Below are 61,868 nucleotides of genomic sequence, written 5' to 3'. Positions count from 1 at the left end.
AAAAACCCAATTAAAACAAATTAATTGGTATTGTCATTGGTTTCAAAATGCACAAGTAAACCAGTGAAATATCATTACAATAGGTGTTCATTTTTTTAAAAGAGGCAATACATTCTAACTTAGAAAAACAATTCTGTGAAAAGTTGTACTCTGAAACAAGGTTGGAAATAAAGTAATGAAGCCCTGGTGACGAAGTTAAGTGTGCTTTTGCTTGTGACTTTCTGCACCTTTCTGTTCTTCCTCTTAACTGTGATGTACCTCAATTAGCAGGATTCACCTGGGAATAACGACTATCCACATTTTTATGTTTTATATTGTCCTGGCCACGTGGTATACCCACCCGGGGCCATCTATCACTAGATCCTAGTATGGACCAAGGTACATCCACCAGAGGGGGCGTCAGTCTTGTGATCCTACTGGAGGGGTTGAAAATTGGCGGGAAAACCCTGTGTGCTTGTGCACATTTACATAGGCTTGTGTACAGATGCACTATATACATTGGGATTGTTTCGATCACCCCTGTGACCGAAATGGAATGTCAAATGGGGTTAAGTCTGTGGTTTTAACGGCTGTTTGGGGCCTGAGAGATACCAGACATGCCAGAGGTTAATCAGGGGTGAATGGGCCGGTTGTGAGGGTCGGGTGGCTAAAATTACATGTTGTCATGGAGTCATTCCATACAGCCACTGGATATTAAACATTAATGGTGCTCGCTCCGTCGAAGGAAGGCACTCTGCTGGCAAATCACACCATTGATCACATAGCTTATTCTATTACGAGCCATACCTGATTCATCAAATTCTTTCCAAAATATCTGTTCAGAAAGTGAACAGAAATTAACAAAAGTGTCGGATGGAACCTTCAATCCACCAAAGTCACTACTGCTGGTGTCCCAAGCTTTGTGGTGGATGAAGAGTTGAGATGGGTCACTAAATACAGTGTCAGAAGACAGCAAGGCTGACCGACATGTGTCGCACGGGCTAACAACCTCATGACCTATGAGAACTTTTCTTGAAAGATAGCCAGCTATGTATGACAGTATTTTGCTCAAGCAAGTTGAGAGCAAATTGTGTTACTGGAACGTGCAGTGAATTAGTCGACCCTTTATTTATACACGCACCACCTTGTAGTCCTCCTTTCTTTGGATGAGAACTTAAGGAGGCATAAGATGCTCAGGATCCATCTTTTAATGCAAAGCACATTTTGTGACCCTACCAGCTCTAAACTCTTAAGGAAAGGAACACACCCATCAAAAAAAAAAAAAAAATGCTCAGAGTTCTTTGAATGGGGCCTTTTCAGTTTCTTCTTTTCTTTAAAATATCTGCAATAGAAGGAGTCAAACAACTTGTCAATGTTTTCTACAAACTCTGCTGTATAAACAGCTTCAGCTGGAAGCCTACCCAGTGATACATAGGTGTAAATTCCAGCTGCTACTGAATGGCTCAAAACTTGTGCGGCTTTCCTGACCCTCATTTTTGTAAACCTGTTGAGGTCAAAATGTCCCTTTGTTAATTTAGGAGCCATGTGCGTATTGGAAGCAAAGTAGTGTCCTCCTAGTATTAGCATTGTCGAGAATATCGCACTATGGACTACAGCTTGCGTCCGGTGTGCCCCGTATAGCAGACACTCTTTGGTACCGGACACTTTTGGCATGACACCGGGCCCTGGTGCTCGTCGTGCAGGCGCTAGGCGATACGATATTCCGCGGCGCCGTGTCTTGTCTATGGAGTCAAAAAGAATGCTTGGTTCGTCACACAAATTCGTAAAGGTTTTTTTTTTTTTTCCCTTTTGATGAAAATACGTGACTCGAGTCACGAGTCACCAAGATCGAGTCCGAGTCATCATGGTCGAGTCCGAGTCCGAGTCCGAGTCATTTTCCAATGTGACTCGAGTCGAGTCCGAGTGGAGTCCGAGTCCTGGACTCGAGTCCTACAACACTGTACTACTCTAGTATTTGGAGTACTCTTGTTCGTACTTGTCCTCGAATGTCAAATTACTCGTACTCGAACTTACGGTCCTCGTACTCGGGCAGCAAAGTACTTGAACTCGACATGTTGAAATTGTACTCGCTATTCAAGGTACTCGTACTCGAACAGCACTACTCGATAAAGCAGAAATGGTATAGCTTGTCTTACCATGGCAACACTACTTATTTTATCGATACTTTCAAATGGTTGATTGCGGAGAAATCGACTTCCTCTGCGCACCGTCCGGACAAACAGCAAGCCGTGAGTTGGCTAATTACGCACAATGACACATTTGCCGTATGTGCGCACAGGCCATTTATGTACGTGAAACGCCGAGGTGTTCCTCGGACTCGTATTCGTACTCGAAAATACAAGTACTCAGACTCGTACCGGTAAGTAGCAGTACTTGTGCTCGGAGACCTGTACTTGTACTCCGTTGGCAAAGTACTCTGACTTGAATGGTACTCGGCACTCTAAGTACTCGGCAGTACTTGGTACTCAGCAAAAAGTATACTCGACTACAACACTGCTACATAATATCAGCAACGGCGACGAAAAACTTACAGTGGTCGTGTACGTGTATAAAACGACGCACGATATGTTGGTTCTGATGGATTTTTAAGTAGAGCGCAAGTACAGACATGACTTCGTGACTTTTGATCAGTATGCATAATGCATGACACTTAGCGAGATCCGTCCAATCGCGCACTTTGCTGTGCGGTACCGAAAAAAAAATCATATAGTTAACCATATTTTGACACACTTTGCTAGAACGAAAAATGGTTGTACTACGCTAACCAATAATTATGTGGAACCGGAGCATGGTTCAAGGTAGCCTTTAGTCAAGTCCCACGCGCTTACCCGGACACGTGACGCACCCCGGATGCTGACACGTAAAAAGACTAGGACGAGCGGCGTAGCCGCGAGGGCCTTTTCCATCTCGTGGAGAATGCTTATGTTTTTCTTTACATTTTGTCTACCGATTTGGTAGACATGCATAATGCATTACCCGTTGTGAATTGACCAATGAAAATGCAGAATTACTAACGTAAATCATGCAGCCGTCGTCTGGCGCCAGACAGCCATGGCGCGCGTGCTGTTGCTGGTAACCGCAAACCACCGTTAGATGATTGGTTTATATTACTTGATTTATATTACGTGAATAAATGAATAAGTGATTAGTTCCACGAGATAGTAAAGGCCCTCGCGGCTTTGCCGCTCGTGCTAGTCTTTTTACGTGCCAGCATTCAGGGTGCGTTACGTGTCCGGATGGTCCGGGTATAGGCGCGTGGGACTTGACTAAAGGCTAGGTTCAAGGTTGCATAGCCGCGCGCATCATTAAGCACAACGGGGATTCAGGATTTTTTATCATCTTTTGACTATCACATTTAACATATATTACGTCCGACATTCCTGCAACAACTTCATACCAGTACACATTGTGTGGACGACACTGCCATTGGTCATGCGGCTAAGTCCTTCGAGCCCATTGAAAGAACTCTGCAAGCAGATCTCCAGTCTCTAAGCACCTTTGACTCCACATCTATCTATCTTTCAGTTACACTTGATCGCAGCCCTGCACCTTCTCTCACATATAAATAAATGGCTCATTATTTAGGGCATCATGGGCCATGGGGATTCTATAATTATCTTGGAATTTTGGTGTTTTTTGGGGGGGAGGGGGGTTGCATGGAAACCTATTTCTCCTGCCGTACTACTTCGAACATCTGCTCTCGCCCTAACTTTCGCAACAGCGAAGTATGCAGTATCAGCATGGAGCAACAACATTCACACATACAAAGTCAATTGATTCAAACTTAAACGATGCCATGCGGCTAATATCTGGTTTCATAAAACCCACGCCAACAGACAACTTTCCCATTCTCTCTGGTATTGCTCCAGCAAATATTCGCCGTGAATTCATGACTGCAAAATAAAACCGGCTCAGAAAAAGCCTTAATCCAGACAGCCTAGGGCGTTCTATCTTTGATACACAATCGGCATCAGTCGCGATCGCCAGTACTTCGCCTCAAAAGCATTTCGCATTATCACCACTCATCCTCTTTTCCTCATCATGGACCTTGAATTTGTGAAAGGAAGCCTGGTAAACATCGTCAACAAGACTCTGTAACTTCATTCAAACTTCATCTTCAGATCCACTGTCTGTGATCTTCCTCGTGAGGCCTGGGTCCTACTCAATCGACCTAGAACTGGTTGGGGACGTCGTGCCTCAGGGTGCACACCTGTAAATAGGCCTAAACCCATCCGCCGAGCTCATGAATAAAAGTTATACCCTCAAAATATCCTATATTAGAGAGTTCTGGAAGCCATTACATTGGGAAATTGAAGAGATATGGCAATAAACCTCTGGCTCGGACTCGGGGCTTCCGATTCTGAGCATTTTGGATACAATTGGGTTCGAAAGTGGCGCTATTTAGCCATGTTGTGGAGGGATCATTTTTCAAGATGGCTACCGTTCCGCTTTGGGGAAAATAGGGGTCGTCTTCTTTGGGCAAGAATTTCTCGAAAAGTCAACCGTCAACCCACCAAAACAATGAAAAAAAATTGAAAGATGACATGTCGATCATCATTTTTCTGTGCAGCTTAAATACCTGTGAGAGTTCTGCGTATTTTTAAAAGAATTTTGAGGTATGGGCATTTAGCACTAGTGGCTATGGAATTGTTTGCACTGTTGCACCCCTCACTCCTCCACAGTATCGGAGCCACCAGCTCAAATCTGTCACGGCAGACCAGTGGGACCACAAACAAGCAACCACATCATTCATGACTGTCCTGACTTAAGACCACCAAAAGACGAGCAGGGGCTCATAGACCTCGACGAGGGCACTATCAAATGGCTTGAAGTGAACACATTACCAGTCTAACTATCAGATGTTTAACTTGGTCCATACGGAAAAAGACTACAGGTGTTCGAACGTTGAAATTAGTGCGCAGGCGTAAGTGACGTCACAAGTCAACCACCACTGGACTAGTGATCCTCGCCCGAACGTGTCCATGGGAATAAGTAATAAGCCTCATACTTTTGCACTGACAATGTCCCCCTAATATTTTGCCCATTACATGTCCCTACACTCGAAGTCCAACTAGGAATGCCAGTGGAGCAACCATATATCAGTCTAGCCCTTCTGTGAGGTGTCAAGGCTTTAATTGCAATAACTTACAAATAGTATTGCACACATATCACACAAAGCACTGAAAATTGCAACGTTTGACATGCAGCTCTTCCGTATATAATTATGACACGATTGTCATCGTCTTTCCCTTGAGCACTGACCCGGCTGCACATATCTACATTCGAACCCAATGAATAAAACAACTGAATAGAACATCGGCCTTGTTCATTGGAAATGTGATGTCTCTATGTGGCACTTTTAAAATGAGGAACCGGACAATGTTCTTGAGTAGATATCGGCAACAAATTTATTCTGTATTGGCGAAGACAGGAAATGACAAGACAATCTTAGCTGGTCTTCGACAATGAGTGAATGACCTTTAAATATTTACAAAGCATTAATAAAACTAAACGAAAGGTAAATAAAGTGCTTATTACATTAACTTGACTACTTAATCATCGTTCTGGACAAAAAAATGATAACGATTTGTCTAAACAATTACTTCATTTTTCCCGCCAAAACTTTCGCGGGCTCCGCCATATTGGATTTTTTCCCGTTAACAAATCCAAGTTTCAAAACATCGTAAAATTAAATGAATGCATCATCTACACTATAACTAGATCTAGTGAATGGAAGTTTGACGTCAGTGCCAATGATTAAAGACTATGGATCCGCTAAGTTTTGGGCTTTAACTTTTAAGCCAATCTACTGGAATTAGAAAATACAACATTTACGACCTTTTAGGAAATAGAAATATTAATCACAAATAATGATGAAATACTAATACAAAAAGGAATACAAGAAATCGCAGTGTAATCTTAAACTATTTTTAAATTAAGATAAAATGGATTAAACGTTGTAACTACCTGTATTGCCGAAGACAGAAAATGACAAGAAAATGTTAGCAGGTCTTCGACAATGAGTGAATGACGCAGCAAGGAGAGCCCGAAACCTGACGTTGAGGGCGCTCAGCTAATTTGAATATAAATAGCCTAAAGAGTCAAACCCAATAGGAATAAACCAAAAAAATAGAGGGGGGGGGGGTATTTTTACACTCGTCACATCTATATAGCAGCAAAACGATCGATATGTATACTGGGGTTTGTCAAGTTTTGTCAAGGTTTGTCAAAGTTTGTCATTGACTGCAGCCTAACGTGGTACGTAGGCATGATTTCGTAACCTGCATCACAGGTAAAGTTCAGAATAATGGTACAATGTGTACGGTGCACTTCCCTAAAAGTCCTGAATCCTCTGATTTCAATACAATTTAGCACAAAAGTACAATTTGTGCAGTTGTTCTCTGTGGCGGTTTTGTCTCTTGAGTCTGCTACCCCGTCGGGCCAGCCCACGTCAGCGAGCGATCTAGCGGTTGAAAGCCGACGACGCCTATCCGTATTGGCGGCAGGTTACCGCCCGGTCTGCAGCACACCACCCGATTCAAGCCAGCCCAAACCCAAACCCGGCCCCAACACACCAAGACGGATGATGATAACGACAATAATAAAAGGGACGAACACAAATAACACAGAGCCAGTATCTTTCCTTTAATTTATTCTTTTAACACCCTGCGCGTCATTCCAAAGGCGCTTCCAGTATGGCTTTATAATTAATGATATACATGCATACTGTGATTCGGGTTTCGATTATTTGAGTTAATCAAGTTCATACTACGTATGAGGCTCTTTAACTGAACTTCAACTTACTTGTTAATCTGGACGTCTGCTCAGGACGATTGCCAAACGGAAAAAGAGGACGAATATTGCTGCGCTTGTTTTTTTTCTTTATAATCCATGTTAAGCTGGTACCCTCCAACTGTGTAGTGCACATAAGACGGCTAGAAACCACCCAATGCGTACCCTAGCAACTTAAGCACTCGGTTGTCGCATTAATCGATTTTACATTGCGCTACAACTCATTTGCACAAGTCAAAAGTTATACAGCTTATGTATAAAAGAATCTCCGACATTTTCAAGTATGGTGTACACTCTTTGATGCAGAATGTCGGTGTTTCTAAAAAAAAATAATAATCTTCCTGATTTTAAGGACATCTCCCGTTTTATCGAAGAAACCTTTTTCTTTTACATGACAGCAAGCCAGACGAAATAATTTCACAGGGGAGTCAGTGCTATAGTACGATCTTTAAAGTAGTAAGCTTTTGGATAATATTTCGGTTGGTTACATTTGCGATAAATACAAAATAATGATCCTATATGCCTCGAAATCAGAGAAGCTAACCCTTCCTTAAAACGTTCAAACTCATCCCTTGTGACTTACGACAACTAAGACGGTGCTTTCATCGAGTATAAACTCCCCAGCCGGACCCCTTTCTGAGCACTCGCTGCCCAAGAACCTCAGCAGCTCGTCCCGCAAATCCGGCGGTGCTTGCCGAACGAAGTCCTCTCTACGCGTCATAAAATCCAGCAGAGCTTGCCCGTCTTGTGAGAGCTGGTCATTGGGTTTGTCTAGACACATCGAGACATCTAGGTACGTCTTGACGACGTGCATCTTTGAGACGGGCATGTTGAGGTTCTTGCATGCGTTTTGAACTTCCGAAGATGAGATGAATAGTGGGCTGCTCTCCAACTTGGTTCGGAGATACCCCACCAGCTTTCCCCAACCAATTCCACCTGAATGGGAATAAAATAAATCACATACAAAACAATAAAGGTAATCGCTTGCATCATTTTGTATTTGTCAAGCACGGGTCATGTTTTTGCGCACAATCCTTCCGCAACGACTATTACATGAACTTTGATGCATAACTACATCAGTCCTTTTCTCTTTAAAAAATTATGACATTGTGGATCAAAGTCTTGCAACATTCAAATGCGGTGTTGTAGTACTCGTACCCGGTACTCGTACTCGAGTACTACTCGAGTATTTTTTGGGAGTACTCGTACTCGAACTCGAACTCGAATGTCAAAGTATTGTGGCGGGACTGTTCCCGAACCAAGTTATTCCTCGGACCAGGGACTACACAAAGCAGTCTAAAGGCTAAGGATGCAGGCTCGTTTTGGGTGGAAATCTACCGCCGCAGGAATTGATCCCTAAACCTTCTGTTAATTAGGCAATAACACAATAACAAGGACAACTGGCAACTGAATGGTCGGTAATCTCAAGTAACACGATGATTTATTTCAGAGACAACAATTAAACGATTCAATGATTTGGGAGTAATTGTCTTGGGTAGCTTTATTACAACCTGTGGTTTTCGAATATGAGCCCTATTTGCAATACACAACTAATATCGCACTGCTCACTCCAATAATCACTGCACAAACTAATGCTGCATTACAGGAATGCTATAGTAATGCACAACAAATGCTGCAATACATGAACACTCAAGCAATGCACAGACCAATGCTAGCTGCAATATAGAACACTATAGCAATGCACAGACCAATGCTGCAATACACGAACGCTATAGCAATGCACAGACCAATGCTGCAATGTAGAAATAATACAGCAACGCAACAACCAATGCTGCACTGCCTAAACAATATCGCATTGCATAGCTCAGTGCCACTGTGGAGATATGGTTTGTGCGCACGTAGCACTACGAAACCATGGGCCCAGCCCCAATCAACCACAATGCACCCACAAGTGTACGGCTAAACTGTCCAACAGTTCGCCCGCGCGTAGCTAGCATATAGCGCAAATCACCATATAGCAATACACGCCACAGCGAGAGCACACTCAACTCACGTTTGTACAGCTCGCTGCCACTTGCCAGAAACCCTCGCGCGTACGTACGTAGCAATCTACTTACGCGCATACATAGCACATGCACTAAACCATTATGATGCACTAAACATATGGGGCTTTGTTAACCAATCGCGAGCGTGCATACACGCACACCCTGACTGCTAAGCCACGCCCAGTCACGGGCGTACTATACTACAGTTCATTCATAAGATTAGAATACAATAACATGAACAAGGGCATACAACTACACTTTCCGTCACATGGGCCCGACCAATGGCAGAGATTGTCCCCAACTCTAAGCCATAAATAAAAATAAAAGGAAAGTGTGACTAAATCTTAACTTCTTCTTTAAATTACAATATACAACATAAGGGGAGGCTGATTTCAAAGCTCATTAAGTATTCACAAGCTCTTTTACACCGGATAAGGGCACTTGCCTTACATGTACTCTACATGTACAGGAACACCAAAGTTTGCTGCTAATTAAATATTCACAATATTTAACAGGGAATTATCGCACAGAATCTGAATCACATTTTTGCTCATTAAATATTCACAAGAAATTTAAGGAAAATTATACTCGTCTGGCTCAAATTTTAGTTCATTAAATATTCACAAGAAATTAAGGGGAAAATTTGAACCGATTTTAAGGGCAGAAATTTAAGGATAATCTTAGACTGATGAAATGTACACTAAATTTGATGGCAAGATTTTCGCTAATCGAAATTTACATGATTTAACTGGGATAAATTTTACAGATTTTAAACAACGGATTTGTCAATTTTTTATATTTACACAATTTGTTTTTACGAGGAATCACCCAGTGCAGAAATAAGGCGTTTTACAAGATCTACGAAATCGTTAATTAGATTTCTGTTTTATATAAAATAAAGATTTCTTTATACATCAAAATTCACATCAGCAGATTTTGTAAGATTTTCTATATGATTTCAAGACTGATTCTATTATTATTATTTTTTTCTCTCTCTTTTTTTTACCGACAATAAACCTTAACTTTATAAAAAATTTTGGAAAACTTTGAACTGTTCAACACTTTAAGAAAGGAAACCTTAAGAAAACTTGGTTAATCAGAATAATGAAACAAAAACCTAAACTGGAACGCGTCATCCTGTTTATTTCCCTGTTGGCTTTCCCTCATCATCTACCTCAATCTGCTTCATGTAGACGCTATTATGCTCATCCGTCTTGACCACTTTCCCATCGAGAAAAACCTGCATGTAGGTGTACTCTCGGACGGTAGCTGTGCGCATTCTCTTCTTCGGAGGATCCTCCCTTTTCTGAGTGGGGAACATCTCCTCTTCCTCCTGGGATGAAGACTGTGATGCTGAGGATGGGGACGTGGCCTCGGCCGCTCTCACCATCTGCATCATCCCCTTCGGCTTGCCTCCCAAGGGGCGAAAAGGGGGGACAACCAACTTTGGCGAGGTTGACACTTTCGGGGATTCTTGGATTGGTGAGGCTGACAGGGACAATGCATCGACGACTGGCGTGACCCCACTTGGCACTGCTGCCGGTGGCAACCCAGCACTGGAGGACGTACCCGGACCTGCTGCACGGCTCTCTGCGACCTGTGTCACCGTACTGACGCTCCAAGACTCTGGTGCCTGGGAAGGACCAGCTGCACCCTTCACCACACCAATTTTGTGTACCGTCTCCATGTGATGCTGGATGATATACACCTGACCTGCAACGTAATCGCACCTGCTACACATCAAGGTGTTCGTCGACGACCCATGGATGTCTCTGATATGGCGCCATAAGCTTGCCCGGTGCAGGTACCAACTGGTACACTCACGGCACTTGTATCGCCTCGGCTCACCCTTCGTCATGCTGAGACTCAATTTTCTTCAACTCCTGAAAAACACAAAGGAAAGAAGAATTCAAAATATATACACCACAACTTAGTTTCGACCTCACCCCGAAAACAATTATGGAATCAAAGCCACACCTACTATCTTAGCGAAACCGCAGAGGTAACCTATGTGACCGCTTAGGATACCGCCTGGGCGGTGACATGTCTTGCCTCCCGGGCAGACTGACTCTACTGTCTGGAACTGGTTCCTCTGTAATGGCCTCATCCACCACAGGGTACTCATCTACCAACTCCGCAACTGAACCTTGGTCATACTGACCCTCCGTCACCATGGGGAGGTTTTCTGTCACCTCGTCCCTTGATGGACAATCCCAAGATTCGATGGCCTCACCGACATATGGTTTGAGTCGGTCCACATGGACAACCTTTGGTTTGCTACCACGCTTAAGCTGGATTCGAACCGTCACATCTGACAACCTCTTAAGAATCATCCATGGTCCTTCCAACCTAAGTTGTAATTTGGGGGACATGTGTTTTTTCTTTGCAGGGTTGTGCAGCCACACAAATTGGCCCTCCTTCAACCCATGCTCAGATGCTCTCCTGTCAAAGTTCTTCTTTTGCCTCCGGGCACTTTTCCCGAGGCACTCCCTGGCCCTTTTATGGGCCTCCTGCATATCACTTCGCAACCTTTCGGCGAAGTCTGCAGTCACCTCCTCCTCAACCTCAGGACACCCTGTCACCAGATCCACTGCGACATTCACCTCTCTCCCCAACATCATCATGTTGGGGGATTCCCCAATCGAGTCTTGCGGCGTGCACCTGTAAGCGAAGGTGGCAAAGGGGAGGAACTCATCCCAGTCTTTCTGCCTTCGCCCAGGGTCAATCAGCACCGCCACGATGTTGACCAAGGTTTTATTAAACCTCTCAACCATGCCGTCCGATTTCGGATTATAGGCGGTCGTCCGAGTCTTCGATATGCCGAGGATTCGGCACATTTTACTGAACACCTCTGACTCAAAGTTTGTGCCCTAATAAGAGTGAAGTTCTTGGGGCACCCCAAATCGACAGACAAACTCAGTCACCAATGTGTGCGCTACTGTAACTGCAGTAGCATCAGGAAGCGGAAATGCTTCCATCCACTTAGTGCAGTAGTCGCCAACCACCATCACCCAACGATTACCATTGTCCATGACGGGCAATGGCCCGAGCAAGTCTATTGCTACTCGCTCCATCGGAAAACCAACTCGAGACTGCTGTAGGGGCGCAACCCTCTTCTTTGCAGCCGACTTTCTCCTGGCACAGATACTGCAGCCCCGGAGAAATGACCGCACGTCCGCAGACATGCCTGGCCAGAAGTACCTGGCTTTGACTTTGGCCAGAGTTTTGCTAACCCCCAAGTGACCACTAAGTTGCCCACCGTGCAACTCGGACATAATTTCCTTCCGGAACTTTGTGGCAACACCAACAGCCATCGGATGGACTTCCCGTCATCGGAGTCCCATCGCCTATGTAGAACTCCTTCCCGGACCTCTAACTGGTCCCACTGTGACCAATAGGTCTTACAGGCTGCCGACAAGTGCGAGACCGTCTTCCACTCAGGACGACTATCGCCGTCCTCCTTCAACTTCATGAGCCAGCTCATGGTGTCATCCTGTGGCTGTGCTTCCTTTAAAGCACTTCGAGACAGGGCTGGTTGGGCAGCTACGCCCCTAACCAAAAACTCACTCCCCTGAGGCTGAACCTCGGGTACTACACCAATTGCCTCGTTGACCACCTCCTCCCGGCCGCACTGTTTGCATTGCCGCCTCGACAATCCATCAGCATTACCATGCTTCTTGCCGCTTCTGTGCTCAACCACTAAGTCGTACTGGGACAGGACTTCCATCCACCTCGCCAGCTGACCCTCGGGGTTCTTGAAATTAAGTACCCACCGCAATGCGGCATGGTCAGTTCTGACCGTCACCCTGCGGCCGTACAAGTATTGTTTGAAATACCTCAAGTACACAACCACAGCCAACAACTCTTTACGAGTGACACAGTAATTTCGCTCAGGTTTGCTGAGCTTCCGGCTCGCATACGCAAGCACTTTTTCGTCACCACCCTGGACCTGCGACAACACCGCCCCGATACCTTCACCGCTGGCATCAGTGTCCAAGATAAAGTCGCCCTCGGGCATTGGGTATGACAGAACTGGGGCGGCCTGAAGCCTGCCCTTCAGCTTGTCAAATGCCTCCTGACAACTCTCAGTCCACACAAACTCTCTTGATTTCTCGGTCAAGGCATGAAGTGGACTTGCCACTTCTGCAAACCCCTTTATGAACTTCCGGTAGTACGATGCGAGGCCCAAAAAGCTTCTAACATCTCGTACACACCTTGGGACCGGCCAATTTGCGACTGCCTCAATCTTCTGCGGATCCGTGGCTACCCCTACTGAGGACACAATGTGCCTGAGGTAAGTCACTGACCTCTGAAACAAATGACACTTGCTGGGCTTGAGTTTGAGCCCAGCGTCTCTAAGCCTCCCCAACACAACTCGGAGACGTTCTAGGGTCTCCGTCACCGATTGACCAAACACGATGATGTCATCCAAATAAATCAGTAGGATTTCCCATTGCAAGCCGGCCATGACCTTTTCCATGAGCCGCTCAAATGTTGCCGGGGCATTGCACAGCCCAAAAGGCATGCATTTCCACCGGTACAACCCGCTTCTCACTACAAATGTCGACTTTTGGCTGGCGTCCTCATCCAGAGCGACTTGCCAGTACCCCGACGCCAAGTCAAGTGTACAAAACCACTTCGCCCCACTCAACGCATCGAATGTTTCATCAATGCGCGGCACAGGATAGGCATCCTTGATGGTCACCGAATTCAACTTTATATAATCAATACAGAAGCGTTTCGTACCATCCTTTTTGTCAACCAAAACAACATTTGCCGCCCATGGACTGTCGGAAGGTTCAATCACCCCCCTCTTTTCCAAATCACCGACTTGTCTCTGGATTTCCTCCTGATGGCAATACGGATGACGCCTCATCCGTTCTCTCACCGGTTTAGCATCACCAGTGCTTATGTGATGTTGGACCACGTCCGTGCGACCAATGTCGTGGTCACCCTTAGACAATACATCCTGAAAGTCAACTAAACATTTCCGGACATCCTCATGGTACATAGCCTCTACCTTGGCTGTACCCCTCTCAAACAAATCTTGCAAGTGCTGGGGTAACTCCTCACCAGCATTTGCCACCACATCCAACTCACCATGAATTGAACCAACCTCTACCTGGGAGATCGTTCCCGCTGTCGTCCCCTCACGTGCAACTCTTTTCTCCCTTCCGGGATTGAAGACCCGCAACGGAATAACCTCTGCTTCAGTCTCAACCAGAGATCTGGCCAAAACCAAACCCTTCTTAGCTAGGTCACCGCCACCTTCCATTGGTTCCACCATGGCTGGCCCGACCAAGTCGGCACCCTTCCGGGCAATTATACCTGGGACCATGGCCTCATGACCGGACGGAATCACCGTAGTTTTTGAAACCACTACACGTCCCACAAAGGGCTCACCGGCACCGTTTGTGCACCTGATTCGCTCACCCTTGAGCCTCCACTCTCTTGACTGGAAGTCTATGTTTCCACCTGTTGGCACGAGAAAATCCATGCCCAGGATGCCACTATACTTCATTTCGGTAAACACCGCCCTTACTTGGTGCGTGGTTCGACCAACTTGCACCTCCACCCAAGCTATGCCAAGCACGGGCAATCGACTACCGTCTACTTGCTTCACCTGGACCTCCTCCGTCTCTAAGACAGGTCTCTTCTCCTTTGGAATTTGATAGCACACCGTACTACTTATCAAGGTGTCGGTGGACCCCGTGTCAATCAAAAACCGACACTTGGTCCCTCTCACCATTCCATCAACAAATAAACCATAACGAGGGCCGCGACTTGGGTTGGGCAGAGTTATTACTCGTTGCCCATCCCCATGCTTTGACCTCTTTTCTCTACTACCACCCTCGCTGTCACTCTGTTGTCTTTTGGACCCTTTTGTCCACTCAGCCTTCCCGTGGGTCCTACGGGGGGCTGACTGCCGTTTCCCTGTTGTGGATGTCTCTGACACTCCCGGGCGAAATGCCCTATCTCACCACACCTGAAGCACTTCAGGGTACTGGGCTTGTTCGTTTTGGGGGGCATGCCCTGAACCTGACCCTGACCCTTGATCTGAGTCGACAACGACTTTACCAATTCAGCCACAGACTTCAATGCCAGGGCCTGTTCACCGAGACTTTTCTCTAAAGTGTCAAACCTCTGCTCTGTTCCGGAGTCAACAGCTCTCGCCAGCTTGGCGGGCTTCAAGTCAAGCAACCTTTGCTGTTCGACCTTATCAAAGTTCTCTGTCTCTAGGGCAGCCTGGACCGCTTCATCCAAAGTTTTTGGACGAGCCCGATGAATGCCCTCCCTGACTGAATGACAATCAACGGCGTCTATGAAGTGGTTCTTAGCCAACCTCTCCCGAGCATCCTCCTGCAACTCAGGGTATGCTCTTGCTGTTAACTCGTGAATCGCTTGCCCTAATTCCTGCAAGCCCTCCTTTGGCTTTTGGCGTCGATGTCTCAATTCGACAAGATAATTTTCACTCTGTCGAGCTGACCCAAACCTGCGCTCCAGCAGCTTAACAAGTGCGCTATAATTGTACTTGTGGCCTGAGTCACCCAACAACCGTAGAGCGTCTCCCTGCAAGCTTGCGGCTAGCCACCTCGCAGCCTGCTCCTCGCTCCACATATTCACCTCACGACATGACTCAAAATGGCGGAAGTACTCCTTCCAGAGTACCTTCCCACTGTACCGATCAGGGGTTATGTTTTGCCTGCGATTTGGTCGCTCCAAACTACCCATCTGACCCACACCACCATGGACCCGTGCCTCTCTTTTCAGTGGCCACGGACCCACTGACGAGATGTCAACTTGAGCTGAACTGTTGTTCTTTGCCTCGACTGGTCGAGTCGCGAAACTCAACAGTTCACTATGTACCTGTTTAGGGGTACACAATTCCTTATCTTCAACGAACGGGTTGGTACTCGCCCAACCCCGTCTCACACCAACCTCAGGCGTGAACGACAACAGATCCCCATTAGGACCCTTCGTCTCCCTAGAAATAGGCGTCGACTGCGCTCGGGGGAACACCCCTGAGCTTTGTCCTTTCCGAGGTGTACTTTCAATAAAGCTCACCCCCTCCCCACTTTAGGGGCCAACTCAGGCACCACACCTGCACCTGACTCTCTCCCCATCGCTCCAGAGACATACCCAGATGTCTCTTCGGGCAACCTAAACTCAACATCGGAATCAACACGACGGCGCACACGCCAACTCTCGGCTTGCGTTCCCCCGTTTCCTCCATTTGGGGAATCACCCGACTGCAAGTCCATGGCAGCTAGCGCCAACTTCTTTTCAGTGAGGTCCTTTTCCCACTGCAGTATTTAGTTTTCCATTCGCAGTCGTTGCACTTCGACCTCAGCACTCGAGGTGCCAATTCGACTTTTCGAGCCTGGATCGCTCATCTCAACCCCAAAATCACCACCGAAATCAACAACACGTGAAGACCAATTGTGCAATTCTATTAGTCAACAGAGAAGTCAGCTTAATCAATTCCAATCCCACTTCTGACACCATTTGTGGCGGGACTGTTCCCGAACCAAGTTATTCCTCGGACCAGGGACTACACAAAGCAGTCTAAAGGCTAAGGATGCAGGCTCGTTTTGGGTGGAAATCTATCGCCGCAGGAATTGATCCCTAAACCTTCTGTTAATTAGGCAATTACACAATAACAAGGACAACTGGCAACTGAATGGTCGGTAATCTCAAGTAACACGATGATTTATTTCAGAGACAACAATTAAATGATTCAATGATTTGGGAGTAATTGTCTTGGGTAGCTTTATTACAACTTGTGGTTTTCGAATATGAGCCCTATTTGCAATACACAACTAATATCGCACTGCTCACTCCAATAATCACTGCACAAACTAATGCTGCATTACAGGAATGCTATAGCAATGCACAACCAATGCTGCAATACATGAACACTATAGCAATGCACAGACCAATGCTAGCTGCAATATAGAACACTATAGCAATGCACAGACCAATGCTGCAATACACGAACGCTATAGCAATGCACAGACCAATGCTGCAATGTAGAAACAATACAGCAACGCAACAACCAATGCTGCACTGCCTAAACAATATCGCATTGCATAGATCAGTGCCACTGTGGAGATATGGTTTGTGCGCACGTAGCACTACGAAACCATGGGCCCAGCCCCAATCAACCACAATGCACCCACAAGTGTACGGCTAAACTGTCCAACAGTTCGCCCGCGCGTAGCTAGCATATAGCGCAAATCACAATATAGCAATACACGCCACAGCGAGAGCACACTCAACTCACGTTTGTACAGCTCGCTGCCACATGCCAGAAACCCTCGCGCGTACGTACGTAGCAATCTACTTACGCGCATACATAGCACATGCACTAAACCATTATGATGCACTAAACATATGGGGCTTTGTTAACCAATCGCGTGCGTGCATACACGCACACCCTGACTGCTAAGCCACGCCCAGTCACGGGCGTACTATACTACAGTTCATTCATAAGATTAGAATACAATAACATGAACAAGGGCATACAACTACACTTTCCGTCACAGTATTAATACTCGAAATGACGAAACTCGTACTTAGGCAGCAAAGTACTCGTAATCGTACTGGAAATTGTACTCAATCCTCAAATTAAAGTACTTGTATTCGAATAGCAGTACTCTGGGCTGTAATTTGACTTACCACGGCCTTATTTTATCGATACTTTCAGTTTGAAATGGTTGATTGGCTTGTGGAGAAATCAAAGTTCCTGATTTGCCTCTGTGCACGTCCGGACAAACACATTTAACAGCTAGCCGTGAGTGGGTCTCTATATCGGTCTGACTGAGCCTTGGCCAATTACGCACAACGAACCATTTGCCGTAAGGCCGTATTCGGAAGTACAAGTACAAATACACGTACTCGTACTCGGAGGTACAAGTATTCGTACTCTTACTCGTACTCGGCAACCTAAGTACTCGGCAGTACTCGGTACTCGGAAAAAGTACTCGACAACAAGTCTTTACTACAACATTGCTCAAGTGCATAACTGTGAAAAATGACAAATAGAATCCAGCATTGCTACAAGGATCACATGCCCACGCTCAGTTGAGTTCCACATCTGGCGCTAGTCTGGATCCCAGACCAAAAGATTCTGACTATTCCTGATGAATCTTAGGTCAGGTAGCCTCAGGTAATTACAATTTACTTCACGTGACTAAAACGGGAGGAATTCCTCCTTTTTCCGAAAATTTCCGAAGTTTGCCGATTTCGTTTCGTTAGGTTTAATTAACTGCTAATTGCCTATTAAATTTTTGTTTAATGGGTTGATAATTGATATTCATTGCTTTCATTTAGAAAAGTTGAAATTCAACGATTTTGTGCATACAAACTTTTTGCTGCGTCATGTACAATTTTGAATCTGACGATCGTTACCGAGATTTTCCAAAACTCGGTTTTCATTCGGCTCCGCCTGCTAACAGTGCTATTTGGGTGCCTAATTTTGAAGATTCCAGATCAACATTAGTCAATGTTATCTTACAGAAATATCAAACTATATTATCATAACTGTATGATATTACGAAGCAAGTGATTTATTTACAAATTTGATCAGAACATTAAAAGCTATAAGTGATAAAGCGAAATCGGAAACGAAGCCGAGCTTTGAAAAAGGGCCGTCAAAATCGTCATGTGTATTTTCAGCCACGGAGGCTGCCTGACCTACAATTCAGACGTGAGCGTCGGGAATAATTGTCAGGCCTGGGAACCAGACTTGTCTCGCGCGTGCAGATACTTCGGGTTAATTACAGCCTCGACTCTAGGGGCGCGTGCTCGTTCCTTACACTAACCCCTGGCTGTGACGATGACGTAAATGACACTGAATGGCTATTCACAGCGTACTGCGCGGGCATTTCGAAGATTGCACGCCGGACGCGCCCATAATGCGCTCGCGCTCGCGTGCTTAGCTTTGCACGTAACGTCACGTACGAAAAAAAAATTATGATTCAAAAGTCGCGAAGCCTGTACGATATGGATTATGTCAGCCGCGTTTTTCGCTAAAAATCCCCCTGTATCTGTGGTTGTCACTAGTTGTAAAGGCACGAAAGGGGTAGTACATACAAATCTTTGCTAATTAACACAACGTCCAAACGTTGTGTTTGAAAGGATTGATTCTTCAAAATCACAACTTTTAACATTTTTAAGATGGCGTCGGCACGTAAAACGGATAAACTGCAGCCCTAATTATAATGTACCGTATTTTGGTATATTTAAATTACACAATTCCAGGGGTTACGATCGCGCAAGGCATGATGGGAAACAACAAGGCGCTGCAAGATCGTACCCACGGGGCACGAGGTTGGGTTAATTAAAATAATGTGCCATTTGGAATGTGCCGTGCGCACGGTTGCGCACCGACGTGGGCGCTCGTGCACACGCGCGCAGTTGTGAATTAATGCGCGCACGTCAGTATTTAGGCCCACCTTGTGACACCCCAAGTAGTAGAATACCACCATCCTCGAGTCTGCCGTACAGATTTGTCAAAGCCTCGTCCAAGTCTCCCAAGAAGTAAAGACTACTGATGCAAGTTATGATGTGAAACTTGTCGCTCATCGCCTCTTCGGATTTCGCGTATTTTTGAAAAGGCTGGCATCTCCAGTCGAAATTGACGCCACATAGAGGCTCTTTAGCAACTACATCCTGAAAGCGTTGAATGCTGCTTGCCTCCGGCTCGACAATGGTAACATTCATCTTGTCATATCCTAAACTGTCTCTGAGACAGGACAAGATCTGCCTTTCCACATGACCTGTGGATGGAATAATTCGTTTATAAGATGGTGAGCAATATAACATTATACCACGTCTAGTGGGATTTCACTGTGGGTCGAAAGGTAAAAGTGTGCGACCTAAATGTGAGCTGAAGGACAAAGCAAACTCGCGCTTCTGTACAGTATTGTGCTAGTGAATGCACCGCATTTGACGGAGCTGACTTAGTACTCACAAAAACATTTCAAAATGGTGGTGAATTATTGTACCGTAGTCATTTGTAGTCAACAACCAATTGCACGGTCGTGCTGATCAAGAGAAACATCCGTCTTATTTCAGGATCGCAAGGCCGACAAAAAAGACAGTAACACTTGCCAAGAACTAAAGGCGAGAAAACAACTCCCGTCATGCCCGTGGCTTAATTGCTAACGAAAAGCGAGAGGGGACTTCGATCGTCATGACAAAAGATCCAGTGGTTGCTACCCTTCATTCAAGGTTCGTCGTGTGAGCTTTTATGATAAGTATAGGCCTTCAGGCGCATCAGGTAGTTTGAGGACTGTTTGGGGTTGAAATCTAAAGATTTTGATAGGGGGATCGAAAATGGTCAAAACAAAACTATCGGTAAACGCGAAATACTATACGATCCTAGGATAGCCCCAGGGTGACCGTAAGGTCATGGCCAAATTCTGCTAAAGGCACTTTAAAAATCTGTTAGATTTATCAAAAATCTGCCAAATTCCCATGAATTACTCGAAATACACTATAAACACTTAAAATCAAATGGACATGTTGTAATATTGCCTTAATTAAGATTCAAATTACATTATAAACAATCTATAGTCATATAAAGGTGTTACGAAATTGCGTAAATTTAAGTCAAAACAAGGTTCGTCAAGACGAAATCTGATTCCCAGTGAACCTCAGAACATAGACAAGGCAACCTGTCCTATTTTGCAAGGGTTCGTTTGAAAAGATTGACGTTTTTTCTAAACAAATCTACCTTTCTTTCAAATTTGTTATGTTTTTCTGTTAAATAACCATTTTTGCAGAATTCTGCCAGAAATCTACCAAAAAAAATCAATTCTGTCAAATTTTCCGTCAAACTCATTTTTTAACAAAAAAATCGTCAAAGTTAGCCGAAAATCGGCTAAAACGGTCACTATGGATAGCCCCATGTGGCCAAGTTACTGGACTACCTCCGTAAATAAAGGCCACACTTCCATCATGTACAAAAACATGTCGAACTTTGTCAAATTTAGATTTTCACATTTAGGCTTAGTTTGTAGTTTGTTTTTGGTGTAGAAGCATACTCACCCTCTTTATAGGCTAATCAGAAAGTGCTACCTTTTTCGGAAGTCTAATTCTCGTGAAATATCATTTTAAAGTGTTGATACGCAAAAGTGTGCAAACCAATCTGGAAATTTCACGAAAAATAGACATCTGAAAAAAAGTCGGCACTTTTTGATTACCCTATACAGAGGGCGAGTATGCTTCTAAAGCAAAATAAACTAAACACTTAGCCTAAATGTGAAACTCAACATTGGACAAAGTTCGACATGTTTTTGTACATGGTGGACGTGTGGCCTTTATTTACGAAGGTAGTCCAATAAATTGGCCACATTGATCAATGGCTAATCCTAGGACTCTACTATATCGCCCGGTCGTGTCCAACCCTTACGAAAATGTCCTGTGGTATTACCACAAAAAAAGTACCACAGGACATTACCACAGGAAAGTTCTTGTTGTTGTTTTTTGACATTACCACAGCACTGTTCCTGTGGTAACATTCCTGTGGTACAATTCCTGTGGTAACAGTCCTGTGGTACAATTCCTGTGGTGATATTCTTGTGGTACCATTCCGTGGTAATTATATTCCTGTGGTAACATATTCCTGTGGTAACATATTCCTGTGGTAACATTCCTGTAGTACTTGTTTGTGGTACATTCCTGTGGTAATGTTCCTGTGGTACATTTGTTATTATTTCTGTGGTAAATGTTCCTGTGGAACGTTGATATTATTCCTGTGGTAAATGTTCCTGTGGTAACTAAATGTTCCTTCGGTAAATTGACCATGGTATAATGTTTTGTGGCAATGTTGCCGGGGGGGGGGGGGGCAATGTTCCTTTGTTAGTTTCTGCAGTGCCTGTTCCTGCAGCTGTGGTATTAATGTATATTTGATAATGTTCCTGCGGTATTAATGTTCCTGTGGTAATTGCTGGATGGGATTCCATTGTTTCCACTTGAACGGGATCCTTGAGGTAGAATGTCCATGGTTTCTTCTTCACATGTACCAACATCTTTTGTGGGAATTAAGTCAGGAAAGCTGGAAAAGAAAAGAAACAAACTTGTTAGTTTGTATGAATCAATATGGTGTTCAACAAAGGAAAAAAATGAGCAGATGTAGTTTCCCTTTTAAGTTGTGTTTTAGTTGCAGTCAAACTCAAAAACATTTTTGTACATTTCTGTAATATACGTTTCATATTAAAAAAAAAATTGAACAGTCAACGTTTGTAATAATACCAAAGAGTGCATGCAACAACTAATCACTTACGTATAAAATATTTGAGGTAACATCCTCTGAATTGATTATTAACTTGTGTGTAATTTATGGATGCAGAAGTTAAACCAGGAGAGTAATTTCCCAAGGTCATGAGCAGATTGTGTTACTGAAATTCAAGTACCATACTTGATATATAAAGTAATGAGTTTGCATTTAACTTTTACTATGTTTAAATCTTAATTTTTGGTATCATTTCATGAACAATAGCTTCTTACACCTTTTAAATTTCCAGTCAAATCAGTTTGTACTTTTGATGAGGCAGATCTGATAATAAAGATGGCGCTGAACAAATACAGCATTGTCATCAAGTCATATGTGACACGGTTTATAAAGAGCATGGGATTTTTCAAAAAAAGCTTCCATGTTGAATGTGCGAGGATGCAAACTGTCCAGACTGGAATTGATTCTATGAAGTTGTAATGGGAATTCCTAACTGATCCACATAAATGTCTTGAAACAAATTCCTACATTGGCACTAGCTAGAGACATCATAATTCAGACTTACCGGTACATTAGACAGACCATGGAGCTATAAAAAAATAGCTCCATGAACAGACGTACTGCAAGACCCATTCAGCATGACTCGATCCACTCGGTCCAGTTTTCATCATCCAGAAAACTTAACATGCCTCCTACTATAGTATGTTCAAGCTCACAGTAACACAGTATATTATACTGGCAATTGATCTTTGCTTACAGGCAGAAGTGAGGCACTTATTTTATACACATATTCAGTTTTGAATTCTGCCATGTCCAGCCCCACGCACATCTGTACTGCTTCTTGTAGTGTTGTGAAGTGTGATTCAAAGTTTCAACCTGTACTGGTTTTCAAACTTCCCACGCGATCAGTGCTAGTGCAGTGGAGGAGCTGTGTGGGTGACTTTTCGTGAAACCTGACCCCTGCATGGTTAATACACTGTGTATATGGAATCACGCGTGGGTCATGCATGGGTCACGCACTGCACAGGGCACACAAGGTCACACATGTGGTTGTGGGGAACAGGATACAGTGTACCCTGCAATGTACATGTACTGTACATGTACATGTACACATGTACAAGTATGCATGGGCTTTATGTACAAATACTGTTCAGTACATATTGGGGCAATATTTGTTCATATATGTTTTTATGACGGTGTGTTCTTATTTGTGTTTTAGTTATAATTTATGTACATTGTATATTGGATGGTAATCTCTTTTTCTTTGGTAATTCATGTGGTAGCATATTTATAACTATCATATTTTTTAAATTTGCAAAAATATGTAACTAAGGCGAAGTAAAAAACAAACAAACATGTTCCTCGTCCCCGCCCGCTTCCTTTTTGGAGGCCGCCTGGATTTTTTTTATTATTTTTTTATTTTTAAAAATGCAGTAAAGAACACAGAACAAGGTTAAAGTATATGCAAACTGTTCGTTGTAGACCAATACAACTCTAAATGACTGAAAATATGTTCAGTTCTCTTGTCCAACTTGTCTTTCATTTTAAAAGTGTCTTTGAACAGTGGACTAACACCAACGATTGCAGGAAATTTTAAAATGGCGGCCATCTTGAAAAAAATAAATAATACAAAATAAAAAGCCCCTCTAAGCTTCCTCCTTTTTTTTCAAAATTCCGGACGAGAAACATTTTTTTATTCGGCCTAAATATATCATTTTGTGTGTGTGGTATTTAGCATGGTACAACAGAAGTACCACAGAATATCGAAGGTACCACACACATTTATGTGGTAGTCTCATCCAATTCCACTGACCTGTGGTAGTTAATTATGTGGTATTTAGTAAGTACAACAGAAGTACCACAGGATATCGAAGGTACCACACACATTTATGTGGTACTCTCATCCAATTCTCAAATCCTACCCCTTACAGAAATGTCCCATGAGCATCCCATGGGATTCCCATGGGGTCCCATGGGATTCCCATGGGACCCCATGGGAAACCCATGGGGTCATCAAGAACACCATGTAAGTTAAAATGATCATCATGGGAAACCCATGGGAACACCATGGAGATTGCATGGACAACATGGGAACACCATGGGGATTTTACGAGCTCCATGGGAACACCATGGGAACACCATGGGGATTTTATGAGCTCCATGGGAACACCATGGGGATTTTATGGACACCATGGGAACACCATGGGGATTTTATGGACATCATGGGAACACCATGTGGAATTAATGAACACAATGGGAACACTATGGGAATTTATGGACACCATGGGAAAACCATGAGAACCCCATGGTGATTTTATGGACACCATGGGAACACCATGGGGATTTTATGGACACCATGGGAACACCATTGGATTGTATGTCACCAAGGGAACACCATGGGGATTTACTGGACACCATGGGAACATCATGGGGATTTTAGACACATGGGTACACCATGAGGATATGGGGATTTTAGACACATGGGTACACCATGAGGATTCGGACGCCATGGGAACACCATAATGTGGGTGATATAAATTATGGATACAATGGGAACACCATGGAGATTTAAAAGGCAGCACGGGGACACTGCCGGGTTATACTGGAGAACATGCATGTGCCATGAAAAACCATCATAGACCCAATTGCACTCCCAAGTTATAGGCAAACCTTTCTTTGATTTAATTACTTATTCGCCTAGCTGTAGATTTGAATTCAATTAAAAATATTTCCCTTGTGGCCATAGAGGTTATCAAGAATTCTATTTGTTAAGCTGACCATGGGAAACTCCTGTGGATGTTCACCAATTGAACACAATGGGATAAACACCATGGGACACCATGGGAACACCATGGGACACCATGGGACCACCATGGGACATTTTTGTGAGAATCGCTTACAATAGCGAGTGTTGTAATTGCACATTTTTGAATTTTTCTGTTGATAAGTGAAGTTAAATGATGCATACAGTATTTTTTTATGTGGACAATGTGTCATTCAAACTTTGGATAATATTGCTTCATTTATTATTATGGTTGGAAACATTTATGAGAAAATAAATTGGGAACACTGTGCTAATATGGTACAACTTGACAAGTGGTATGGGAGCAATAATGTCGGATTTACTCATAGAGAGCACAAGCCACTCCTATTACGTGAAACAACCCCCATCGGAGTTCCGTGATGTGCTTTACCTATTTGGTGAAAGTACTTAATACACAGGGTTAAAATGCAAAGGAATTAGGAAGATGTTATTGAAAATTACCATGGAGCAATAATTTTTTGAGAAATGAAAGGAAACTAAATGGGAAAAAGCCCATACAAAATTTCCAATGGGAAAAAGCCAATGGGAAAACTCCCATGGGAAAAATTCCCATGCTAAATGGTGTCCAATTCAACATGCAATTCCCATGGGGTCCCATGGGAAAATTTCCCATGGGAATTACATGGGAGATTTCTGTAAGGGACTGCTATGTGGTACTTCGTGTGGTACCTACATGTACCGCAAGAATACCACAGGACAGCATCGGCATTACCACATAAATGTGTGTGGTACTCTGGTCATATATACTTTTCCTGTGGTAATTTCTGTAGTAAACATATGTACCACAGAAGTAATACCACAGGACATTTTCGTAAGGGAAATGTTAAAACAGGCGATTCGTAGAGTCTTATTAGCTACTCGGACTATACACAGGATGAAAACGCATGCACAGCTAACGTAAAACCAGTCAAATTGTTACTAGACCCATATATTGTAGTTAGCCGTGACAGCTATACCTTTTATAGCGGAATGCATTTTTTACTGACTTTGTGTTAACATAAGCTGCAGCAAACTGCTTATAAACTATCAAAATGTAAACACGAAGCTATGCAGTTTTTGTTTAGGGCAGAATGTTTCTCAAAGGCAACTATACGAAGCTGCTAAATAACAAATAAACCAATAAATATGTGAGAATGTAGGCCTAATATTAATTATATATATATACGCACCGTCCCCTCCTCCAACACTAAGCAGTTTCAATTCCGTATCCTGTGACATCGACACTGCAATGGCGTCGGCCAACAAATGTGTATTTCCACGGAACCATTCGACTAGACTTTTCTTTCTGTTGCTCAATCTACTGTACACTCTATAGGCTTCATGATATTTGTGTTTCGATAGTGTTTGCAGAGTAGGCGGCGTAGCCATTTTCATTTTCCCGTTGCATATTAAGTATCACACGTAGTATTTTGTGCACGCACTTTTTGACCCTTCCGTGTATGTAGGCCTATGAAACGTTTGTCCTTGCATTTTGCTTGTGTACTGGCCCGACATCATTAGTCTGGTTCCCAGACCTGACAATTATTCCCGACGCTCACGTCTTAAATTGTAGGTCAGGCAGCCTCCGTGGCTAAAAATAAACATGACGACATTAATGACCCTTTTTCAAAGCGCGGCTTCGTTTCCGATTTCGCTTTATCACTTGTAGCTTTTAATGTTCTGATCAAATCTTTAAATAAATCACTTGCTTCGTAATATCATACAGTTATGATAATACAGTTTGATGTTTTTGTAAGATAACATTGAGTAAATGTTGATCTGGAATCTTCAGAATTAGGGAACCAAATAGCACTGTTAGCAGGCGGAGCCGAAAGAAGACCGAGTTTTGGAAAATCTCGGTAACGGTCGTCAAATTAAAAATTGTACATGACGCAGCAAAAAGTTCGCCCGTATGATCCGAGTATATTTGATGCACAAAATCGTCGTTGAATTTCAAGTTTTCTAAATGAAAACAATGAATATTAATAATCACTTCATTTAAAAATAAAATTAATAAGCAATTAGCAGTTAATTAAACCTATATTATATACTCGGAAATACTCGGGCGCTATCCGATTGTCGACGAAACGACTTCGGCAAACTTCGGAAATTTTCGGAAAAAGAAGGAATTCCTCCCGTTTTAGTCACGTGACGTAAATTGTAATACATTGTATTACCGGAGGCTACCGGACCTAAGATTCATCAGGAATAGTCGGAATCTTTTGGTCTGGGAACAAGACTACGACACCATTAGCCCCGGTCGCTGGCACGTAAAAGACTATCCAGCGAGAATAAAAAACCCATCGGCCTTGTTCGAATTTGCTGTCTGGACAGTAGCAAGGTGACCGACGTTGTCTACTGCGGTTTGTCACTTTCAGTCAAGCGATGAAGCTTGACTGCAGCCGAATGTGTGACGAAGCCAAGATCTCGTAAACTCTATGTATCAGGAGAGTTTTGAATAATGGTACAGGGGCTCATAGGGGGCACTTATTTAGTTTTTAAATCGCTTCGGTCGGAGGAATAAAAATTACAATTCAATGTGAAATCACAATTATCTCCATTGACAAAATCTGAATTTATTTCCACCTCAAGTACAAAAATGATAAAAGACAGAAAATGGAATGCGATCATTTTCATGGGAGTCGAGTGGGGCCCTATATAATGGTGTTCATATAATAGGAGCATTTTGAATTTATTATTTGTTTAAAAATTGTTATTTAACCTCTCAGTATCATCCAACCATTAAAGCCAATCTCTATTTACCAAGCAACAACAACTCAAACATAAGCAGGAAAGAGGGTTCGAGAAGTTGCTGTATAGCCGCTTGGGTTGTGGGTTGTACATTATTTCGCATCACCCTCAAAACAAACGCGTAGCAGTACTCGGTTTTGCCATTGCATTTGCACTGCATGTACATTTTACCACTTCTTCTTAAAGAAGAATAAAAAATGGACGAACCTGTGTTCATTAGTGCCCATCTCTCTTTCGTTTGGCGATTGGGCCAGATTCATATGCTGCTGGGGGGGGGGGGGGATCGCCACACCTCCTCCACAGCGAGTTTGTTACCTTCCCAGCATTGAATAATGCCGGTCCCATGAGAGAGGAGTAATTAAGGTAAGAACCTTACTCAAGGGTACAACACGCATGGCCATGATGGGGCTTGAACTCACAACCTCTCGATCATGAATCCTGTGCTCTACCGCTAGACCACGCGTGCCCCACGTATGGTCATATATAATCTTTCCTTTGGCGGCTATCTTGTGAATGACGTCATCCAACTGGCCGTTCTTGAAAACGTCGTCAATGATGAGGTTTTCTCCACGCACATTGAAAATGATGTATCCCCCTGAAGAATAAAGAGGAAAATCGTGAGAGAACCTTATATTCATGATTTTGATGATTTTGTTGTTGTTGTTTTTTTTTTTTGTTCTTTTTACATAATGTGACATGAACATTATGAAGTATATAACAGGTATATTAAGTTCCGCCCACTGCTAGTCTGAGTATCACCCGTTATCCACGGAGCCAAAAGTATCCTGTATAACGTTTGATATGTCTATAAATGCAGATATATTTGCAGCGCCAGTCAATCGGAGTCGACTTTACTAAATTGTGACGACATTTCATTCCCAAATTAGGACAAAATGGTTCGACTGGTCAATTCAAATGCAGTGTTTTGTAATCGCGTAACATGATACAGAGCGCGTGACACATGATTTTTTTTTTATCCATATACCGCTGGCGTTCAGAATCAAGACCACTTCTGCGCCAGGTTGCTTCCAGATGTCTTCTCTGATGCCTCATCCAGTGAATGTTTGGAGTATACGTGGATGATGCTTCCTTTGTGTGACCTTGCGACTAATCAGTGGAGCATGTTGATTAATTGACGGTATGAATTACGGCCTGACTGTAGTTATGAAGAATGGCATTGAGCAGTCTTCAGGGGGAGGGGAATCTAGCTTCGCAGCCAAGTACGAGGCGAAGCACGCGCTCTCCAAAAACACGTCAATTTTCGTTTTCACGAACTGACACTCCCTAACGCTATTACATGCGCGCACTCTCCGAAAACACGTTAATTTTGGTTTTCACGAACTGACACCCTGTGCAGGGTCACTTCGTGGTAACAAAAAATACCAGAATTGACCAATTTCTTGAAAATTCATTAGTAAAATTTGCTTATTTTAGATGATTTCAGCAATTTTAACCTCGTCATGTTAAACTTCATGATACAAACTGCTAATATGTGCAAAAAAGAAAATTTGAACTTTTAACATTGGTGTACACATGTGATGCAGAGGGTGTCAGTTCGTGGTGTCGGTGACGATTAACAAGCTAAAATGAGCACTGTATACATTACAGGCCAATTAGATAATTGTTGGGTTTAGTGCAGGTATTATGGGGCGCATGAAATAAAATCGGCGCCTGTTCAACTGTAAACCTTCGGCGGCAAGAAATAGCGCCCCCAATAGTTGTAAAAGATCATTGCCTTCACTGCAAACATGGATAGACGAACTGAAATTGTACTGAAAAAGACCACTTAAATTGGACAAGGTACGTGAAGTTAGCAGTATTGATTTCTCTGATCTAAAAATAGATATTTTACAAAGTATGCTGAAATTGTTGAACAGTCCGGGGTAAGCTGAATTCTTGTAATATTTAGGAACTTTATGAAGTGTTTTGAGCGTGTTGAGCGTGTGGGGAACTGTGTAAAAATGTTTAAGGATTTATTAAACATTGAATGGGAGCTCCCGTGTCACAACGAGGTGCAGGTAAAATGGGAAATCCAAAATGGTATACAGGGTTTGTTACCCGCCATGGAGATTTGTGTAAGGACTTACTGTGGGGTGTTATTTTTCTATTTGTTAGGCCATTATAATAAGTGATATAATTTAGAATTATTAATCTGTACATTAAATATTTTCTTTTTGCAATCCTTTTTGTTCAGATGCCAGTGCATTACATGTATGTTCGTTAAGCACACCGGGCTTCATGGTCACCTGAAGACATGCAGATGGCCATCAGTGCATGCAAAGCCAAAGAGATGGGCCTAAGGATTGCATCAAATACATACAATGTTCCTAAGTCAACACTGCATAGAAAGTTAAAAGAGGGTAATGCTTCGGAACATCTTGGTAGAAAGCCAACTTTGACAGGAGAAAGTGAAGATGAGTTAGTAGATGTAATTCTTCAGATGGAGGCACGTGGATATGGACTGAGCCGTCGAGATGTTCGTGCACTGGCTTATGAATATGCAGAAGAGAACTCTCTCTCCCATCAGTTCAATACTAAAAAGCAAATGGCTGGGCGCTACTGGCTTGTTGGTTTTCTGAAACGCCATCCAAACATCGTCCCAAGGAATTTAAATATCACTGCAATGTCTTAGAATCACCGTCCCATATTACCTGCACACAGTGTCCCATATTACCTGCATACACCGTCCCATATTACCTTTGGTGATGACGTCATACTTTGCACCTAACTGTCATAATGGATACAACATGGTATAAATTGTTGCATCAAAAGGAAGAGTAGTTGGTGTTGATTCCAATAACCGATGTTTCTTTTGAATGACTTTGTCTACCTTTATGCAAATTATGTAAATGAGCTTAATGGTCCCATATTACCTGCACTTACCCTATAACATATCAAAAGTCTCATCAAATTGTTTGCCAACTTTTTTAACAAGAGAAAATACATTTATGTCCCCCTATTTAGAAGCTGTGAGTGGCAGCATTACAATTGCACTTTGTTTCACCCGAAACCGTTGTACCGTTTTTATTATTTGGAATATTGTTTTAAAAAGCGATTCATTATTTTGTTGTTGCTCCGTCCATTCCGTGAAACCACAAATAACCCAACGGCCCACCCGATTCCTTTTTTGAGGCTGCATCAAATTTGTATTAATTGTTTAACATCAGGAATAACATTTTTTAAAGATGTTTCAGTTGCTCCACGAGATGCCACGCACTTATATTATTTTTAAAAACATGTTTCTCTGAGATAAGAGTTCACAAAATATTATTCTGATCAGACCGCCCGAGCTCGGAGTCAGACGGCCATTACGTGAGAAAAGGTTTCTGACTGTGTCAATAGGGGGCACTGTTTCTTCTGTTTTTTTTTCATGTAATATTTTCGGCGTTTTTATCCCAGATTTTCTCATTCCTAAACCAACTGTGGATTGGGAAACAAAGTTTTTTTCGACATGGTACACCATAATCTACATGTCTGTGACAATTCATAAAATTCGGTGAACCAGACCGCGTGGCGAGTGGAAAAAAGGCCTCGTCCCACGGACTATAATTGTTTTTGTTTTCTTTAAAATAGGTCAAAAATCTGTTATTGGAGTAAATTCGAATTTGTTGAGCCTAAGGGGGCTTGACGGGGAGCAACACCCCCCCCCCCCCCCCCCCCCCCGCCCATCCTCCTCGGCTACGCCCTCCTGTGGAGTGCTGTGGTCTCGTGGTTAATGGTATTGGACTGGAGGTCTGCGAGCGACAGAGCTGAGAAGAAACAGTTGGGCGCGCCCTCTGTAAGCACGAGGGCAAATTTAACATTTTGAGAGAGCGACGGATGCAGTGCGACGCGACGCGCCCCGCACGACGCCCACCTCGACATGGCGACACTGAGACCAATGTTTGAGCACAAAAATCTACAAAAGAAAAAGACGATGCGACGGCACGACGTTAAAGAGCCGTCGTGAGTAAACTTCAAATCCAGTTTTGGCCCAAGACTCGAGCTATATACCTCAGCAAAATAAGAATAGGGTCCATAATTAACAATGTTAAATTTGTGCGTGGCGTGCGTGCATTACAATTGGGGGGGGGGGGGGGGGGCTGTAGGGGTTGATCTTGCGCCACCTTGCAGGTTTTCTGATATGCCGCATAGTGATCCTCATATTTAATATTTGTCCATATTATATTCCTGCGAGGTTTTGCCGGTTTTCCCGAATCAACATAGGCAAATTATTATCAGTCAGTTAGTCGCATAATTAAGCTATGGCATGGATCGTTTTGATCGATTTCATGCAAGACTTCATGCAACACGACCAGAGCTTATTGTGCACTCGCATTTGTTTTTACTGAAAACACTACTCCTTCCAGAAATTGCGCGGCACAATGACGTGACTTTAATATCCATGAACACGAATTCGTTGGCCCGCAGTTTCCGAGATATTTCCAATTGAGCTTGTTTCATGGGTGACCTAGCTACCCTATTCTTCAAGAGCGTTTTTTTTTTATTCACGAGTGCCCTTTTTTTCACTGGTGCAACAGTGAAGAGTCGCCGTAGATCAGTAAGCTGTACAGTGGTCGTTCGTCAGTGGTGTCGACGGGGAAAAACTTGGTGGTCGCATTACGTAACAAATGGTATTTTCCCTCATTTATTGGGTCGCGGACTCGTCGTCTATACTGCTTAGAGCCTGGGAAACTTCATAGGGGGCACTGTTTCTTTTTCTTTTTTCATGTAAAATTTTCGGCGTTTTTATAGCAGATTTTCTCATTCCTAAACCAACTGTGGATCGGAAAACAAAGTTGTTTTTTTCGACATGGTACACCATAATCTACAGGTCTGTGACAATTCATAAAATTCGGTGAACCAGACCGCGTGGCGAGTGGAAAAAAGGCCTCGTCCCACGGACTATAAGTGTTTTTGTTTTCTTTAAAATTGGTCAAAAATCTGTTAGAGGAGTAAATTCGAATTTGTTGAGCCTAAGGGGGCTTGACGGGGAGCAACACCCCCCCCCCCCGCCCATCCTCCTGGGCTACGCCCTCCTGTGGTGTGCTGTGGTCTCGTGGTTAATGGTATTGGACTGGAGGTCTACGAGCGACGGAGCTGAGAAGAAACAGTTGGGCGCGCCCTCTTTAAGCACGAGGGCAAATTTAACATTTTGAGAGAGCGACGGATGCAGTGCGACGCGACGCGCCCCGCGAGACGCCTACCTCGACATTGCGACACTGAGACCAATGTTTGAGCACAAAAATCTACAAAAAGAAAAAAGACGATGCGACGGCACGACGTTAAAGAGCCGTCGTGAGTAAACTTCAAATCCAGATTTGGCCCAAGACTCGAGCTATATACCTCAGCAAAATAAGAATAGGGTCCATAATTAACAATGTTAAATTTGTGTGTGGCGTGCGTGCATTACAATGGGGGGGGGGGGGGGCTGGAGGGGTTGATCTTGCGCCACCTCGCATGTTTTCTGATATGCCGCATAGTGATCCTCATATTTAATATTTGTCAATATTATGTTCCTGCGAGGTTTTGGTTTTCCCGAATCAACATAGGCAAATTATTATCAGTCAGTTAGTCGCATAATTAAGCTATGGCATGGATCGTTTTGATCGATTTCATGCAAGACTTCATGCAACACAACCAGAGCTTATTGTGCACTCGCATTTGTTTTTACTGAAAACACTACTCCTTCCAGAAATTGCGCGGCACAATGACGTGACTTTAATATCCATGAACACAAATTCGTTGGCCCGCAGTTTCCGAGATATTTCCAATTGAGCTTGTTTCATGGGTGACCTAGCTACCCTATTCTTCAAGAGCGTTTTTATTTTCACGAGTGCCCTTTTTTCACTGGTGCAATAGTGAAGAGTCGCCGTAGATCAGTAAGCTGTACAGTGCTCGTTCGTCAGTGGTGTCGACGGGGAAAAGCTTGGTGGTCGCATCATGTAACAAATGGTATTTTCCCTCATTTATTGGGTCGCGGACTCGTCGTCTATACTGCTTAGAGCCTGGGAAACTTCATAGGGGCACTGTTTCTTATGTTTTTTTCATGTAAAATTTTCGGCGTTTTTATAGCAGATTTTCTCATTCCTAAACCAACTGTGGATCGGGAAACAAAGTTGTTTTTTTCGACATGGTACACCATAATCTATATGTCTGTGACAATTCATAAAATTTGGTGAAGCAGACCGCGTGGTGAGTGGAAAAAAGACCTCGTCCCACGGACTATAAGTGTTTTTGTTTTCTTTAAAATTGGTCAAAAATCTGTTATTGGAGTAAATTCGAATTTGTTGAGCCTAAGGGGGCTTGACAGGGAGCAACACCCCCCCCCCCCCCGCCCATCCTCCTGGGCTACGCCCTCCTGTGGTGTGCTGTGGTCTCGTGGTTAATGGTATTGGACTGGAGGTCTACGAGCGACAGAGCTGAGAAGAAACAGTTGGGCGCGCCCTCTGTAAGCACGAGGGCAAATTTAACATTTTGAGAGAGCGACGGATGCAGTGCGACGCGACGCCCCCCGCACGACGCCTACCTCGACATTGCGACACTGAGACCAATGTTTGAGCACAAAAATCTACAAAAAAAAAATGACGATGCGACGGCACGACGTGAAAGAGCCGTCGTGAGTAAACTTCAAATCCAGATTTGGCCCAAGACACGAGCTATATACCTCAGCAAAATAAGAATAGGGTCCATAATTAACAATGTTAAATTTTTTTGTGGCGTGCGTGCATTACAATTGGGGGGGGGGGGCTGGAGGGGTTGATCTTGCGCCACCTCGCATGTTTTCTGATATGCCGCATAGTGATCCTCATATTTAATATTTGTCAATATTATATTCCTGCGAGGTTTTGGTTTTCCCGAATCAACATAGGCTAATTATTATCAGTCAGTCAGTTAGTCGCATAATTAAGCTATGGCATGGATCGTTTTGATCGATTTCATGCAAGACTGCATGCAACACGACCAGAGCTTATTGTGCACTCGCATTTGTTTTTACTGAAAACACTACTCCTTCCAGAAATTGCGCGGCACAATAACGTGACTTTAATATCCATGAACACGAATTCGTTGGCCCGCAGTTTCCAGGATATTTCCAATTGAGCTTGTTTCATGGGTGACCTACCCTATTCTTCAAGAGCGGTTTTTTTATTCACGAGTGCCCTTTTTTTCACTGGTGCCATAGTGAAGAGTCGCCGTAGATCAGTAAGCTGTACAGTGATCGTTCGTTAGTGGTGTCGACGGGGAAAAGCTTGGTGGTCGCATCACGTAACAAATGGTATTTTCCCTCATTTATTGGGTCGCGGGACTCGTCGTCTATACTGCTTAGAGCCTGGGAAACCATCTTGAAATGCCGACGTTTGTTCGTACTGTCCTCCTGGTGACGTGCATTGTGATTCTGCTGATTGTAAGGCTTCGTGGGACTCAAGGTAAACCATTTGTTTTGTTTGGAAACCGAACATGTTTTCTTTTTTTTCACCTCACCAAAAGATGTATAGAAACTTCAAATAGAAACGCCATAATGTAAATATTTATTTGTTCAAATTGTTGGTATATGATGATGATAGATGCAAAAGATTGGATTGTTTCGGTTAAAATTGATAACATTTCGTTACAATGTTTATATTCTTTATTACCAACTGGAGTGAAAAGTACTGTCCTCCGAATCTGATGGGGCTACACTAATGCTAACTTTGTTGTTGCAATTGTTCTGCATTATTTTGTTAGGGAGACAAGTGCATGAGGTAACGTCGCGACGGCTTTTGAAGTCAAGAGGCCTCTATAAATTAGGCTTTCGTGAACTTAACCATCATTACTGCTGGGCACATTTTTCTTAATTTCTCCAGAACGTTTTGGCAAATTTGCAAGACATTTGGCGATTATTGATATCTTTATTATGTATTCAGATCGGTATGAAACCAAACTAATGTTGATAAGCAGTGTTTTATGGGCATGGCAACCGATAAAAAATGCTTTACCTAACGTTCAGTCAGTTATTTCAATAGAGGGAATTTAGCATTTTTGCACTTTTTGTCACCAACAAAGTTCTCCCTTCCGGACAAGGACTTGTGTCACAGTCAAAAAGCAACGTTTACATGACCAATCATACTTCATGCTTGGAACCCAATTTGAATCCCGTTTTAATAGTGGTTCGACAAATCCTCAGGTTTGATGTACGTTTACTGTATCTCAGATATATAGCTCACAATCGAAGTAATGATAATTATTTCATGGCTGCATTTTGCTACCCATAGCACGCCTATTTTTCATTGAATTCAAAGATCTTTCGGTGCATGACAAGTTCCAAAGAGACATGACTGCGTGCGTGTTCTTTTGTAGGTTGGGGTATATCGTTCTGTTTAGTATTACCCATATTAAGTGCATCGCAATAACTGCCTCATCTTGTGGGCACTTGTATTTATGGAAACTATCAATTAATAAGTACGCATACACCCAAACCTTTATCGAATGGTTAATGGACATCTGCTGTTCTTTACGGCGATCTGTTCAATGCGTTCCACTTTAGCTACATTGGGTTTAACAGTTTTTAAAAAGTTCTTTCTGGATATTTCCTCAAAAGAACCTTCAACGTATGATTCTAGGTTCAAGTTGAAGATTCTATAGTTGAATATACACTCTAGAAACATGAATTGTAAATGCTTGTTTTGTAAAACTGTTGGGTACAAAATTGTATATTTTCTGCTCAATATTGAGCAAAATAAAAAGGTCGCTTGTACCTCCTTGTGCCACATGTGTTACACATGAAAAGGGTACATTTGTACCTAACATTGTCTATACAAGTTCCAGGGGCACAGGCAAAAGTTAAAATTATAGTATTATTACCAAAGTGATGGTTTAAAACAAAAAAAAGAATTTACCCCACAACTGTGGAACAATTCTTTCATTGTACACGTCGAAGATTTCAGTTTACCACAAGATTTCAGTTAACCACGAGCTAGTAAAAAAAGTTACCACTGTACAGGGTAAACTGACGGACGGGACTACGTCGGGCACGAGTATCACTCATGTACAAGATGGCCGCTGTTCGTGAGACTTAAAAAAAAAATTAGTTTGAAGACGTAGGCTAATTTCTTGTTCATCAGTGAAATGGGGTATAAGGATTAATGTCGGGGACAGGGACGGCGGAACGCTTTTCAAACGAGGGAGGGACACCAAAAAGAGGCACTTGGTCAGAAAATGGGACTACTTCCTTCAGTCTGAAATAGTGAAAATAAAAAAAAACGAAATAAACCGAACTAAACCAAAACTGTGATCAATATTATTTACAGTCACTGTGACCGCAGCCCATTGTAGTGTGGCCAACGTGCGTACTAGCAAGTTCCCACGGTATTAATTTCTCTTGTCGGATCTGGACTGACAGTGAAATAGAATGATTGTAACAGTTTTCATGAAACTGCGTAGTGATACCAGACGTTTGTTCAATAAGCGGAATTACTCTCGATCAACCCACTGATAACAAAGAGAGAGAGAAACGATAGTTTTGCAAAAAAAATCATGCCACGTGGGTAAGGGCAGGCACAAAAAGTCATCACTTTGTCCAAGCCTTTTTGTGACGTCACTAAAACAACAAAAATGGGTTCTTTTGTTTTTTGGTTGGGGAGGAGGCATGGCCCCGTTGCCCCTCCCCCCCCCCCTCCTTGGATCCGCCCTTGGCCTTCGGCACCGTGCCGCACATGCACGCCATCCGCCCCCGCTAGTAACCTCTCTTGGTCAGCTCATGAATTTGACGGGGACGTCTGTATAGTCTGAAGTACCATTGGTCCGACGTCTCATTGTTCCGACGTCCCATTGGTCCGACGTCCCATTGGTCCGACGTCCCATTGGTCCGACGTCCCATTGGTCCAAAGTTCCATTGGTCCGACGCCCCATAGGATTTGGGTTAGGGTTAGGGTTAGGGTCAGTCAACCTGAACAAGTGGAACTACACAGTAATTATGTTTTGGACCAATGGGACTTCGGGCCAATGGGACTTCGGACCAATGGGACGTCGGACCAATGGGACGTCGGACCAAAGGGTCGTCGGACCAATGGGACTTCGGACTAACGAGACGTAACCGAATTTGACATAGTGTAGGGAGACCATTTTTTTTTTATCGCAACAGGGGCACTTTTGGATGGCCAGCTCAGTAACCATTTTATTTGCGTATGGAGGAGCACTATAATTTTAAAGGCCAGTTTTCCATGAGACGGGCACAATTTTAATGTTGCGAGCGGGGCACTAATACAATTGTGCTCTTGAGGGGCAGTTTTACATCTCGAGAAGTTATCGCGAGAGGAGCACTGCTGTTTTTGATGGCCAATTTTCCATTTCAATTGTATTATATTGCGAGAGAATATTTGTGCTTTCGAGGGGTATTTTCCATCTGGAGAAGGTGCAAAATCTTGTTAATGCGAGAGGGGTATACTTGTGTTATTGAGGGGCAGTTTTCCATTACAAGGGAGGAGACAATTGTATGTGTAGCACGAACATAATCCTTTCATGACTTGTGCGCGTTTGTTTTCATCTTGAGGGGGCACATAACCGCAGGAAGGGCACTTTTCTTGGCTTGGAAAAAATGTGGCAATTATGAGCAAAGAAATAAGTCCCGTAGCAAATATATTTACAATGCTTTCCATACCCAAAACCTCACGGGGGACATAAAATCATTAGTCACATGAGGACCTGGGAGAACAGACTGTTTGGTTATAAGTGGACTGAAAGACAAGTACAATGTGTATAGCTTGACAACCAATCACGTTTATGTACATTCCTGATTTGCAAAATAATGAGAAGACCTGTCACTGTACAATATTATCAACATGAATAGGCATGGAAGCCCAATCTCCACGGATTACAGCAAGCGTCACTGATTTAACTATTGAAAATTATAACACATGCTAAGATGTTATAACATAGCATGGTGGCACTATCTAGAATTTTTAATACCGTCATAGTATAGGTTTTCCCGGCGAATTTCCGAATTTTTCTAATCAGTTTCATTATCAGCCATTCAATTTCGCGTGAGTTTTGCACATGTGGTCAAATTGGGGTTTCTTTTTCATTTTGGGTTCATTCAATTTCATTTTAAGGCAGCCAAGATTTTGCTCTGAATGTTCGTTTATGTTTCCGGGCATCCTATTTTGTTTTTGTGCATTCAAGACTTAATTTGTAGTCTTAAATTAAGTTTTTGCAACCTGTTGACGGTTGACGCATTCAAATTAGCGAACATCTGTGCGCTTATAATGTATGACCATGCTTTTCGTTTCTTATTCGTTTATGGGCAATCGCTTTCATCGTTTGGTCATTCAAATTAGTAAGATGTTTTAATCGATATATTTTCCTATTTTCCTCCGAGGTTCAAAAAAACTTGATGACTGTAAAATTTACAATGTTAAAAATTAAGTGATATGAGGGGAAACAAGATGTAACGAAATAATTAACTGAAAGGGACTAAGAAATTTTGTTTCAATGTAAGTCGATCTTTTCTACTTGTTTAAACGTTTGAGCAAGGGACATCTTTACGTTGACGATTTCTTGACTTGCAAGACATCGGGACAAGTATAAGTTTGGCAATGGTTGTACCATCAGGAACACTTCTCTTGCGTTATTTCTTAAATGTTTTCTTGCATATGTCTGATCGAACACTTACGGATTGAAAGGGCCTATGCGATATATATATCGTTGAAAATATATCTTTTGTCACATTTAACTCTATTTGCAAGTTTTATTTTTTTCACTTTGAAGGGTGTTTTTGGTGACTTCTCCGTTTTTATGCAAATGCAAAGTTTCATATTCTATAGAAAACCTGTGATGGCATTCCGGGCATGATTAATGTTAAATGGCTATTTCAGTACAAACAATTTTTAGAATGTTTGATATTTTGCTGTCATAAATTTCTTTTATTTGGTGATCTTTTGATGTTTCAGTACATGGCAGTAAGTCAATGAGCAGCCCTTTCCAACAAATGTTTTCAGTTAGCAAATTTTGGATGAATAATTTTAAAGGAAAACCCCTAAACTGAACAGTGTCTTTCTGAAGATAACACCGCAGTAACAGCGCGCTCATACGTAGTCCGGAAAAGCATGGAAACATTTAAATGTTTAAAGAAGTGCACTTTTGCAATAAGATTAACCAAAAATGTTGTCAAATGTGTAGTTTTCTTACATCTGACAGTAGTAAAGAGTTGCACAAAAAGAATTCCTGAGAAAAAGTCACTGCACATTCCCTTCAATTAAGAAAGAAAGGCATCTACGGATTGAAAACTTCAAATGAAATTTACGCTAAGGAATACGGACACGTATGAAGTCTTAAAAGATGTTTGACAAATGTGAAATATGTTTGTCCATTAATGAAAACGAATGCCCGATCAGCCCCTTACTGCTTGGCTAGACGAAATTGAATGAACAACGCGATACCTTTAATACGAAAGAATCTTTGATAGGGACGAGTGAAGCTAAAAGACGATAGAATGCTCGGATAGTGAAATTGAATGATTATTTTTGATTGTCGAATGCCGATCTGCGTGATCTTTCAATTTCAATCTAAATCGAATGAGCAAGGCGTTAAATTGAATGAAAACTTGGTGAAATTGGCCTGGAAAACCTATATTACAATTGATATTATAGGTATTGGGTGGCCTATACGTCGTGTCACCACTGCTGCATATTTTACCATCTACCAACACTAAAACGTTACTATTCTTCTTTTAATTCCAAAATACGCACAGGTTTGGTTAAGAGTCAGTTGAAGACTTGTTACTTCGGTCGGCCACCGGAGCCGCTTCCTGGTGAACACTGGATGCAAGCAGCTGCTCGAGAAATACGCAAACGATGTCCAGGGACCAAACCGGCTTCAACTGGTATGACTGCTTAAATGTATTCTGTCCGCAATTGCCGTTAACTGGAAGCCTTTGTAATAAATGCATGTAATTACTGATTTAACATGAAGTTGGTCCGGGTAAACTGAAAAGTAAAATCTACTTTAATGTTAACCTTTCAATGTGAACGTACCTTCGCAATATGAACGTTGTTCCTACCCAATGTGCATGTTGTTCGTTGCATAATATCACAATGTGGAAGTTGTTCCTTGTCAATGTGAACGTAAAATCTTGTTAATGTTGACGATCAATATTGTCAATGAACACCATGAATCATGCTTGTCGATCAACGTTGCATGCTTCTCTGCAATGTGAACCATGTACCTTCGCACTGTTAACGTCCAACCTTGCATCTTGTTAATTTAGGTTTTCCCGACTAATTTCCTGAAATGTTCATTCACTTCTGAAAATCGGTCATTCGTTTTCGTCTGAATTGGATACACGTCTTTAATCCATTTCAATTCAACGAAAGTTTTATCGTTTTCATTGTCCGTGCATTCGGTTTTGAGAAAACAGATAGACGGCCAATTACGTTAACTGTGCTTTTATTTGTGCAAGCATACCCTAAATTGATTTCAGGTACAGCTGATTTGATTAATGGTTAATGCAAAAGAAAGCCCTAATTGTATCTGGCGCCGAATGTATTACAATAAAAGTAAAATAGAATGGTAAATGTTTGAAATCACCCTCTAAAAGCTAAAAATAAGTCTTGTAAACGAATCCGAATGGACATGAACGAAATGTGCTGCTCATCAATTGGTTGAACTGAAATGGAATTGAATGCTCTGGTAGCAAAAATGAAACGCGTGTTCAGAGCTATTCTCAAATTCTGACGAAAATAAATGACCGATTTTCTGAAGTGAATGAACATTTTAGGAAATTGGCCGGGAAAACCTATATTAGTGTATCGCGATGTGAACCATGTGTACTGAAACGTACGATGTCCTCGCTAAGCCATATAGATGAACCAACCAGATGATGGTATTTCAATTTGACGGCTTTTTAATGTTACTAAACCTGTCATGCTTGGGCGTATATAACTTGCGGCGTATTTAATCATGGAGCAAGGCTGTATGATTATGCGTTCACCCACCTTTATAATTCATTTTGAGCCTGATGAGCGCTGTTTCACAAGAAAAGAGGTGTTCAATAAATTTGACTTATTATTTTCTTGACGTGTTCTCTCCGTCAATTACAAATAATACAATAATACAAAAACGTGTTCTGTGAACAAGTTAAGAAGGCTCTTATCAAAATAGTTTACATCCGTCAAGCCCTTTTAAGATTTCTGTTGGTTTTTATCATAATCATAAGAAGGTATTGCCACGAGATCCTCGTTGAGGCCTTGTTTTATAGGTTTTACCAGCGAATTTCCAAATTTTTCTAATCACTTTCATTATCAGCCATTCAATTTCGCGTGAGTTTTGCAAATGTGGTCAAATTGTTGTTTTTTTTCATTTTGGGTTCATTCAATTTCATTTTTAGGCAGCCAAGATTTTGCTCCGAATGTTCGTTTTCGGGCATCCTATTTCGTTTTGTTGCATTCAAGACTTAATTTGTAGCAGTCTTAATTTAAATCTTTGCAACCTTTTGACGTTTGACGCATTCAAATTAGCAAACATCTGTGCGTTTATAACGTATAACCATGCTTTTCGTTTCTTATTCGTTTTTGGGCAATCGCTTTCATCGTTTGGTCGTTTAAATTAGGAAGAATTTTTTAATCGATATATTTTCCTATTTTCCTCGGAGGTTCATCCCCCCCCCAAAAAAAAAAATCTTGATGATTGTAAAATTTACAATGTTACAAATTAAATGATACGAGGGAAACAAGATGTAACGAAACAATTAATTGAAAGGGACTAAGAAAATTTCTTTTCGCTGTTGATCTTTTCTACTCCTTTAAACGTTTGAGCAAGGGGCGTCTTTACGTTGACGATTTCTTGACATGCAAGACATCGGGGCATTAAAGTACATGTATGTTTGGCAATGGTTGTACCATTGGGAACACTTCTCTTGCGTTATTTCTTAAATGTTTTCTTGCGTATCTGGCCGAACACTTAAGTGTCACTTACCGTATACAAAGGGCCCATGCAAAGTATTTCAATGCGAACCTTGAAAATACATCTTTGTGTCACATTTAACCTTCTTTGCAAGTTTTATTTCTTTTCCATTTTAAGGGTGGGTTTGGTGCCTCCTCCGTTTTTATGATAATGCAAAGTTTCACATTCATTAGAAAAACCTGTGATGGCATTCCGGGCATGATTACATGGCTATTTCAGCACAAAAAAGTTGCTAGAAATTCTGGATATTTTGCTGTCATAAATTCTTTTTTTTTGGGTGATTCTTTGACGTGTCAGTACATGGCAGTAAGCCAATGAGCAACCCTTTCCAACAAACGTTATTAATAAGCAGATTTTGGATGAATCATTTGAAAGAGAAACCCCATAACTGAACAGTGTCTTCCTGAAATGACATCACAGTTACAGCGCGCTTATACGTAGTCCGGAAAAGCATGGATATTAATAATGTTTGAAGAAGTGCACTTTTGCAATAAGATTAACCAAAAAATGTTGTCAAATCTGTAGTTTTCTTACATGTCACAGTAGTAAAGGGTTGCATAAAAAGAATTCCTGGGAGAAAAAATCATTGCACATAGGCCCCTACCCTTCAATTAAGAAAGAAAAGCATATACGGATTGAAGACATCAAATATGATTTACGCTAAGGAAAACGGACACGTATGAAGTCTTAACAGATGTTTGACGAAATGTGAAATATGTTTGCCCATTAATGAAAACGAATGCCCGATTAGTCCCTTAATGCTGATTTAGACGAAATTGAATGAACAACGCGATACTTTTAATATGAATGCCTCTTTGATAGGGACGAGTGAAGCTAGCAGGCGATAGAATGCTCTGATAGTAAAATGTCATGATTCTTTTTGATTGACGAATGCCGATCTGCGTGATCTTTCAATTTCAATCTTAATAAGCCAGGCGTTAAATTGAATGTAAACTTGGTGAAATTGGCTGGGAAAACCTATATTTTAATTGATTTACGATCAAAATATGGAATTGAAAGAAAGACCATTTATATGCGGAGGTACCATTACGAAAGAATGTTCATGTCTTATAATTATATTAAAGCAATAGGCTTCCCAGTAGCACACGCGTTATTAAAAGCATACATAAATTTGTCACTTAGGGGAAATATCGAGTTACTTAAGATCAACGGTCTCAGTCCATCAAGATGAACAGATAGCGATGTACAAGTGGGTTCGGTCAAGGATTTCACTGTAATATTCAGTGCAGAAATGTGCTCCACACTAGAGCATATAAAGGGCAAGTGACGAAAATTATCACTGCATTATGTATATGTACCGCTCTATAAGCATTATCGCTGCATTGTGTACAACGCTGATAAGCATCAAACCACCAGACGTGTACACTTCAAGGCCATTACTCAGGATGATGTTGCGTAATTCATGACCTGAAGATGGCGGTAGGGATATACGTTGCTTGCCTTACCCTCTATCACCTTATGAATATGAACCTTCGCAATTTGAGCCTTAGCTTCAAACAGCTAGCCTCGGGTTCCTTTGATTCTATCTAAAATAGTTATTTTATGGCAAAAATGCCCTTAAATCTAATTGGCGGATGTCGTTGAGCCCTCCCCCTAAAAAAACCCAGGAGGTTGTCGTTGGCCAATTCATTGACACAACAATGAGTGGTGAGGAGGCATATGACATACGCATTGGATGAATGCATAACTTAAATTTGCCCACCGTTTCGGCATAGCCAGCCAACCCAAAATACCTGCAAATTAAAAAAAGACAGTTAGCAACTTATCAGATATGCTGTCAGTGGCGTATCCAGTGGGGGGGGGGGGGGGAGCACTTTGCGTCCCCTGGAGGATTTTTGTGGCCAATTTTTTTTTTCAGCAATGATTAAAATACATGTTTATAGAGTTCCTCTGACATCAATTCCACAAAAGCAAACCCGCTTAATAACCATTACAGTGCGCCGTGAAAATGTCCATATAATATGTAGTATGCATAATAATTGTCATTTTTGAAGAGCGCCCCCATTTGGAATATGGTTACCAGTTTAGTAATTAAAGTGAATATTGTCCTGCCACATCATTAATCATGCAGTATTATGTGTGTTTGAGTAAGTCTCCACGTGCCTCACGATTTATCAATATCAAATGTTAGGCGGTGATACCTTATTGGTGGATCGAACCTTGTCCTGGCAGCATGATTGTCCACGTATATCTCGCCGTCCACGTCAGCTCGGGTGCAGATCAGATGTCCCGTACTCGGTGTTTGTTCCCGGCTTGTGGTTTCTTCTGTTGCCGTCTGGGCTTCATTGTATCATGGTATCATCAGCACGTTTTCACAGGCCTTTGTTGGTAACCGCAGCGGGCGATTAGTGACCGTACCACAATGTCAGCAAAATTAAATAACTGAAACCCATTCATGACCGTAATTATACTTCATTCAGATTAGGTCTGCCAAAACAAAAAAAACCTGCGAAGTTAAGCTTTTTTGGATGTAGGTTTCTTTTTTTCGTAATAAATGGGTTGCTAACAATGATTTTTTACTCGACGGGATCGCCAAAACCTTTCGTATTAACAGGAATTTTGTGCTGTCCGTTTTGTCTTAAGCGATTTTTTCCCCATAGACATGTGCACAATTTTGCCGGGACCGAAGATATGTGTTTGTAATAACCAGATTTCGTCCTAACCGTTTTTGCTATAACGGGAGCCGACTGTACAGGCATGTATGCCCTGAATAACGCTTGCGCTACTGTAAAGCCTTAGCTTTGTAAATCGTGGAGGTTGTTTCATGACGGTGCTCCACATATATGATCTTCCTTTCAATCGCATCTGGAGATCATAAACGTATAATTATTTAAACCTGTCGGATCCAAATCGACTTGTGGTGTGGTGTGCTTTGGTTTTGGTTGTAGTGTCTGGGTTATAGTGCTTTGATGTTACTCGTTAAACGAGTTTGGCTGCCGTGTTTTAAAGCGAATATTAACGGGTTATAGCTGTAATGTGGTACGTTTTTTTTAACAATGTAATGTGTTGTCCTTTAATGAGTTGTAATGGGATAGATGTAATATGCGTATTGTGGTGTAACGTTTTACAAAACGTGTAATGTTTTGTGTTTATGTATCGAATTGTGATAGGCGTTGTGTCGTAACGTGATGTGCTGTCTTTGATACGACCCCCTTTTCACGTGGCTGCGACCTATGGGCCTCCTTTGTGCGACCAAAACTGGCCAGGTCGTCGTTGGAGGCTCAAAGGAGGCCGAACGGTTGCTTAGGTTGTTCAAAGGTGGTACACAGGATGTTCAGATATCGCCATGGACGCCATGGTCGCCGTAAATTTTTGAACATGTTCAAAACAGTCGCACAAGGTCGCCGAGGAGGTTAGTTGCTCAAAAGGTGGCTCAGGCAGAAGGGAGGCACAATCGGTTGCAGGATGCGCAATGGTCGGCCAATGATCGCCACGTAATAGATCCGTTCTGTTGCAAATTTTCAACCGTCAATCTGGGCGATGCTTCTGCCTCCCTTGTGCCTCAAGGGTCGCCTAGAAGGCAAAAGAAAGGCTGCTTGGTCGACCAGTAATCGCCATAGTTGCCATTGGTCGCCGATGATGGCACAGAGGAGTCACAGAGGAGGCTCAATGGTTGCCCAAGCATTGCTCGGGGGTCGCCTATGTTGCCTATAATCGCGTTGGTTGCCGTACTTTTGCAAGGGTTAAAAAGCCGATTTAATTAAAATTGTGTCGATTGCGTTGAATTCTTACTGTTATCAACATTCAAAATACAATTACTATTGTTATCAATATTCAGAATACCCAAAGTCGTCAGTGGCTTTAATATTTTTAGTGGGACTGTCCACGTTAATTTTGGGTCATTAAGGTTGCCCTGAAGTGGCTACCAGAAGGGCAAAAATAGCCTAAAGATCAACGTGTACCTATACATTTTCGGCACTATAGTTTCCCTTCACCTATGTATATTCCAAAACGAAACCACACTCCTGATGTAAGGTCACATTCATTGAAAATATATGTAAACGCACAACCTTACAATACGTGACTTTTTTTGTATTATACCCTTCTTATCTTCTAAGATTATCTCCGATTTTAGGTCTCGCTTTGAAAATTGTGCCCCTCCGTTTAAAGGAACAATCGCCAGATCTTTACCACTAGTATGCACCAATTGAAGCGAATGATTACATTCATCGATACTTGTTTTCCTTTGCGAAACAAAATTCTCCAAACCACATTTCCAAACTACAAAAGAAAAATGCCCTACATTACTGTAAAAAAAACCTATTTTAAGGGAATTAAACGAATAATGAATGAAAAGAAAAGCGATGACAGCCCATGTAGTATATCTACTAGACTACATCAGTGACTCCTTCCACTGAGTTGTTCTATTCATTGTATTATTGCATGTACATGTATTGCGCCATACGCGGCAATCATTCATGTAGGACCGACTTTGTGGTATAGAAAAAGCTCGCCTCTGGTCAATGCAGCCCTCGGCACGCCCTGGGGATAGGGCGCCATCATTCGAGCGGCGCTTCACTGTATGTTTTTTCTTCTTCACTTTTACCCACCGCCTTTTATAACATTAACAGGGTCCTGATTCCGATAAGTGTTGCAATTGCACTCTATCAAGAGATTCCTTCATAGAGTTCAAAAAATAATAATGACATTGAAAAGTTACATGTGAGAGTAATTAGAGCCCAAAATAGAGGATGAAATTAATCAGATTTCATTTGACGCCATATATATATTACAACAAACTTTCAGATTTTACCGGACAAAATTGGGTCAGGAAAAATCGGTTCCAGTTATCCAATTCTGTTCAAATCCAATCTTACTTTTATGAGTGCATGCTTCTTAATACGGCCGCATTGTTACATAACGGGGTAAAGATAAGATTTGTCTTCCACATTATCAGCAATGTAGTGTAGACCTAGCCTACATGCAAATTAAACAAAATCCTCGATTGGCCGTCGGACACAATGGGTCAGACATAATCGGCCGTGGGACATAATGGGTCGGACATAATCGGCAGTCAGACACAATGGGTCGTACATAATCGGACGTCGGACACAATGGGTCGGACATAATCGGACGTCGGACACAATGGGTCGGACATAATCGGCCGTCGGACATAATTGGTCGGATATAATCGGACGTCTGACGCAATGGGTCGGACATAATCGCTGTCGGACATAATGGGTCGGACAAAACCGGCCGTCGGACACAATGGGTCGGACATAATCGCTGTCGGACATAATGGGTCGGACACAATCGGCCGTCGCCCGTCAAAATCTGTTTTCGGATGTAATCGACCAAACGGACATAATGGTTGTGGACATAAACACAGAGGTACAAAAACAATCATATACAGCTTTGTTTTTGTACCTCTGTCATTTTGCCTTTTAAGCAGATCTTGTTAGAATCGAAAAGTCATGCCGCTTTAATTGTTTTGACTTCATAATCTTTGACAGAGCTGCCAACTCCGTGTACAAATGGCACTGAGCAAAACCCAGCCACCTCATGCAGTGAGATACTGGAGGCCTGTGAACAGTCACCCAGCGGTGTGTACTACCTCCTCGGAGCTGGAAATAAACAGGTGAAGTAGAAAGCGATATACAATAAGGGTCCGCTCCCTGTAATCATTTGATATTACTGTATGTGCAAAAATGCATTTCACTGTAATGTATGAAATAATGATTGTAAATTGTTTGGCCTCTTTTACAATTTCCGTAACTGATATTTTTTTCCTGATAAGTAGAAGGGCTTAATGAACCCGAAATAAAACTAACTGGAAATGATTGTACATAGCGTTTGTACATTTATTCAGTGTTGTAGTCGAGTACTTTTTTCCGAGTACCAAGTACTGCCGAGTACTTAGGTTACCGAGTACGAGTACTTGTACTTCCGAGTACGAGTACGAATACTTGTACTTGCGAGTACGAGTGCGAATACTTGTACTTCCAAGTACGAGTACTTGTACTTCCGAGTACGAGTACTTGTACTTCCGAGTACGAGTACTTGTACTTCCGAGTACGAGTACGAGTACGAGTACTTGTATTCCAAGCACGAGTACGAGTACTTCTATTTCAGATGGTTCAGCAGACCCACTCACTGCTAGCTGTTAAATGTGTTTGTGCGGATGTGCACAGAGGAAAATCAGGAAACTTTGATTTCTCCGCAAGCCAATCAACCATTTCAAACTGAAAGTATCGAAAAAATAAGGCCGTGGTGAGTCACGCTAAACCATTTTTTCCGAGTACTACTATTCGAGTTCGAGCTAGTACTTTGATGATCGAGTACAATTTCGACATGTCGAGTACGAGTACTTTGCTGCCCGAGTACGAGTACCCTCATTTCAAGTACGAGTACTTCGACATTTGAGTGCGAGTACGAGTTCGAGTACTCTAACACAAAATATAAAAAAGTACTCGAGTAGCACTCGAGTACGAGTACTTTCAACACTGCGTTTACTGTCTTTCGTGTACTAAATTAATGAAGAAAATAATATACAACAGAGTTGTCCACAGCAAACGCCCTCTTTTCTATATTAACATAAAAGAAATCACCGAAAAAACCTCAGAAATGGCAATGCGAAGACCAACAATGAGGGATAATTTGACAAAAAGGGCACTCTAAATATTGGATTTCCTTCTCTTTTTTGCAGAATTAAAAGTGCACTTTTGCTGACTAGTCTGAAAAAAATCCACGAAACTTGAGATAGCCGAAAGACAGTAATAGTTGTTACTCTTTAGACATGGATTTCACTTCTCTTTGAAACACAAACTGTATTGAGTAAGCGTACACTTCGCACCGAGGACCGACAGACAAAGGGAGAACACCAGACTCTTTTGACCTCAATTGTTGATCTTTTGTTGAAAAAGGTCGTCGATCGTGCGTTTATGTGCTTCATCTGTCGGAGTGTGCTATATTTCGGGGACAAATGAAACGACAGTGGCTTGTCCCCGGGAGTCACAATCCAACACTAAGGCCAAAAAAAATATAAGTCGGTCTCTGGTCAGCGCGAGCGTCGATTTTAATCATGCGCGTCGAACTTTTCTTTTCCAAAATGTTCCGCGGTAGCTCCAACAGCGCCCTCTTTTTCCGCACCTCCTCATTTTTTTTTTACCAAAGAGCACCAAGGAATTGGAAATTGCACCAAGGGAAATGATCGAAAGCACCAAGGCAAATTATGGAGGACACCAATGTACATGAGGACATCAAAAAAGCAAAATAGTATCCCACCTTGTCTGTACAATCCAAGCTTGAAGAAAAAAAAAAGCTACGTCGCCGCGTCAATTCCGGAACTTTGGTCTGACCAGAGACCGAATACTTTTTTTTGGCCTAAGGTGATCTAGATAACCTCATGACTAGAGTACTATAAGATTATTACGTTTGCAAATCCTGACCGACGCGGTACCATCTTATTTCCTCGGCAGTATCCTGTGTACTGTGAGATGCCTGATGGCTGGGCACGCTTCGGGAAAGGCAACATGCAGTCGGTCTGGAACTACGAAGACGAAGATGAGGCAGAAATCAATCTCGATATCATCTCGGATGATGAGATTGAAGCGATCAAGAACTTAACCTTCACTGACTTCATGATTCGCACCGATGTGAATTTTTCCTTGCTAGCCGACGACTCCAGGAACCCATCTACCATATACGCCCTCTATCTGCCCTCGCTCAAGACTGTGTCACTCAACATCCCGATGGATAAATACAGCGATAACACTGAGCTACGGTTTAACGATGCAGGTAACCATTAGTAAGGAATAAATGTGTGCTCCGGAGGTTTTTATCAATCGTTTAATACCGCTTAGAGTCTGGGTGCTGATAATTGCCCGAGCTGGAGGCGAGGGTAATTATCAGCACCCAGACACTAAGCAGTATTAAACAGAGTGATAAATACCGACCGAGCACATATTTATTCCCATTCATAAATACCTTATCCGTAAAAAAAATATCAAATAATTCGTTCAAAAAATCCCGATTTTGTTCAACAAATTCACTTCATGCTTTTTGAAACCACCCTCTAGCAAAATAATGGAGTGTTCAGCTGGCGAGTAAGATGTAAACAACCCTTTTATGGAGATTGACGCGCGCGTAGCATGTTCTGCGCGATGTCACGCAGAACGCACCTGGGGCGTTGCGTTTTGAATTTAGAACTATAAAATTCTGACTCCCTGGTAGTGTTGCGCATGCCTACGTGAGAATTTTGAACGTTCAACCAATGAAATTTGGATTTTTAGGAGTCCACATTTTATTGTGACACTGGAAAAGTGTTTAAGACCAGCTAGCCATGTCTTTATCATCCGTTTAAGACCGGCCACGTGACGGGCTCTCGACCAATAGGAATACCTAAACTGTCTGAGGTATTTATGAATAGAATTTAATCACTTTCTCAATTCGACTGCAATTCTGCATTTGTGATTTTTTTTAATTCTGTTCGTACCGGATCCGTCGCAAAAAGGTTCAGCTCACCTCACGAATTTTGTTACAATGTTCCAGTTTATATAAATAAATAAATAATAAATTGCAACGCTTATATAGCACTTTCCATCGTATCATATCAACAATCTCAAAACGCTTTATTTACCCGTTCATCAGGCCATGAGACCACGCGGCAGTCGATATCAATGCTCAATCGGTCCTTAATCTCACTGGTACCCATTTCTACTCCTGGGTGGAGAGAGAGGCAATTGTAGTTATGTGTCTTAACCAAGGGCACAACACCATGTTCCTGCCAGGATTCGAACCCATGCACCATCGTGCGTGAGTCAAACACTGTAACCACTGGACAATGGCGTTCTACATAAATATATATTTCAATTGATACTAGTCATAAATCACCGACATACTATGTCAGCCATCTCACCTTTAACCCATCATTCTTTATCCCATAATGAATCTGTGAGTGATTATTTGAAACATGCAGCTGATTGCAGTGGCGAAACTGACGTCCTCTTTGCACTGTTTGCAAAGGGGGACACCAATGGATATATTTTCCTGGATGCATGTTGACACAATAAAGAGATCATTTTTCACCTCCCCACAATTCATAGCGGGGCGGGAGAGATTCAAAATGGGGTTACACAGGCCTGGAGCGGCAGGTCCGTGCCCCTCCCGTCCCCCCTCTAGCCACCCCAGGTACTGTTTGGTTGCCATATAGGCCCACCGTCTATGTACGGGGTTCGTCCACGTGCACAAAATTCGAATCCTTGTAATTAAGTTTCATCGTTTTAATTCCAAGAAGAGTTTTGTCGTAGTTAAGATCTCAGTCATCCAGTCACTGGGTTACTTTAGTATGAGTTAATTGGACACGTCATCAGGGGTGTCTTGAGACCGAGGTGAATGGTAGGGGGAAGGGGGGGGGGGGTAACAACAACATCGCCGACGCACAGTGCTGTAGGGTTGCCAAGGTTTTTGTCTCGTTAAGCCAGGCGTCGCAAAATCAAAAAGTGTGCGGTATGTGTGTTTTACAAGAACACCCATACGTTGTGGTACTCACTCAAAAAGAACAATGGTACCCCATACGACGGTCTTTGTCTGACAGTACCCCATCAGGACAATTCGAAAGAAAAGGATAAGGAGGGAACAGAACATCCGATATGGCGAACTATTTTGGGGACTTTTTACTGTAAGGATCCAGTTATGGGGACCTTCTCGAAGTTTTCACGTTTTCACGAAGTGATTTTATGGTTAATTAGTTTGATAACTCATTAATAATTGTTTTGTTCAATAAAAATCACACATTAACGTGTCATTCAAGATCCCAGCTTTCAGACAATGCAAGAAAATATGGATTTTGAGGCTAAAACGATATTCCGATCACCGTTTCAAAACATCGTCAACTTAAATCGCTTGTATCTCGAAACACAAATTTTCTACTTTTCGGGGGTTAAGGTTTGGCTACTTCGTGGTGACGGTGGCGAAATGTATCAAACTGCAGAATGGTGTATAACAAATGTATAACAAATCGTCACCGTTTTCACAAAGAGCCACATAATGCCAAAAATTACCACTTTTTCGATTTCGATTTTTGTTCACTATTTCGCTAAAACATTTTACTTAACAAACTTAACAATTTGCGTTTATACGAAGAGCCACATATCTTTGTTACATTCTCAGCTGCGCGCACGTACATACGCACGCCCCTTCCATATGGACAAACATATTGAACCGAAAGGGCCAAAATGTAGGAAACTTGGATTTTCGTTTTCGCGAAGAGATCTTTACTAATTAATATTCACTAATTAACCAATTAATACAGTAGTGTTAATTCTAATTACTGGGTTCACATAAAAATTCAGCTCTCACAGAATCATGTGAAGGTTTTCTTACTGTACAAAGTTGTTGAAAAGTAGTATTTCTTGCAGTTTTTAATTAAGAGAAACTTCTTTTGCGATATCTCGAAAACGCGTTTTCTTCAAAATCCACATATGTGGCTCTTCATGAAAACAGTGACGGCTGCAGACTTTTTACGGCTGCATAAATGCATGTGCATGTTTTGTCTTAAGTACCAATGTGTTAATGCTTTCATTGGCCCGAAATTGTATGAATCTTATCAGCGAAGAAAATAAACATAATATCTACTGGTTCCTTGTGGGGTAGAAAACACAATAAAATGATACACCCCACAAGGAAGTCTTTAAAAATTAATCTACCCCACAAGGGAAACGCTATGAAGTTTGGGATTTCAATTGAAACAAATGAAAACAAAAGAATGGAAACAAAGGTCTTTCCCATATTAAAGTATACATGTTTGTTAGGCTGTCAGCTCCCACAATTACGGAACAAGTATGATCTTGGTATCCTTTGCGTCTGAGGACTTGGGATAATGGATTTACTACGATAACAATAACCACGAGGACATGAGCCAAGTCCTCGGGAGGTTTTTGTGTACACACTTTACGGCAAACTTTAAAAAGTCGAAACAATAGGAACAAAAGAAAGGAACAGTAAGTGTCCTCATAAATATTTGTAAAACACACATGCGTGTTTGTACCTGTGTTCTTGTATTACATACATCTCGAAAACAGACAAACATTGAGAGAACAACGGATTCTTTGTTGTCCTCGAAAGAACATCTACTTTTTAACGGTCTTTGAACGTAAATGTGTGTGGATAGTCTTTTGGCTGGTGTATTAAAGGAACAAAGGGAACAAAAATCCCAACCCTTGTGATCGAGTAATGGTAAAACACGACTGCACCAAATAACCGTTGTATAATTAATAGACCATTCTTACTATGAGGTTGTTTTTTTTACATAAGCCCCAGGATATTGCCCTAAAGTCGGGACTACATGTACATGTATCTGCCTTTAGTAAACGACTCAAATATTCTTTACAGTCTCCACTTTACACTTCCCCAGGTGATCGAGTGATGTGTTTTGGCAAGTATGCAGAACACCTATGCGGACAAGATGGCTTGCCTCGCAAAAACGAAGCCACGGAGCGTCTGGTTGTCACCAATGTCTACTTCGGTCCACGAGCCGTTGACCGCGGAGCAACAGCAACCAGGTCAAACTGGTTTCGCAATCGCTACACCTGGGATGGGTCTTTCTATAACCTCCTGGCAAAGTAATCAGCCCCTTTGTGGTATGGCGGAGGGCACGATTTGAAGTTGAATGTAGTTGTTTTGAGAACATCCAAATATCTATTATAAGATGGAATTTTGCGTCGGGGTGATATAAATCAAATTAGGTTTTGCCCTTCACCGACGTTTAAACACTGCATATGTTACCTCCCGAGTGAAAGATGGAAAAAAATCACTCGGGTGGGACTCGAACCCACGACCTCCCGCCCTCCAATGCAGACGTCCTACCACTCGACCACCGAGCTAACGGGATCGTTTTTGTTTCCATCTTTCACTCGGGAGCTGGAGGTAACACCCTGAGTATGCAGTGTTTGAACGTCGGTGAAGGGCAAAACCTAATTTGATTTATATCACCCCGACGCAAAATGCCATCTTATAATAGTTCATGCGGTGCCCGCTGCTATGTACATCAGATTCAAACCAGCCAACCGATCCCGTTAGCTCGGTGGTCGAGTGATAGGACGTCTGCACTGGAGGGCGGGAGGTCGTAGGTTCGAGCCCCACCCGAGTGATTTTTTCCATCTTTCACTCGGGAGGTACACACTGAGTATGCAGTGTTTGAACGTCGGTGAAGGGCAAAACCTAATTTGACCAAATATCTAGCCTGTCAAGCCAAGCTTTTCCCTGAACAAACGGTCCGGCAGCCGTTTTACCCTACTTGTCACGGCACACGTACACCGCGCCGTGCGCTAGCCCCTTGCTATAGGCTATAGCTCCGAATTGCCTGTGCCATGCCCCAGACACAAATCCGCACTGTACACGGACGTACAGTGTAACTGCGGCCGCGTAGTGGTTACTGCGCGTGGTAGTACGTATGCAGGTAGTTACTGTATACGTACCGGCAAAGTGCGCTGTACATGTATACGTACCGGCAAAGTGCGCGGCGTACGTGTGCCGTGACATGAAGGGCAAAACTGCTGCCGGACTCGGGCCGTTTGTCAGGGAAAAGCTTGGCTCGACAGACTTGGTCAAGGCTACCAAATATTGCGAACCTAAATAGTCGCGTAAAACAAGACGCAGTGGCGTGACAGGGTGTCCAATATGCAGGGCGCCGGAAAATCTAATTTGGCCTTCACTCAGATTTTGAGGAAGTGGAGGGCGTAGGCCAGGGGGGGGGGGGGGTGCTCCCCGTCATGCCCCTTTAGGCTCAACAAATTCGACTTGACTCCCCTAACAGTTTTTCGAATTATTTCAAAGAAAACAAACACTTCATGTCTCGTTCAACAACTCGCACGAGATCCACCACGGGAGTGGTACTTACATTAATTATTATGATACAGGTTGGGAAACAGTCTACCCTAGTTTAATTGAGGTGTCGTCTGGCAGATAGTGCATGAGTAGCCATGGTATACGTATGCGGCTCGGAAAAACAAAGACATTATTATTACTATTATTTTTGTTTTAATTTTAAATAATTTCTGGTAATGAAAGCGCCATAGGCACTGTAGCTCGCAAGCCTGAAGAAACTTGTAGAGAGGAAACAATGAGAAAAAAAAGTTTTAAGGGAGGAAAACCCCATAAGAATATTCTGGGGAAACCCACGGAATCTAGATAGGGACTGAAAGCCCAATCCACATGTTGGCCCAGGTGGGATTCGAACCCGGGTCACAGCGGTGGAGGGCGAGGTTATTTCATCTGGCATATTATATACGAGCAGTTTGAATTTCATATAAAATTGTTTAAAATGTCCATGTACATATATGTTTGGGTTTGTTGTAATAAATGCACATTAATGATGATACATGATATCCACAGCTGTTTTTTTTTTCAAGCCGCCTGCGTCCCTACGCGTGCTATTTCTAAGGGCAAGTTTTTCCCTCGTGGGCTATAAACTAAACTTGGGTCATGGTTTCGTTCGATGTTTCATCTAAATTGAATTAGAAATGTATTGTTAGAAAAATAGCTATTGAAAAATCTATTCAGAAAAATAGCTGTTTTGAATCGTTTTTACTAATGGATATTCTAGACAATTGTACATATGTGCCTTTTCAAAACAAAAATTCGGATACATGTGTTTAAGTGATACATGATGATTACTGTGCATGTGTAATTAGTATAAAAATATTCAGCGCGTCCCAAAATAGCAGCAATTATTTTCGCGAGGCTCTAGCGTCGCCGCGGAAATACGTCTCGCCATTGTTTTCATATAATTTTAAAGCTTGGAATATTAACTGTATCCCTGGTAAGTATTGGTTTGATTTTCAAAAGTGTTTTGAAATGATTAGTATTCAAATAAAGGTATGTCAAAAACACAAACAACCGATTTCAAGGAAAATCAATCATGCGCATTATTACCAATGTGGAAATGGTTCATCATGTTCATGATGTGACGATCTCGTTGCTTTTTACTTGCTGTGTTTCCTATTCTTTTCGATCCACGTAGACTACACCTTAAATGAATTCACAATTCGTCGTTTCAAGTTCAACTTTGAAATTCACGCGCAAGTATGTACCTTTTTAAAAAGCGCGCTCAAAGTGTGACTCGAGTTTGCATCTGATGTACCGCACCATCGATTTTCCTTGAAATCGGTTGAGTTTGTTTTCTACATGCCTTTATTTGAACATGCGAAAACTTTTCAAACTCTTTTAAACATCAAACCAATACTCGCCAGGGACAAAGTTCAGATTCCAAGCTTAAAATGGTACAAAAACAATGGCGGTACGTGTTTCGCGCCGACGCTAGAGCCTCGCAAAAAGACGTTGTGGGTATTTTGGGACGCGTTGTACATAAATATTATGCGTATATAGTCACTGATTAAATCGAGTAAAGACATCGTTTTCGAGATTTTGTTTTAAAGAACTCGAGTAGGCTTATTTTATTAAGATGACTTTACATGGCGTTAGGCAAGTCTTTTTAGTTGCCTTTGCGCACAAATGGATCTGACTTAGAGTAGACATGGTCACGGTCTCATGTTATCAATTAAATAGCAATACTTTAGGGAGAAACTGCAACACAGATATTTCATCTTTTGCTAAATAGAAGATTGACAAATAAATTGAGTAGTCTGAGCGGGTTTTTTTTTCAAATCGGCGCTCTATTTAGTTGACGCACTCCCGCGTTTGCCTTTGTTCATGGAGCGCTAAACAGACGGTTAGAGATAAAAAGATTTTGAATAATTTGTGAATAAGAATGGAAGTTTCAGGGTAAGTAGATCAAACCCTCTGTTGATTTTTGTTTTGTTGTGATAGGTTGTTCTAGAGACGTGACAATTTTTTTTTTTTACGAATTAGCCTTTTCCGAGACACATATACAGGGTGTTTTAAAAAAGGTAACCCCCAAACAATGGGCTGATATGTAAAGGTTATGAACTTGAATGATGCCAATGTGGCATCATCTTAAAGTGTGTTTCATTAGCTTTTCATTGATATCTTATCTGCCTCTCTGCAGTCACGGACGACCGAGCATCATTGATTTCAAAACAGTGCGCTAAAAGGTGTATGTTAGAGATGTTGGTTCATGATAATGTTGTCCATGAATGTTTGACCATTCTATAAATTTTGTTTATCATCACAAACACCTACTTTTTTCCAAATTTGCCTGATTCGGTGGTGAATTGAGTTGTCCAAAAAAAAAGTGCGCAATCGTAGTGGGTTATGCGTTGAAATTGATGTTTGAGCATAATTAAGTAGAATATCATGTTTCATGATTAAGTCAATCATTTCAAAAACTACTTGCTCCATAATTAGAATAATAACTACCTTATGCACAATTGTACTCAAAACAAAGCTTGGGCGTCGGTTCAATTGGCATGGTTTTGACTAGCTTTTGCTAGCGATATTTGAAATATTTCTGAAATTGTTCCGTTCCGAAGGTCACTCTACTTGAAAGAAAGAACTTTTATAATCATTAAACCATGCAATCACTTGCTCTCAGTGAGTATAAATTATCGTTCTATCATGTATTATATTAATACAGTATTAGACCAGTCAATTTGTATATACACATTCTCTGTGATTACTCAAATTTTAAATCAAAATTGTTTTTCAAGTTTCATGTTCGCTTTAGTTTTAAGAGACTGTTTATATGTTTAAAAAAATAATTATAAAAACATTACTCAATTGGGCCCACTCTTCATTACACCAAATAACTATACATCACCTGGAAGCTTGTTTCAAAAACAATAAGAACGTTTGTAAAAATACACTGTTGCAAGGGCGGCGATGTCAACATAGGGGGAGAGTAGCTTGGAAGTTCAAAAAGCCGGAGGGGGGGGGGGGGCTGGACACCATCTGATTAACTTGTATTCGAGTCACCAAACATCGAGTCCGAGTCCGAGTACGAGTCACCTCTCCGGAGTCCGAGTCCGAGTCCCGAGTCATGCAGGTCGAGTCCGTCGGAGTCCGAGTCATGAGTCACATAGGTCGAGTCCGAGTCCGATTCCCTATGCAGGTCGAGTCCGTGTCATGAGTCACATAGGCTGAGTCCGAGTCCAAATCACGAGTCATATAGGCCGAGTCTGAGTCCGAGTCACGAGTCACCTTTACGTATTTATTGGAAAAAATGTTATTTCCCAAACATCAAAAAAAATCGGAAACAAACAAGCCGTATGCACTGTGTATGTACAGTTTGCTTCTTCTGCACCGAAATGACTGCATGGCTTGAAAAGGAAAGGATTGTCTTTAAAATGTTATTATACTGTTGCAAAAAAACTGATTTGTGGACATTTTAGTCGAGTCTCGAGTCACGCAGGTCGAGTCCGAGTCCTGGTCCGCAGGGTCGAGTCGAGTCCGAGTCATTTCGTTAGCGACACCACGAAGTAACACTCAAGTGGACTTGAGTTCGCACCACGGGCGCGTATTTTACAGAAACGATTGGTTTTCGTTTTCACAAAGTAACACTCTGTGTACACTGTGCCGGTAATCGGTAATTTTCGCTTTCACTATGTTACACTCACCTTTATTTCACAAGTTTGAAGACTTTTTATTACATTTTTCTGCAATCATACAAAAGTACGGATTAATCACATTCCTGTCAAACGTTTTAGAACGTTTTTATCCAAATAGTTTTTTCCATAAAACTGTTGTAACTTTGTGAAAACGAAAATCGTTCGGGCCATGCGCCAGTGTCCGATGTGCGCGCGCAAACTTGAGTGTTACTCCGGGAAACCAAAACTTGCCATTTAGCGGTTTTCACGAAGTAGCACTTATGTGTACTTTGGTGTTACTTCGTGGTGTTAGTGACGATTTGTGGTCGTGAGTCGAGTCCGAGTCCGAAAATGGGACTCGAGTCGGACTCGAGTCACGCGTCATACAACTCTGCAATGATATATGTATGCACAAATATATACGCATTTGCAACCATTATTTCCGTGAAAGGATAGTGCACATCCAATAATCTAAAGCACCATTTGGGAAAAAGTACAGTACAAATTCAGTTGCGTTTGGTTAAACTTTATACTTACCTGGGGAGAGGGGGAGGAGGAGCAACACCATTGGCGTCTGGTGTGAACGGTAATTCTGTCCCCCTAGTAAATGTGTCCCCCAGACAGATTTACCGGGTCGTGTTATATTTACCTACCTCGCTTATTAAAAATTAAATTTAAAAAAACAGTTGATATTTAATTTTAATTGCTTGCATTGAAAAAACTTGAAATTCAATGACGACTTTTTACATAAAGTATGCTCTCGGATCGTACGAGGAGTGAGCTATGCTGCGTCATTTACTAGACGACGATATGGTTACGTATTCCTAAACTTGGCGCCTTCTCCATATCGGCTTTGCCTGCTATTTGGGTCCCTATTAAACTTTGAAGATTCCAGCTCAACATGAGTCAATGTTTTTTATATAATAAATGTCAACTGTATGATTACATGAAGCAAGTGATGTTTTAAAATTTGATCGGGACATTAAACGCTTTTAATAAAGCCAAACCAGAAACAAAACCAAGCTTTGAAAAGGGGCCATCATGTTTATTTTTAGCAAGGTGGCACGGCTGCCTGACCTACAATATAGACGTCAGGGCGTCGGGGAATTGTCAGGTCAGAGAACCAGACTAGTTCCGGAAAAGGGAAGGCACACAGGTGCGCCAAGAAAATCGATTTCTGATCAATTTTACAGAACAGAAAAGAAAAGGAAACACTTACCAAGACAAAGCTTAAACAAGCCTATAGTGTAGCTACTATCTATTTAAAGTCAAGCCAGACTGCACGCAAAATTATATTCAACGCTCAATTTTGGGAGGAATCTCCTCCAGTGAAGGCATTTTCTTCCTGCAAACCGAGAAAATAATTTGATAAATTCAAATAAGCTTTCTATTACACACTGCCGCACCAAACGTTATAAGTCCAGCCCCATTCCGTTTTTAACGTCACGTTTAAATAATCAGAGTTGTTTATCAAACCATCACAGGTCGTCCTTGGTCGTCTCGAGTCTCACTGCGGGTATTTCGCTGCTCTGGTCTCGGGCCACGTGGCGGGCTTTCTGGATAGTGGACACAAGTGCACTGTGTAACATTGTGCATTATTTTGGTCATTGTTTGTCCCGTGCGACTTGTGGACTGGGCTTAATGGACTTGTGATCTGCCCTCTTTATCTGACTTGTGATTGGCCTGGGATTAGCATGGGCTCGATCGTTGGAGGACGAGGAGGGGCACTTTTTAAAGTTTGAGATATCCGCCCCTCTCCCCCCCCCCTTATTTTTTCCGTCCCCGACTAAAAATTGTAACCTACATTTGATTCTATAGCTCAAAATAGCTGATTCAATGACTCCAAACTCGAAATTGATATTTAAATGATGATATGTGGCTAAAAAAAATGTTAAAGGGCATGATCAGGAATTGCCTCAGATTGCACCACAGAGCGTCTAGAATTCAACATTTGTCGGGGCCCTCAAGCGGGCCCCGAACCCTACGCCGTCAGGACTTCGCGTTCGCATTAGTTCTGATCAATGTATGCCCCCCATCCCCCTCTTTTGAGAAGCGATTGACGCCCTTGCTGTTTGGCTTGATTATAAGTCAGTAAATAATCAAACTTATTAATTGTATCATTTTTTTTTATCTCGCTTATTCTATACAGCTCACTGTAATACGGCCTGGTAGATTCCGCAAACTCTCCTGATATTTATGTCTTTGAAAAAGTATACAGCTTTTTTGTGTCCTTGGGTAGTTAATGTGTCAATGGATACTCCGTTCGCTGGCAATTTTTATGTGTTTTATGCTAATGTACCGGTAATATTTATTTTTAATTTGAGTACCTTTATTCTGAATTTGTAAATTGTATATTGTAAATTGAGTGTAATTCAGCAAATTGCTGTTAGAGTCTTTAAATAGACCATTAATAATAATAACAAAAAGAATGGCTATTCACTGGAAGTCTTTTCATGCATCGATCTGCTGTACAAAATGGGTCAGATTTAGCCCACTATGGAAGGTATATATCTACGGGGTCCGCCCGACAGTCCGAAGGTCCGATAGTCCGAAGGTTCGAGTTTCCGCATGCACAAAAATTCCATAAGAGGGGGCTCGTTAGTCCGAAAATGAAAGAAATGCCTAAATTCGGTGGTCCGAATTTAGAATAAGGTTAATCAGTCCGAAGGTTCAATAGTCCGAAACGAAAATAAGTTTCAATAGTCCGAAGGTTCATTATTCCGAATTGACAATAAGGTCCGATAGTCCGAATCGACAATTAGGTCCGATAGTCCGAATCAACAGTAAGGTCCGAAAGGTCGAAGTGTCAGACTGACGAACTGTATTGTCCATTCGGATTATCGAACCTTATTCTCAATTCGGACTAGCGAACCTCATTGTCAGTTCGGACCATCGAACCC

General features: G+C 42.1%; 2 protein-coding genes across 2 annotated transcripts; one reads left to right on the top strand and one right to left on the bottom strand.

The window, feature by feature from the left end:
- Positions 1-7,142: 7,142 nt before the first annotated feature.
- On the bottom strand, positions 7,143-26,292 carry LOC119732501 (histamine N-methyltransferase-like). The gene is made up of 3 exons (XM_038206026.1): positions 26,032-26,292; positions 19,256-19,579; positions 7,143-7,728 (listed from the first exon to the last, which is right to left on the bottom strand). Exons 1-3 carry the CDS (start codon positions 26,234-26,236, stop codon positions 7,358-7,360), a joined length of 900 nt encoding a protein of 299 aa, XP_038061954.1. The 5' UTR covers positions 26,237-26,292; the 3' UTR covers positions 7,143-7,357.
- Positions 26,293-47,999: 21,707 nt separating this feature from the next.
- On the top strand, positions 48,000-54,185 carry LOC119731615. The gene is made up of 3 exons (XM_038204819.1): positions 48,000-48,104; positions 49,945-50,263; positions 53,880-54,185. The coding sequence occupies exons 2-3, from the start codon at positions 49,963-49,965 to the stop codon at positions 54,089-54,091; spliced, it is 513 nt and encodes a 170-aa protein (XP_038060747.1). The 5' UTR covers positions 48,000-48,104; positions 49,945-49,962; the 3' UTR covers positions 54,092-54,185.
- The last annotated feature ends 7,683 nt before the right edge of the window (positions 54,186-61,868 follow it).

The sequence above is a fragment of the Patiria miniata genome, unplaced genomic scaffold (genome assembly GCF_015706575.1).
Source record: "Patiria miniata isolate m_02_andy unplaced genomic scaffold, ASM1570657v1 HiC_scaffold_24, whole genome shotgun sequence".
Lineage (NCBI taxonomy): Eukaryota > Metazoa > Echinodermata > Asteroidea > Valvatida > Asterinidae > Patiria > Patiria miniata.
The sequence above is the reverse complement of the archived record's forward strand: the minus strand, read 5'-3'. Positions and strand labels throughout refer to the sequence as shown.

What these genes read in the sequence shown, in the direction of transcription:
- LOC119732501 (XM_038206026.1), bottom strand. Translation starts at nt 26,236, where the DNA reads ATGAAAATGGCTACGCCGCCTACTCTGCAAACACTATCGAAACACAAA. An exon ending in TAGTGTTGGAGGAGGGGACG is followed by an intron (nt 19,580 to 26,031) that starts GTGCGTATATAT and finishes TTCCATCCACAG; the next exon opens with GTCATGTGGAAAGGCAGATC. An exon ending in ACTACTTGGGGTGTCACAAG is followed by an intron (nt 7,729 to 19,255) that starts GTGGGCCTAAAT and finishes ATTCCCATTCAG; the next exon opens with GTGGAATTGGTTGGGGAAAG.
- LOC119731615 (XM_038204819.1), top strand. Translation starts at nt 49,963, where the DNA reads ATGCCTGATGGCTGGGCACGCTTCGGGAAAGGCAACATGCAGTCGGTC. An exon ending in GCTACGGTTTAACGATGCAG is followed by an intron (nt 50,264 to 53,879) that starts GTAACCATTAGT and finishes ACACTTCCCCAG; the next exon opens with GTGATCGAGTGATGTGTTTT.